The sequence below is a fragment of the Hyla sarda genome, chromosome 1, assembly GCF_029499605.1.
Source record: "Hyla sarda isolate aHylSar1 chromosome 1, aHylSar1.hap1, whole genome shotgun sequence".
NCBI classification, from domain to species: domain Eukaryota; kingdom Metazoa; phylum Chordata; class Amphibia; order Anura; family Hylidae; genus Hyla; species Hyla sarda.
Genome location: NC_079189.1, coordinates 92,402,298 through 92,474,386, shown reverse-complemented (window position 1 = coordinate 92,474,386; position 72,089 = coordinate 92,402,298). Strand labels below are relative to the sequence as shown.

Here is a 72,089-nt window from a genome sequence, read left to right as displayed (position 1 = left end):
AGAGACACTTTTTGCTATGTGGTGATGAACTGGACAGTGATGACAATAAATGTAAAGAGGCTGAATTGGATGTTCGTACAGATTTTGTTGACCAATATAATGTACTATCACTGCATATGTTAAACATTGAGTCTGGTATTATTTCATTATGATGTGGGTAGATTTTGTATTCCTAACCCCAGGTTTTACCCTCTAATGTCCAGGACGATAAATTCCAGGAACTGGTTGAGAAAGAGCTAGTTAGCTTGCATAATAAAAATAATCCCAGATTTTGCATGATAATTTGAGCCTGGAGGAGAGACGTGCTTTAAGAGAGATAAAGGATAATAAATAGTGTTGCTCGCGAATATTCGCAATTCGAATATTATTCGCGAATATCGCATATTCGCAAATTTCGCGAATATAGCGCTATATATTCGTAATTACGAATATTCGCTTTTGTTTTTTCTCTACAGTACACATGACAGTGACCATCCCTCCCTGCTTCAAGATAGTGGTCTAAAGAAGGCTCCAAGTCAAGTTGCTGTGTCAAACTGGGGCGCTCGAGAATATTTGCATATGCGAAAATATGCAAATATTAATCTCTCGCTTTTTTTATCTTGTGGGCCAATGAGAATGATGCAGAGGGGCGGGATCAATATTCGTGAATATTCGCATCTGCGTATTCGTAAATGCAAATATTCGCGAATATTGATCCCTCCCTTCTTTTAGGTTGTGGGCCAATGAGAATAATGGAGATACAGTTGTCAGAGGTTAGCAACATCCATAGCAACCAATAGGAAAGTATCCCGCCCCTTCGCTATATAAGATTCCTCACAGCAGCATGACCTTGCAGTTTCTTGTGGTGGTTTATGAGATAGGAGTGAGATACTGTCTGTTCGTTTCAAGTGCTTTTTTAAAAGCAAATAATACAGCAAGAGAGAGAGGATTAAATTAGATTAGTTTAGGTACTAGTGTAGGGTATAGGGATAGAGCATTGCTTTTTTAAAAGCAAAGCAAATTATCTAGGGAATTTTTAGTGTTAGATAGAGTAGGTTAGCTTAGCTGATTTTTCTTTCCAGTGTAGGGCATAGAGTTAGAGCTTTGCTTTTTTAAAAGCAAAGCTAATCATCTAGAGTGGGTTAGTTTATCAGATAGGTTTTAGTGTAGAGTCATTTAGTTTAGGTATAGTATAGTGTAGGATTTAGGTGTGTTTTATTTTAGTGTCTGTAAAAATTTTTTTTTATTAGGTTTAGTTTTTAGTTTAGTTTTTTCTTGTTTAGTTTGTGTAGTTAGTTAGTGTCTGTGTCTTTGTGATTGTGTAAAAAAAACACAAAAAAAAGTTTATTAGGTTTACTTTTTAGTTTCGTTTTTTCTTGTTTAGTTTTTGTAGTTAGTGTCTGTGTCCGTGTCTTTGTGATTGTTTAAAAAAAAAAAAAAAAGTTTATTAGGTTTCGTTTTTAGTTCAGTTTTTTCTTGTTTAGTTTGTGTAGTTAGTTAGTGTCTGTGTCCGTGTCTTTGTGATTGTGTAAAAAAAAAAAAACACAAAAAAAGTTTTAGGTTTAATTTTTAGTTTTGTTTTTTCTTGTTTAGTTTGTGTAGTTAGTTAGTGTCTGTGTGTGTCTTTGTGATCGTGTAAAAAAAAACACAAAAAAAGTTTATTAGGTTTAGTTTAGTTTTTTATTGTTTAGTTTGTGTAGTGTCTGTGTCTTTGTTGTGTAAAAAAAAAAACTAAAAAAAGTGTCTTAGGTTTAGTTTTCAGTTAGCTTATTATTGTTTAGTTTTAGTTAGTAGTGTCTGTGTCCGTGTCTGCGTCATTGTCTTTGTCTTCGTGATTGTCTTTTGGCCCAGATTCCTCATTCCAATAAAGTTTATTCCACATCCACCAATAATGAGTAGCAATCGTGGCCGTTCCGGCAGCAGGGGTAGGGGAGTTTCCAGGGGCAGCTCCAGAGAGTCAGGCACAGGTGGCAGAGGCGTCCGTCTCATTCGAGACTTTTTTGTTGGTGGCAGCCTCCCCATATCCTCACAGGATGCCGAGGTTGTTGTGGATCTCGTGGCTCAAGCCAGTGCCACGGATACCTCTGCCCCGGCTCCTAGCAGCAGCAGCAGCACCACCACTCAGGTTCCTTTAGGACCAGCCCCCAAGTGTCTAGCCTTCTCCTGTTTGACAGCGACAGTGAGAGGGACCTCTTGGGGGAGGTCCTGCATCTGGCTGATGTCGATCTCAGTGCTGATGCTCAGGACCTTTTGGAATGGATGATGGAGGAGGAGGGGGTACCGGCTGTCAGTACCCCTTTGACATCCCTTCCAACTGGTGCGGGTTGTTTCATCCAACTAACCCCCGCACCTAGTCACACCCAGGCGTCAACGAGGGGACAGCGGAGCCAGGTCAGGGGCTCCAAGTCTGCTGTTCCCCTCAGTCCACCACAGGTTGGCCCTGGGTCTGACATATCTGGGGGGGAAGAGGAGGGTGACCCAGAATGGGTGCCACCTCCCTTGTCAGTTCACAGCAGCAGTGACGAGGAACGTAGGCACCCTAGGGAAACAGTGCGCCAGGTCACCAGGGAGACCAGCGTTAGGGGCTCCACTGGTGATTGCAGCAGGAGGAGGCAGCAGCAGCCAGTTCCACCTGTGCGCACTGAGCCCGAACAGGTGTAAGTCAGCACAACCCCATCTGACAGGAGGTCAGTGCTGAAGTCACCTATTTGGGCTTACTTCACCCTGGCAGCAGATGATGCTGCTATAGGCATTTGGAAGCTGTACCATGCCAGGGTGAGGAGAGGGAGGTCTTTGGCTCGGCTGGGTACCACTGCCCTTACCCAGCACCTCAGGGTCAACCACTGGCGGGAGTGGGAACAGTTACGGGGTGGTGGTAGCAGCGCCACCAGCAGTGTGCAGGGGACAGCAGCTCCTGCCACTGTACTGCAGACAGCACAACCCCTTCCAGTCATGCCTTCTCACTCCCCCACTCCCTCTGGTAGAGGTACTGGTACTGGCAGTCATACCTCTGCCTCCACTGCACCCTCCTCTAGGTCCTCCACTGCCGTCCGGCGCCAGCCGTCGGTTACCGACGCGTTTGAACGCACGACGCCCTACCCCCCTGGGGACCGTCGTGTGCGTTCACTCAATGGGCTCCTGGCAAGGGTTATTGCCCAACATCTGCTGCCCTTCAATCTTGTGGACAGCAATCCATTTCGGCAGATGTTGGAGCAGGCTCAACCCAGATGGCGTGTCCCCAGCGCCCATTTCTTCGCCAGGACCGCGGCGTCCCTGCCCTACACCATCACGTTGTTCAGAATGTATCCCTGTCGCTGGATCATGCTGTCAGCGACAGGGTGCTTCTGACAATGGATGGTTGGACCAGCCGACATGGGCAGGGACGATATCTTAGTTTTACTGCCCATTGGGTTTCCCTCTGAGGCGCCGGGGAGGGATCGGCGGCATCTGAGTTTGTGGTGCCGCCCCGGGGTGTCCAGGGGAGAACTGCTGCTCTCCCACAAGCCACTGTCTCCACAGCTGCTGAGCCCCCCAGCAAGCGTCCCCGTAGCTACGCAAGTGTGGGGCACATGCGCTGCCAGGCCGTGCTCCAGCTTGTGAGTCTAGGGGAGCGGAGACACACTGGACCTGATGTTCTGGCCGCACTACAGGGTCAGGTCCAGAAGTGGCTGACACCCCGCAGGCTTCAAGCAGGTATGGTTGTCTGTGACAATGGCAGCAACCTACTCGCCGCCCTCCATGCTGGCAGTCTCCCCCACGTGCCCTGCTTGGCACATGTCCTCAACCTGGTGGTGCAGAAGTTCCTGCGCACCTATCCAGGGTTGAGTGACATGGTGCAAAGGGTGCGGAGGATTGCCAGCCACTTCCGACGCTCCCCAACAGCTGCCGCGTCCCTGTCCAAACTGCAGCGGGACAACAGCCTGCCCCCTCACAGGCTGATTGTGGACAGCGTGACGCGGTGGAACTCCACCCTCCACATGCTGGAGAGGTTGTGGGAGCAGCGACGGGCGGTGAGGGAGTACCTGCTTGACGAAGGCACTCAAGGGCCATCACACCAACTCCCGTACATCACTAATGCGGAGTGGGGGCAGATCCAGCAGGTTTGCCACGCGTTGGCCCCATTCGAGCAGGTGACCAAGATGGTCAGCGGGGAGCATGTCGGCCTCAATTACGTGCTCCCCATAGTGTTCCTGCTGGACAGGGCACTAGATCGCCTGCTCGAGGCTGGGGAGAGTGCCTTGGTGGAGCAGGAGGAGGCAACACTGCTCCACCAAGACCAGGACGAGGAGGAGGAAGAGTCTGATGACGTCCAGGAGTCTGGGCCTGGTCAGGAGGGAGAGCCAGTGTTGGAGGCACCGTTAGTCCGGGGGTGGGGCAACTCCCAACGGGAGCAGCAGCTATAGCAGCAGGAGGACCAAGAGGTGATGGGCAGTCATGAAGAGTCACAGCGGGCTGTCCTCTTCCCCATGGCTGCCCACATGCTGCGGTGCCTCAGGAGGGACCCCCGGATCATTGCCATTAAGGAGAGGGATGATTTTTGGTTGGCCACCCTTTTAAACCCCCGCTGCAAGGGGAGACTGGAGCAGTTCATGCCAGCTAGCCGAAGGCAGCACCGGATGCATGAACTGTAGTCCTGTCTCATAAGCCGGTTGGAGCGGGCAACTCCCCGGCCTCCAGTTCTCCCCGCCCATCTCACCGAGCAGGTGACCTTTTGGGTGAGATGAGGCTGTTCTACCAGCCTGTGCAACCCGGTAGCAGCAGCAGCAGTCACCACCAGCGGCTGGCCCGCATGGTGGTAGACTACATGGGGTCCGTTGGTGCTTCCGACAGCATGATCACCAACGACCCCATGGAGTACTGGGTTGCCAGGCTGGACACCTGCCGCGAGCTCGCTCAATATGCGCTGGAATTACTGTCCTGTCCCCCCTCCAGCGTACTTTCTTAGCGGACATTCAGCGCAGCAGGTGGGGTGGTCACAGACAAGCGGACCCGTCTGTCCACAGACTCCGTGGACAGACTCACATTCATTAAAAAGAATGAGTCCTGGATAGGCGGCGACTTCTTGGCCCCCGCCGTCGGTTCTGGGCGCTGAAGGGTCCCTTGTCAATCCCTCTCCCTAGCTCTCCCTCTAATAATACAGATGTTTTTTAACTATGTATTTTATTTATTTATCTATTTATTTATGTAGATATATATATATATATATATATATATATATATATATATATATATATATAAGAAATTTGTGGAGCAGCACTCCCAGGTCAAAGTAGAGAAAAAGTAAATGGGTGCAAGCGGTCTCAGGGATCCCGGTCCTGGATCCAAAACTTGTAGGTACAATAGAAGGCAACTGCAGCACACCAACTTAAAGTGCAAGGAAGTGATTTATTCCAGAAAATACAGGCAACGTTTCTGTGGCCTCACACCACCATTTTCAAGCTTGAAACGTTGCCTGTATTTTCTGGAATAAATCACTTCCTTGCACTTTAAGTTGGTGTGCTGCAGTTGCCTTCTATTGTACCTACAAGTTTTGGATCCAGGGGACACGTTTTGATCAAAAAGTGCGCTAAGAGCCTCAATTTTTTTGACCAATGTGTGCTGCTGCAATCCTCTTTTTTTGTATACTCTGATGCCATGGCAGTGTGCACCCGTGTATTAGGCTGTTGTGCCGGCTATCTTTCTTTTTTCTTGTATGTACAATTCAGAGGGTAATGGCACCCTGTTTAGCTGTGCACCCCTCCCCCTTTCTCACAGGTGGAGTTTTAAATGGATCCAGCATGTCACCCAGTCAGAGGCTATATGCCCAGCAGAGGTGAGTGGATAGTTGAGTGTTAGGCTCAGAATTTGTGCTAGGTTCCCATCCTAAATTAGGCCACCTCCCCGTGGTGGATGGGGGACACGTTTTGATCAAAAAGTGCGCTAAGAGCCTCAATTTTTTTGACCAATGTGTGCTGCTGCAATCCTCTTTTTTTGTATACTCTGATGCCATGGCAGTGTGCACCCGTGTATTAGGCTGTTGTGCCGGCTATCTTTCTTTTTTCCTATATGTACAATTCAGGGGGTAATGGCACCCTGTTTAGCTGTGCACCCCTCCCCCTTTCTCACAGGTGGAGTTTTAAATGGATCCAGCATGTCACCCAGTCAGAGGCTATATGCCCAGCAGAGGTTAGTGGATAGTTGAGTGTTAGGCTCAGAATTTGTGCTAGGTTCCCATCCTAAATGAGGCCACCTCCACGTGGTGGATGGGGGACACGTTTTGATCAAAAAGTGCGCTAAGAGCCTCAATTTTTTTGACCAATGTGTGCTGCTGCAATCCTCTTTTTTTGTATACTCTGATGCCATGGCAGTGTGCACCCGTGTATTAGGCTGTTGTGCCGGCTATCTTTCTTTTTTCTTGTATGTATATATATATATATATATATATATTTATTTTTGCATTTATCTATGAATTTATTTATTTTTTGTAATCATGGATGAATTTATTTATTATTAAATTTGTTGATAAATGTATTTTTGTTTTTAATCATTGATAAAATTATTCATATGTTTATTGCTGAATTTATCAGTTTATTGATGAATTTATGTAAATATATCTGTATATATGATTTTATTTATGTATCTAGCGATGAATTTATTTAGTTTTTATAATCATGGATGAATGTCTTTATTTTAAAATTTGTAGATGAATTTCTGTTTTTAATCATTAATGAATTTGTGGTCGGGTTACATTACGTATAAAATGTAGGATAGAGTTTTATGACCTATTAGTCTGATGTGTGCCCGGCTGGCTGTATAGGGTATCCTAAAAGAAGGGGGATACCCACTGTATGGAATGTAAATAAAAAGAAGAGGGTGGGAGGGGGAACGGAACAGCCAGCAGTACCCTGAAGAGAGCTGCTGCTGCTTAAATAAGGCAAGACCCCTCCCACAAATTGGGTTAACAACTTCTGTTAACCCTTACTTGTGGTCCGGTTACATTACGTATAACATGTAGGATAGAGTTTTATGACCTATTAGCCTGATGTGTGCCCGGCTGGCTGTATAGGGTATCCTAAAAGAAGGGGGCAAAACACAGTGCGTTTAGAGTAAGTAGTTTATTTAACACATCTATTAAACACAAGCGAGTGATTCAAAGGCACGAGACATTTCAGTACGAGGGAAAGGTATATACCTCTGAAAGCAAGGAGACTTCCATCGCCCAAGTCTTCTAATGATGTGAGAGGGTACCGCATGTCTGGAGGCAGAGGAGGCTGCCACTATTCTAAAAGAGTGACCTGATATGGTACCAGGTTCGATACCACACATTCTAGCAAGAGACCTCATATGCTGAGTGAATTCCCCAGATGTGATCGGTCTGTCGGGGAATGGTAACAATGGGAAATCTGGAGGCTTGCTAGCAAGCAAAACCAATAGCTCAGAAAGTACTTTAACGGGACACCAAGGATTAGCTGAAGGAAAGAACAACACTTCCGAACCCTTTAATTGCTCAGTTTTAGATGTGCCTAACCACAGCCTGAAACCTGACTCTTGCCTAGAAAGATGTTTCTTCAACAGAACGTGTGAGCGGTAAGAGGTCTTCATGAACTCCCTTGGCCTCAAAAACCCATAATAACCTAAGTATATAGCAGCTTTAACCACCAAACTAGTGCTGGCCCCAAACGGCCGGGTATCTAATAACTGACTGAAATTCTGAAACATAGAAGCTGAAATGGGGACCCTGGTAGGTGGTTTAGGTGTTTCAGCCTTAAGGATACCCTTCAGTGCGGCCTTGACAGGATGAGAGGCAAACAATGAAGGTAACCCAGGGTACCTAAGTGACATATGGTGTTTAATGCCTGCCAAGTATAAACGTATAGTGCTATGAGCTAGTTTGAGTGAAGTGTGGCAAAATGAAATATACGCTAGGATAAATCTAGTATCTAAGGGATCATGACCTGAATGTTAAATCTGAAACTTGAGGAAGGAACCCCATGCCACCTTGTACGCCCTAGCCATGTTTCTAGCAAGTGACCCGTTGATTAGTGCAATGGCCCCCGAGAAATGAGTACTCAATCCAGCATCAAAGAAGCTAGCGGTGGTGATGAGGTGGCGTGTACATCTGCATCTGGCATCGCCTGACGGAATATCTGAAAATTCAAATGAGACAGAGCATCAGCCACGATGTTCCTCTTTCCCTCAATGAAAACGCACTCAACGTGAAACTTGTGAGACAACGCTACCCATGTGAGTCTCCTGAGAAAGGACATAATCACCAGGGACTTAGACCTGCCCCTGCAAATAATGTCCTTTACTGCCATATTGTCTGTGAAAAAGACCACTGTCTGGCCCTGCCACAGATGCCCCCAAGTAACAGCTGCTGCCACTACCGGGACGATCTCAAAGAGAGCGGATGTTCTAGAGAACTCCGGGAGAGACAAAGTCTCAACTGGCCAAGCCTGTGCCAGCCAATGGGAGGTAAATATGGCCGCATAGCCCACCGACGCGGCCGCGTCAGTGTATACCACTGGGGAAGATTTGGTAGACCTGGGGATAAACATGGAGACCCCATTCCAATGTTCTAAATATGCGTCCCACATGGCGAGATCTGCCAAGGCCGCTTGATCCAGGGTAACTAGAGAATCTGCTTCTGGGGCGGAGGGCAGGAGTGCCAGGAGTCTTGACACAAAAGCCCGGCCCTGAGGGATAACCCTCATGGCAAAATTCAGCATCCCCAAGAGACTCTGGAGCTGCTGTCTTGTAGAAACTGCCGACAATACATGATTGTGGATGACAGACCTAATGCGGACTAACTTATCCTCAGGTAAACGGGCCACCATGTTTACCGAATCTAAGACTATACCGAGGAAAGTGAGAGACGTGGAAGGACCATCTACTTTATTTTGAGCAACTGGAACATTCAAGCTACGGAACAAATAAGTAAGCGAATCTAGATCCCCCGAGTCAATGGCAGGACGTTCCAGCAACAAAAAATCGTCAAGATAATGTGACACGTGGGAACACTGACAATGATTCAGGAGGATCCATTCGGGTGCTGTGGCAAATTTGTCGAATAGCCACGGGCTACTATTTGCCCCGAAAGTTAGACGAGTGGCAAAATAATAACTGCCATCCCATGCCATCTCCAAAGATCTGGGCAAATCGGAAGAAGCTTAAAGGCATCTGAGATGTCTGCCTTTGAGAGCCACGTACCTCTTCCGAATGCCAGGATCTGTTGGATGGCATCATCCACGGATGTGTATTTTAAGCTTGAACTCCTCAGATGGTATGAGGGAATTAATACTAGGAACATGGGAAGAATGTGGCGCAGACAGGTCGTAAATCAAATGAAATTTATTGGAGAATTTACCACAAGCTACTCCAATGGGGCTGACTCTCCAAGTAGTAAACGTGGGAAACTGGAAGGGGCCTATAACGAAACCTTTATCAACTTCTTTCTGAAGAAGATCTGAAACCACGGAAGGGTTTCTGGCAGCGGACTGCAAATTATAACACTCGAAGGTACCATGAGGGAGAGAAATTAGCCCCGTGTCAAACACCTGCTCAAAGCCAAAACACAAAAAATCTACGAACCCCGGAGCCGGATGACCCAACAGGCAACTACGAAGCATTGCCGTGTCCACCACATCTAGTCATGCATCTGGATTAAGTCTCTTCGGGCATTGAGACTTAGGGTGAGCCCTGTGGCAGGTACAGCATATATGCAACAAGCGACACTGGCTGAACGGGCAGGAAGACAAATTGAAGTTGTGGCATATCTGAGCACTGCCCAGGAAATGAACAGGCCTACCTAACTTGTCCAACACTGGAGCTGTGTTGGTTCTGGAGCCCGAAGGTGCATTGGAGGTACCAGAAGTGCTAGGAGCCGCCGCCTGAGCCAGATTCGGACACCAATTGGTAGTGTGGGTTGTTGACTGGCAGACTGTGCATAATGGAGCCCTGAGACCGGCAAAATAACTCAGTATCTAGGTTAGCCCAATTGGTGCCCTGCCGAAACTGAAACAAGGCGGCGGCTGCCTAGCTGACAGCACAACCCCAGCTGGCAACATGCTGGCAGATTCAGCGTCCCCCCCCACCCCCCCGGCTGATTCCCCTGTTAAAACCATGTGGCCGAGGATGCAAAGATTTATAACCGGGGATGCTGACAGGCTCTAGGGAGCCTGGATGTCCTAGCCGCAGGAAAGGAAAACAAAGTACAGGAACGGAGTGCGGGTGACCGCAACTTACCAAGACCTCGGGACCACGAGGGTCGGAGTGTCTAACCGGAAGTGACGAACACGGAAGTAGCAGACCACTAGCAGGAACGGAACAGCCAGCAGTACCCTGAAGAGAGCTGCTGCTGCTTAAATAAGGCAAGACCCCTCCCACAAATTGGGTTAACAACTTCTGTTAACCCTTACTTATTTATGTATTAGTTTATTGATGAATTTATTTAAATATATCTCTATAATGTATATGATTTTATTTATGTATCTATCGATTCATTTAGTTATCTTTTTATCAATAAAAAAAGAAACCACACGTTTTAACTTAATAACTTTATAAACAAAGTATAAAACATAAAAAAAAATAAAAAAAAAAGCCCTAAGGCAACTATTTAATTTTTTTTTTGAAGATCCTTCAGTTTCTTCATATGAGCTTTTAGGTTCTTCCTCAATTTCAGTATCTCTGCCTCCGTCTCCCTCTCCATCTTCTCCATCTCCTTACCCAAAGCTAACATAACTGTTAGGATTTAAAAAAAAAAGAAGATTAAGATATAATTGTGTAGAATATTTGTAAAGGCACTGCCAACACATAACATTAAAATATACTGAACTAACACTAAGTAACCAACTATATAATCTTTATAAATACCATTAACAAATTAATTGTTATTTATAGAGATGAGCGAATCGAACTGGACAAATCAGAATTTGTTTGTAAATTACAGAGAAAGATCATTACTGCGGTGAATCCAATCACCTGAAGCCCACATCATTGCAGGCAGGCAGATAGACAGGGACAGTAGAGAGAGAGTACACTTTATGTTGTTACTGTACTGGCATATATTCCGCCGAAGCTAATAGTGGCCAGTTAGTTTGAGCACTAAAAGACCTATACACATGCTCTTAATGCCTAATTCAGGTGTAAACATCATGTGGCGTATTTTCCTATCCTAAGTGTAATATACACACACAAAAAAAAGAAAAACTGTGTGTAGCTCACAGCTACAGAGCTCATAGGCTAGATCGTATGTTCACCTATACTCCTAGGTGCTATTATACAGATTAGATAAATAAAACCAAAATCAGAAATGAACTCCAGGATCTCACCAGAAATACTGTTGAATGATTGCGGTATGATAATAAAATATATAACATATCTAAAAATATGAGGAACGGGTTGTGTATTATTACCCTGAAACAAGTTTAGATTGTGGACTTTTGAATACGCACTATTACTGCAAGAAATTTGCCATCTTTTGAAAAGCTATTCATCTGTTGCCCGGACAGAATAGCAACATCCCGTTCATGCACTTTCAATCGAACAGCCGGCCTTTGATGCCAACATCTCACCCCACGTGGACCTTCTCCTGGCGTCAGACACCACTCCACTGGAGCTCTGGTCTTGCCGATTGGAGCAACAAGTGTCTATTCTCTGTTAACCAAAATGGAGTGCGGCAGCGGTGCAGTGTAGACGGTGTGTTATAATCCATCGTACGGCCCGTCGCAGAACGGTGCCAGCCATCCTCCCGCTGTCAGAGCTGACCTTAAAAAGGATGTCCACAACGTATTTGTTGAGATTATCAATAAGTACTTCTATATACCATTATTATTAGTCTCCCACCCTTGATCCAGCATATATATTTTATGCATATAATATACATTAGTATTGCAGTAATAGTGTGTATCTACAGTTTTTAATTTGTTATTCTAAATACAAGTTATTCAACATGTGAAACACGGTCTCCTCATATTTTTATATATTTTATATATTTTATTATCATACCACAATCATGCAACAGTAACTCTGGTGAGGTCCTTGAGGTTTCTTTTTTTTGTTTGTTTTATTTATCTAATCTAAGTGTAATATACGCACTTAACACTTTTATTTATTTTTCCTGTTAAACTCATAGGGTCCAGTTATTGTTAAAGGCCATAAATACCTCCAAGCTGTGTTATTCAGCCACTATATGAACTCATCATGCCTGCTGGCACATAAAATTAAACTGTTAATGTTCATCTATTTTAAAACTTAAATTTACATTTTAAAAATATCTTTAATCTTTTTAATTGTGAGGCCCTATGGTCTCGTCAGTCTGCTGCCACCTCAAGCCTGAGTGCTTCTGCCACTATATGTTCTCCTGCTGCTGCTAACACCAGGCTGAGTGATTCAGCCAGTATATGGTCTACTCATTATGCTGCCACCTCAATCCTGTGTCATTCTGCTACTATATGGTCTACTCATGCTGCTGCCACCTGAAGCCTATGTCATTCAGCCAGTATATGGTCTACTCATTATGCTGCCACCTCAATCCTGTGTCATTCTGCCACTATATGGTCTACTCATGCTGCTGCCACATCAAGCCTGATTAGGATCGAACTCAATTTTTCTGAATATTTTGCAAATGGGATGAAATTTTTCTAAACTTTGTTTATCTCTAGACGTATTTACTTATGTATACTCTAAGGTTATTTACTTGGTTAGTTTGTGATAGATATGTAGAGTATAATGTGATGTATTTCTGTAATTGATGTTTTTTATGTAGATGAATTAGTGTCTAGTGTTATTGTATTATATTACTGTATTGTGTGGTTTTTCCCTTCATTGTTGGCCATTTTTACTTTACAACTTATGTATATAAAAAGTTATAATGTTGTGTACACATATTTACCCTCCTGGTTGGGGCTGTACACAACCTCTTCCTCCTCATGAACTGTGGGGGGGGGGGGGGGCTCCTCCTCCACTTCAACTTCTTCCCCTACTTCTGTTGGTGGGGTTGCTGGTGGTGGTGACTGATGATGAGATGGACCAGCCACCTCACCATCATCATCATCACCACCCTCCTCTTCCTCCTGCCTGGCCGTCTCTTCCTCCTCCTCTTCTTCCTCCTCCTCTTCCTCCTCCTCGACCTCCCTCCTCTTCCTCTTGGTGGCGGGAAGTGGAGCTCCTGTAATCAAACAATGTTGAGAATGTAGACAAACAACTCACAGCTCATAACCAATGCAATTAGCCCCTTAATGACTCGGACATATAAAGTTGTACAAATGTGTATAAAGTGTTGGTCATGTGACATACCCAGAGTTCCATGGGCACAGGTAACCCAGGCAACTAGCAAACAATGGGCTTTAGTCCAGCCCCCTAGTATATAAGGGGCTGTAGTCTCTCAGTTAGCTCTCTTGAGACCTGCACGTATAGAAAGCACCATGTCCTGTACACTGCAAATTCATCTAATCTAGGCCAAAGCATTAAAAACCAGCAGCCACTGCAGCAGCCAGCAAGCCTGCGAGGTATCCTTTGTCCCGGTTGCCTGTGAGGAAACTGCATTATTATAAAGACTGTTTCCTGCATATAGCAAGTAAAAGTTCCAATTACTTCAAAACCATTGCTGTGGACATTCATTCATTGCATGCCGTTTTTGGGCTGGTTGTCGACGGTCCCTATACAGAAAAAAAAAAAAACAGCATGGCGTCACGAACACTAAAGGGTAAACAACATCTTGCCTCCCCGGGGTTAATACCACTAGACCCTGCTACATCCACTGCAACACCCCGTGGTCACCACAATTACATTTGTGTAATGTAAGCATTGTACCTGGGTACCGCCGGTCATGGATCTTGCCGATGAAATCCATGTTTCTCTGCTTTATGTCCGACCATTTTTTGATTATGGAGAGCTCGCTGTGGTTCCCTCCAATTGCTGCCAGCTCCCCTTGGACCAGCCTGACTATTTCTTTTTTCTCAGCCTGCGAGCTGGTCTGATCATATCCTCGTTGGAGGAAACGCTGCAGGATGAAGATGCAAGTATATTAATTATCACACTCTAAATGTATTTGTTAATCACAGCAATATGTCTGTGTCATGTATGTATGGACAGCATAGAAATATATCTCACATTTAGATTGCACATCAATTTTCCTGCCTCACACTATATACCCCACACATAGACAGTCTATGGATTCGGGGTACTCAACTATTTTTTAGTTATGGTCTGCATATTCAGATCTGCCATCCAGTAAAGGTCCAAGGTGAGTTCTAAGGCCTGGTTCACACCTAGTAGCGACCTCAGTGCCATGAAAAAAAGAGCAAACGAGCAACTGAAGTGTGGACCTGAATACTGCCACACACTGTACCCCTGAATATAATACTGGCACACACTGTACCCCCGAATATAATACTGGCACACACTGTACCCCCGAATATAATACTGGCACACACTGTACCCCCGAATATAATACTACCACACACTGTACCCCTAAATATAATACTGTCAAACACTACACACCCTGAATATAATACTGCCGCACACTGGGCCCCTGGTATATTACTGCCAAACACTATTCCCCTGCAATATTACTGCCACACACTACTCCCCTGCAATATTACTGCAACACGCTATGCCCCCAAATACATCTTTGACAAACTCTGTGTCCTGTACTGACTAATTGTACCTCTGTGCCCCCAGAATTAATGATGCCACTGTGCCCCCAGAATTAATGATGCCGCTGTGCCCCCAGAATTAATGGTGCCACCAGAATTATGTATGCCGCTGTGTCCCCAGAATTATGTATGCCGCTGTGCCCCCAGAATTAATGATACCGCTGTGCCCCCAGAATTAATGATACCGCTGTGCCCCCAGAATTAATGATACCGCTGTGCCCCCAGAATTAATGATACCGCTGTGCCCCCAGAATTAATGATACCGCTGTGCCCCCAGAATTAATGATACCGCTGTGCCCCCAGAATTAATGATACCGCTGTGCCGCCAGAATTAACTATGCCACTGTGTCCCCAGAATCAATGATGCTGCTGTGCCCCCAGAATTAATGATACCGCTGTGCCACCAGAATTAATGATACCACTGTGCCCCCAGAATTAAGTATGCCACTGTGCCCCCAGAATTAACGATACCGCTGGGCCCCCAGAATTAGATACCGCTGTGCCACCAGAATTAACTATGCCACTGTGTCCCCAGAATCCATGATGCTGCTGTGCCCCCAGAATTAAGTATGCCGCTGTGCCCCCAGAATCCATGATGCTGCTGTGTCCTCAGAATCAATGATGCTGCTGTGCCCCCAGAATTAATGATGCTGCTGTGCCACCAGAATTAACTATGCCACTGTGTCCCCAGAATCCATGATGCTGCTGTGTTCCCAGAATCAATGATGCTGCTGTGCCCCCAGAATTAATGATACCGCTGTGCTACCAGAATTAATGATACCGCTGTGCCCCCAGATTTAAGTATGCCGCTGTGCCCCCAGAATTAATGATGCAGCTGTGCCCCCAGAATTAATGATGCTGCTGTGCCCCCAGAATTAATGATGCTGCTATGCCCCCAGAATTAATGATGCCGCTGTGCCACCAGAATTAATGATGCCGCTGTGCCACCAGAATTAATTATGCCGCTGTGCCACCAGAATCCATGATGCTGCTGTGTTCCCAGAATCAATGATGCTGCTGTGCCCCCAGAATTATGTATGCCGCTGTGCCCCCAGAATTTATGATACCGCTGTACCCCCAGAATTAAGTATGCCTCTGTGCCCCCAGAATTAATGATGCTGCTGTGCCCCCAGAATTAATGATACCGCTGTGCCCCCAGAATTAATGATGCCGCTGTTCCCCCAGAATTAAGTATGCCACTGTGCCCCCAGAATTAATGATGCCGCTGTGCCACCAGAATTAATGATACCGCTGTGCCCCCAGAATTAAGTATGCCGCTGTGCCCCCAGAATTAACTATGCCACTGTGTCCCCAGAATCAATGATGCCGCTGTGCCCCCAGAATTAATGATACCGCTGTGCCACCAGAATTATCTATGCCACTGTGTCCCCAGAATCCATGATGCTGCTGTGTTCCCAGAATCAATGATGCTGCTCTGCCCCAGGAATTATGTATGCCGCTGTGCCCCCAGAATTAATGATGCCGCTGTGCCCCCAGAATTAATGATACCGCTGTGCCACCAGAATTAACTATGCCACTGTGTCCCCAGAATCCATGATGCTGCTGTGTTCCCAGAATCAATGATGCTGCTGTGCCCCCAGAATTAATGATGCTGCTGTGCCCCCAGAATTAATGATGCCGCTGTGCCCCCAGAATTAATGATACCGCTGTGCCCCCAGAATTAATGATGCCGCTGTGCCCCCAGAATTAATGATGCCGCTGTGCCCCCAGAATTAACTATGCCACTGTGTCCCCAGAATCAATGATGCCGCTGTGCCCCCAGAATTAATGATACCGCTGTGCCACCAGAATTAACTATGCCACTGTGTCCCCAGAATCCATGATGCTGCTGTGTTCCCAGAATCAATGATGCTGCTCTGCCCCAGGAATTATGTATGCCGCTGTGCCCCCAGAATTAATGATGCCGCTGTGCCCCCAGAATTAATGATACCGCTGTGCCACCAGAATTAACTATGCCACTGTGTCCCCAGAATCCATGATGCTGCTGTGTTCCCAGAATCAATGATGCTGCTGTGCCCCCAGAATTAATGATGCCACTGTGCCCCCAGAATTAATGATGCTGCTGTGCCCCCAGAATTAATGATGCCGCTGTGCCCCCAGAATTAATGATACCGCTGTGCCCCCAGAATTAATGATGCCACTGTGCCCCCAGAATTAATGATGCCGCTGTGCCCCCAGAATTAATGATGCCGCTGTGCCCCCAGAATTAATGATGCCGCTGTGTCCCCAGAATTAATGATGCTGCTGTGCCCCCAGAATTAACTACTACTACTAAGTATGATCTACTACAACTGAAGTTGTATCAATTGCGAAATCATTTTCGCATGCATGGCGATTTTCGCATGCGCGAATATAGTTTAACAGTTGAGCTAACATGCATGTGAAGTGTAAAAATGAATCATATACTTACACCAATGAGGATTTTTGTCTCCCTTCTACTGTAGCTACTGCCGACCATGGTGACTGATGATGGGCCCTCTTCACTTCTCTTCAGTATACCGCAGTTAGTAGTAAAATTCGCGGAAGTTCACGCAATATTTAACATGCGAATATGTTTGCGCATAAACGCGAATATTTTTTTTTTAAATAGACAGCGAATATTGCGAATATGCTAAATTAGCGAATATATGACGAATATTCGCCCATATATTCGCAAAATTTCGCGAATTCGAATATGGCCTATTCCGCTCAACATTAATAATAAATAATTAATTGTAAGAAATGCGGACAAGGGGGGCGCGATCGTCCTCCTTGATGCGGGTCTTTACTCCAGGCTCAACATGGAACTTCTGGAAGACACTTCCACATATAGGAAGTTGGATAGTGATCCAACTAAGATGTGTCAACTTGCCCTGCGAAAATTACTAGACGAAGGTTTAACTATGGGAGTATTGGACAACAAATTAAAAGATTATTTAAATGTGGAGAATCCCGTTATGCCAGTCTTCCATTCTCTCCCCAAGTTACACAAGGGGGGTTTTCCCCCTCCCATTTAAGACCTATTGTAGCTGGTATTGGCTCAGTTGGGGAGAGGCTGGGAGACTGGGTAGACTCTTACTTACAGCCATTAGGGAAAGTTACTCCTGCGTATTTGCGGGATACTAGACATGTTCTCCAAGTTATGGAAAAAATGGATTGGTCAGAGGAGTTTTCGTGGGCTACTTGCGACGTCACTGCTCTCTATCCCTCCATACATGGCAACTGGGTCTTCAGGCTTTATCCCGACACCTCAATGTTCATAGCACCTACTCCCCTGATCTGAAGGAATTCATTTTCATGGCTACAGAATTTTTGATAAGCCACAATTTTTTCATGTTCAATGGTAGCTTTTTCCTTCAGATCAGGGGAGCCTCTATGGGGGCTAAATATTCGCCATGCTTTGCAAATATTTTCATGATTTTTTGGGAGGAGTCATTTATTTTCACACCTGAGAACCCATTTTTTTCATCTATTAAATACATTGGACGCTATATAGATGATCTTGCCATGGTATGGAGGGATAGTGGGGCTGAAGTTTGGGGAATTTATTAAGTATATTAATGAGAATCAACTTAACTTGAGATTTACTGCCTTTCCTAGATATAGAATTATGTACCAATCCAGACAGAAATCGTGTTGTAATACAACCATACAGAAAAGAATCAGCAGGTAACACCTTATTGAAAGCGAACTCATGCCATCCGCGCCATGTCGTTAAAAATATACCATATGGTGAATGGGTGCGCCTGAGACGCAACTGTTCGGATGACTGTACATTTGAACGAGAATCTCGGATTTTGCATGAAAGACTAAAACAGAGAGGATACGGTGACGTTGCGCTGAAAAAAGCATATGAAAAAAGTAAAACTTTAAAACTTTAAGCAGTAAGAACTTATTGATAAAATCTAAAAGATCAGAGAGAAATATACAGGATAGGAAAAATAGCTTGCCGGTTTTTGTCACAGGGTTCAGTAAGCAGTTCCAAGCTATAAAAAATATCCTGTACAAATATCGACCCATTTTAGAAAATGATTCTGCATTGGCAGATATTGATAAGACAAAACTTAAAATGGTGTTCAGGCGGGGTCCCTCTTTAGAATCGATGTTGTCCCCTAGTCTATTTTTGAAACAAGATACGGATACACGAGGTAAAACATGGTTGAATCATCCAGGAACGTGGAAATGTGGTCATAATCATTGTATTACATGCAGGTATATAGATAAATCCAATTATTTTGTTTCGTTTAGTACTGGCAAAAAGTATTATAATAAAACCTATATAAATACCTGTTTTATTGTGTATTTGGCCTCCTGCTTAGAGTGCCATACCCAATATGTAGGTTGCACATCTAATTCATTAAAAGAACGTATTCGCAGACATATTTCCAATGTGGGAAATCAACAGATCAATGTGTCTGCGCTTTCTAGACACTTTAGAAAGCGGCATGGCGGAGATGTGTCTGCACTACGGGTAAATGCAGTAGAAAGGGTGTGCAATAATATTAGAGGTGGTGACATCAAACGTAAGTTATTCAATAGGGAATCCTATTGGATATTTATATTGGAAACAAGAGAGCCAAAAGGAATGAACCTTAGACATGATCTCATTTGCAACTACTGATATTTATGTTATATAATTGCCTACTGTGTCTTATGCCATGTATACCTAGGATGTGTTTATACTGGATTAAAGAGGGACACATTCAGAATATATTATTGTACCCTATTGCCATACTTGCTCATGTATACCTATGGTATGTTTATACTGGATTAAAGAGGGAGACATTCGGAGTATATTATTGTACCCTATTGCCATAATACCTGTTCTGGGTTTCTTTTTTCCTGCCGCTGTTTCTGTCTCTAATCCAGTCTCCAGGTTTTTAATACACCCGTTTTTAACAATGTCATGTGACTTCCTATATACTATATAAGTTTCAAGTTTTGTCATATGTGTTGCCATGACTAAGGATCTCTGATCTGAAATGCGTCGGCGTTCCCTGTCTCTGTATATGTGTGTTTTTATGATCCAATAAAAGCGGCAAGATAATTTTTCACCTACAAGCGCTGGACATCCTCCTTTGATCTAATACTTAGATGTAGGTATGTGGTTTGCACGTATGAGGGCAGAAAAATTAGCTACAGTACACTTGGAAAATGTATTTTCATAAAACACCAGCCGGTGATTACTTTTGCCTGGACTTTCCCAGTATCTAGACTTAATAGTAGACTGCTTTGATTTAGGTTTGTGGTATGCATGTATGAGGGCAGACAAATGCACTACAGTCCACTGAAAAAACATATTTTTGCACAGCAGCAGGACACAACAGTGCAGCACCACAAAAAAGGGTGATTAAACCCTAAATTGCACTCTGTCACAGAGTGTTAAGAATGGTGTGAACTGGTTTTTATACTGTCTACAGACTAGTATAAGCAGCAGATAATTTCTTGTGGAAAAAATACACAGAATTGCCCTGAAAAATCATTCTTGGCTCCTGTGATAAAGTTCATGAAGTTCAGGCAGCTTCTTGATATATATGAGGCAACGAAAAGCTATCTGCCCCTCTCTGATAAAATGCTGAATGAAGTGACTGGGAGCTTAATGGCTGGCGTCAAAATCCTTCTCAATGACAACAAGCACTGCACTTCTCTCTGTCCACAACGCTGATGTAACTAGCAGTTGGCAGTGGAACACTGCAGTATAATTAATTCAGCGTCTCTGTGTAACACACACAGACACGCAGTTCGTCCTATCTCTGCATTGTATATGGCATGAAATGAGCAGCTGCAAAATGACTGCCGATTATATAGGGCTATGACATCACAGGGGTCAATGAATGCTGATAGGCTGCATCCCGCATGTGATTCAGGGTCATCACGCCTACCTCGCTTTCCCACCTTCCCAGCATCCCCTGCCCCATGTAATGACATGTGGATCCGCCATTTTAGGTGTCCTGGAGCCTGGAAAGCTGTAAAATGGAGTTTAATGAAGCGATTCGCGGCAATATTCGCATTAGTTGCGAATCGAATAAATCCTGAAATTCGTAAAGAATTCGTGTTCGTCTGCTTCGATTCGCTCATCTCTAGTATGGTTCGTTGAGGACCTTAGGGACATTTGTGTCCAAGAGCAAAAATTGTCAGCCAAATTGGTTCATATGATAAAATCTCTCAAAAAACCATTTGTTGTTGTCAAACAGAAGTCTATCACCAAATATCAGATGATCCAATAACATCTGACTATTTAGGTCACTTTTAATGGAACGCCAAAAGAAGCTATTTGTTTTCTTTTTAATGTTCGTACACTTCAGTTGCTGTAACTAAGCCATTTCATGAAATAACTGGCAAAAAGCTAGATCCATTTGTTAAGAACTAATATTTTGACTCAAACAAACAAAAAAGTCTCTTAAGTTCTTAATCAGATGATACAAGCAATATACAAATATGGGACAAATACATACCTTGTTCCTCAAAGGGTTAAACCCAAATGGAAGATATCCAGGCCCACACTGGACAAGTGGACCCTGTCCAGTCTTTAGAGAAAGGAAATAAAGCCCTCCAAGTTGATGTGTCTGTAAGATGTACTTCCAAGTGATCTCATTAACTTGAACATACTCCTATTCAGCCGTTTCCTAATGCGATTCATGAAAAGTAAATGTTTAGCTGCCTAAATTAAACGAGGAACTATTTTGGAAAAATGTAAACAACAATAAGGGAAAAGGCAATGAAAAGTTGAAAAAATGATTTAAAAAAATAGTGAAACAGGGGGCGTGGCTTGGCCGCTGCACGGAATGGCCGCATGAAGCAAGTGCTCCTGTTCTGACTGTGAGAAACTAGCGAGATATTACCTGCCAGCGACGACGAGCCCTTCTATAACAGCTCAGCGACTGACCATGATGACTCCGGGCAGGAAAAGAAACATCAAACCGGGTGCTCTTACCTATTTTTTCCGCTCCGTAGATTCAAGCAGACGTCCCTCCCAAGATGGCACCTCGGAGCGAGGACAGCACACCCCTGCAGGCCGTGGCAGATCCAAGCGCGCTGACGAGCCACTACCTTCTGCTCTCCATACTAGTCCGTACCAGTCTCTGCCGCCCACCCGAGTACACCGGACATCAAGCTTTGATGACCCGGCTTCTGAGGACTACCGAGACCTCCACTCCCGGATGTTGGCTTGTTCTGTGCCGCCAGGCCTCGATATCGCTCGCAGATGACAGGGCTGCCCTGCTGAGCGGTGCCTAGTGTACCGGAGCGTCCCTGATCTCCCGCCCGGAATCTCCTCAGGTTAGTCCTCTCAAGCAACGACCCAGTCTGGCTGCCCAAGACGGAGACGCGGATGCTTCCACGGTCGTGGATAACACCCCCGGTAAGGATTTATTCACTGCGTATAAGACCACTGAGGCAGCAGTCTCTGAAACAATGCTAAAAGATATGTTATTAGTGCTCTGGAGCTCGCTCCAAACTGACTGCTAAATTTCTCTCACCTGTCCAGAGATCAGTGGTGGCTGTGGAGCAGAGACTGGGGTGTTCTGAGGCTAAATTGATCACATTTGCTACAGCACATAATGATCTACAAGAGGCCCGTAATGCGCTAGATGGAGAAGTCGACACTTTGCATGCTAAGATGATTGATTATGAAGACCGTAATAGGCGCAATAATGGGAATTTTTGCGGTATCTCTGAGGATGTTCCAGGCTCCCAATTGATCCGCTATATGCAAAATCTGACAAAGCATCTACTCGCGGAACTGGAGAGTTATGAATACTGCATAGATAAGCCCCGTAACTTGCCTGATGAAGTGCCTCGTGATGTAGTGGAGCGCTTCACTTTTTTTCGCACCAAAGAACAACTGCTCCAGTTTTCCCGGAGACATCCTACCCTGCCTGAACTGTATGAGACTGTCAAAATGTATGCGGATCTGTCGGCTGCCACTCTGCAAGCAAGATGCACAATTGGTCCTCTCACAGAGACGCTCCGTGCTCTTGGTGTCCCCTACCGCTGGGGACTCCCAGCTAAGGTTTTGATAAACCGACAAGACAAAGTGCATGCACTTCTTAAAGGGGTTATCCAGGAAAAAAACTTTTATTTATATATATATATATATATATATATATATATATATATATAGACAAAGAACCCACCTCTCTCAGCACGCCACCCACCTCTATCAGGTGTATGTATATAAGGTGTCGTGGATGTTCCAGACCCTGCCATGCTTACTGAACTGTTCACACAGAGGCATATTCACAGTGTAGGGTCCGTCCCAATGAGGCCACCTTATCGCGGTGGGACGGTCCAAGCTATTTGACCGCCAGTGGAGACAAATCTGCGAGCTAAGTGCCTCACTATTTCATAGTTTCACATTTGCATCTATTACACCATAGCTGTATAGCTCTCCATGTTTTATCTGCATGTTCATGCTTCACCTATATCCTTGTGCTGGCAGTGTGCTGCTGCATTCTTCTGTTGCTATTTATATATATATATATATATATATATATATATATATATATATATATCTCAACTGGCTCCAGAAAGTTCTTATGAGCTTTTGAAGTTAAAGTTGTTCTTTTCTGATAACACCTGCCTCGGGAAACGCCCAGTTTAGAAGCAAATCCCCATAGCAAACCTCTTCTAAACTGGGCGTTTCCCGAGACAGGTGTCATCAGAGAGCACTTAGACAGAAAAGAACAACCTTAACTTCAGAAGCTCATAAGTACTGAAAGGATTAAGATTTTTTAATAGAAGTAATTTACAAATCTGTTTAACTTTCTGGAGCCATTTGATATATATAAAAAAGTTTTTCCTGAAATACCCCTTAAATGCCGCCCATGGCCTCTCCACCCTGCAAGAATGTGGAATGATAGACTCGGCTGAGATGGCTATGGACCCCCGTGGTCGCTAACCCAGATTGATCCACTTGATTTGTAACTTTCAGACCTACAGTAAGTGACTCACATGTTGGAGCTTTTGAAGATGCACATTTACTTTGCTCCAGTTTGTTTTTGTCCTACCCCACTGTGTCGGTGATCTGCCTCCCACTCTCACCGTCCTGTTTGGGACTCCCATTCGTGGTTGCTCCTCCCCTAACTTTATCCCTGTTTCCTTTTCACCCTCTCCTACTTTCCTCTTTCTCTCCCTCCTCTATCCATTGTGTACTCCATAGTTTGTGCTCCCAAGTCCCCCTCCTGGGGGCCCCTCCTTCTGTGGTGACACCAAATTTGTGACATCCCCATCTCTGGCCCTGGAGGCCCAGTCGGGTTTTTAATCTCCTTGTTCAGCTTTGTTTCAGGCTTACCTATTATCTCCCAGGTGTGTTGCGTGAAATCCTAGTCGGTGTCTCCCAGAGTCCAGTTGAGTTTTTCATCGGTCTTCGGTTTGGTAAGTCCCCCCCGTCCCTTTGCCCTGTGACATCCTCGTCTTTACTGCTTGGCAGTAAGTTGAGTTTTTAATCAGCCCTCTTCCCCTTTTCCCATACTCACAGATAATGGGGATTGAAGTGTTATCTTTAAATGTTAACGGCCTTAATAGCCCGCAAAAGAGATGTTTCCTCTGAAGAGAGGTGGAGAGACGTAATGCTTCAGTGGTATCCTTCAAGAGACTCACTTATCAGCCACTCACCCGCCTCCTCTCTCTCGTAGGAAGTTCCCCACAATCATTCACTCCTCTTTCCATAAAAAAAAGAGGGGAGTCTTGATTGCGTTCCGGAATGATCTAGCGGTCCAAATCTCCAGACAGATTGTTGATCCCTATAGTCATTATTTGATAGTGGTCGCTTTGGTAAATAACATCCCAGTCACTCTAGTAAATTTATACGCCACCAATAGGGGGCAGAGTCGCTTTCTGAGGAGGGTCTTTAAGCTTCTACATATAGTCCGTTCTGGAGATCTTATTGTCCGTGGTGACTTCAATTCAGTCCCAGACCATACTCTTGACCTGTCGGGCACGGTCAGGCGCAGATTCTGTGCTTTACAAGACCTGGTGACCCAATATGATTTTTTTGACTCGTGGAGTGTTTGCCATGCCTCAGGGCGCAACTTTACCTATTTCTCCACGAGATATCGTACGTACTCTAGAATTGACCTCATATTGGTGTCTAGGGGACTTTTAGAAAAGAATGCGGATACAGGAATAGGGGAAATGACATGGTCTGACCATGCCCCGATGTTTCTTAGGCTGACTGACTCCTACTCTAAGAACAGCAACTTCGTCTGGCGGGTTAATCAACATATTATAGCGCCCTCGGAACATAGTCGGGTTTTGGAAAATTGTATCAGGGACTATTTTACTTTGAAGTCAACTCCAGATGTAACTAACACCTCCTTGTGGCTGGCCCACAAGGCGGTGATTAGGGGTGAATTTATAAAAATGGGGTCATTTCTTAAGCAACAACGTCAAAAGAACATTAACGAAGCCATCGACAAGGTCGCTGTGCTGGAAGCCTTATACAAAACTACCCCCACGCCTGACAATTTTGCACACCTCCTGCAAGCTGCTGCGACAGCTGTTGCTTTATCAATTTGAATCTACCTCACAAAAGTCCGAACTTAAATTCTACACTCAAGACAATAAACCCATGGCTTTGTTTGCCAACAAACTTAAACCCCCTAAGTTGAAATGCAGAATAGGCAAATTACAACACCCTGTGACACAGGAAACTTTGCTAGCACCTAGGGACATAGCCAATGCGTTTCAGATGTACTACTGTAACCTCTGTAATCTTAGAGAGAACCCTCAGACGACCCAGACGACTCAGTCAGCCATTGACTCCTTCCTTTCCTCTCTCCACTTAATACGACTGACAGACTAAGACCTGGCCTCTCTTAACTTACCTATCTCTACCGCTGAAATTGAAAAGGCCATCAAATCTTTCCCCTCCCAAAAGAGTACTACAAACGGTACGACACGCTTCTCCTGCCTCACCTCTCCACTGTCTTTACCGACGCCGTGACCTCTGGCACTTTCCCCCAAGAAATGCTTACAGCGTTAATCAGCACCATTCCTAAGCCAGGGAAACCTACCGACCAAACTGTGAATTATAGACCTATTTCTTTATTAAACAGGGATGTAAAATGATATGCCAAAATCTTATCGACTAGACTTCTCCCTATTCTCCCATGTCTCATAGCCCCAGACCAAGTAGGATTCACACCTGGTCGCCAGGCGCCTGACAATACCAGACGTATCCTATCTGTTCTCCAGCATTGTGAACGGTTTGAGATCCACGCTGCTTTCCTAACCCTTGATGCCGAAAAGGCGTTTGACAGGGTGAACTGGTAGTATGCTTTTTCTGCTCTGCGGGCATTCTGTTTTTCCGGGCCTATTCTAGAAGTCATAGGAGCGCTGTACTCCAACCCGGCCGCCCAAGTATTTACGGAGGGTGCCCTTTCTAGCCGGTTCACCCTGTCGAACGGCACGAGGCAGAGCTGCCCTTTCTCGACCATTTTATTCATCCTAACTATCGAACCCCCTCGCCTGTGCAATTAGAGTTTGCGTAAACATTCATGGTATTACTGTTGGTCAGAGGGAATATAAATTGTCCCTGTTCGCCGATGACATCATTCTCACCTTGACTGACTTAGAACCTTCTCTGCCAGCGCTATTTTCTCTCTTACAGACCTTTAGCGACATCTCTTTCTATAAACTGAATTCTTCTAAATCGCAGATCCTCCCGCTGCATGTACCTCCTGACCTGATGACGTCTCTGAAAAGAAATCACCCCTAGACTGGCAGACGAGCGAACTGACGTACCTAGGGGTGCAGTTGACATTTCCTTCCTGTCGTACATTTCAAGCTAACTTTCCTCCCCTGCTTGTCTCTATCTTTGCTTCCTTTTCCGAATTCTCTAAGAAACTCCCGACTTGGCTGGGTCGTCTGGCGGCTTTTAAAATGCTGCTTTTACTGAAACTCCTTTACCTTTTTAGCACCCTCCCTATAGCTATACCTAGGTCTTATTTTGCTTCCCTAAATAAGACTATCTATGCTTTTGTGTGGGCGAACAAAAGACCCAGGACTGGCGCATGGCAAATGTGGTGCCAATATATAAGAAGGGGTCAAAACGTGACCCCGGAAATTATAGACCTGTTAGTTTAACCTCGGTTGTATGTAAATTGTTTGAGGGTTTCCTAAGAGATGCTATTTTGGAATATCTTGATAAAAATAAATGTATGACCCCATATCAGCATGGATTTATGAGGGATCGGTCCTGTCAAACTAACCTGATCAGCTTTTACGACGAGGTGAGCTCCAGACTGGACCAGGGGCAAACGCTGGATGTCGTATATCTGGATTTTTCCAAAGCATTTGATACGGTTCCACATAAAAGGTTGGTGCATAAAATGAGAAGGTTTGGGCTGGGGGAGAATGTGTGCAAGTGGGTAAGTAACTGGCTCAATGATATGAAACAGAGGATGGTTATTAATGGTGCTTATTCTGATTGGGGGACTGTTACTAGTGGGGTACCACAGGGGTCCGTCTTGGGTCCTGTCCTATTTAATATATTCATTTATGACCTTGCAGAGGAGTTGAATAGTAAAGTAGCAATCTTTGCAAATGACACTAAACTCTGTAAAGCGGTAAACACATTAGAGGACAGTGAACTGTTACAAATGGATCTGGATAGGTTGGAGGTTTGGGCTGGGAAGTGGCAGATGAGGTTCAACACTGATCAATGTAAGGTAATGCACATGGGGAAGAAAAATCTGGGCTGAGATTATGCATTAAATGGGAGAACACTTGGGACGACTAACATGGAAAAGGAGTCTGTTAACAGTAAATTTAGCTGTAGTGACCAGTGTTGGGCAGCTGCTGCCAAGGCTAATAAAATCATGGGGTGCATCAATAGGGGCATAGATGCCCATGACAAGGAAATAATTCTACCGCTGTACAAATCACTAGTCAGACCACACATAGAATACGGTGTACAGTACTGGGCACCAGTGTACAAGAAAGATATAGTGGAGCTGGAGAGGGTTCAAAGACTGGCAACCAGAGTAATACGGGGAATGGGAGGACTACAGTACCCAGAAAGATTATCAGAATTAGGGTTATTTAGTTTAGAAAAAAGGCTTAGGGGAGACCTAATAACTATGTATAAATATATCAGGGGACAGTACAGAGATCTCTCCCATGATCTATTTATACCCAGGACTGTATCTATAACAAGGGGGCATCCTCTACATCTAGAGGAAAGAAGGTTTCTACACCAGCACAGACGGGGGTTCTTTACTGTAAGAGCAGTGAGACTGTGGAATTCTCTCCCGGAGGAGGTGGTCATGGTGAACTCTGTAATAGAATTCAAAAAGGGGCTGGATGCATTTTTGGAAAGTAGTTACATTGCTGGTTATGTATACTAGATTGATAGGGACAGAAGGTTGATCCAGGGATTTATTCTGACTGCCATATTTGGAGTCGGGCAGGAATGTTTACCTCTAGTATGAGTTTTTTTTTTGCCTTCCTCTGGATCAACTCAACTCAATAGGGACTTATTAGGGTTATAGGTTGAACTTGATGGACTCTGGTCTTTTTTCAACCTTATGAACTATGTTACTAGATTATGACTACTCATCCTGATGCAGGGGGTCTTGGTATGCCTCACGTTGAAGATAATTATCGTGAGTGTATCCTGGACCAACTCCCTCACTGATGGTCAAACAGTAAACACAAATTGTGGATAAGTATTGAGGAGTACTCTTCCCACCCGCTCTTCCTTAGATCCCGGCTCCTCATAGCCTCCTGTCACGGCTCTTCCCCCGATCCTACCCACCCCTCCTCAATGTATCAAATGGTGTATGCACTCAATTTTTGAGCAGAGAAAGGTCCCTAAGAGTGAAATCCCGATAGACTTCCTTACACATTACCTTCCTGACTTACCCTTGGGTCCCTGGAAACAGAAGGGGATGCGCACCCTGGGAGACTTGGTAGATGACGGGGACTCCGTTCATTTTCCGTTTCTTAGAGAGAAATACGAACTACCGCATTCTGATTTCTACAAAGGTCTCCAAATCCGGTGCCTGCTGACACGTGAGTTTACTGACAATATTCTACTCCCTCCTCGTATACTAGCTTTCTTTCAAAACTCAATGCCACGTAAGAGAGGTATTACTTTATTCTATGACTTGTTAGGAGACCACCTGGAATTCTCTAAACTACCACTTATGAGAAAGTGGGAGACAGACTTAGAGGAAACATTCTCTGCCGAACAATGGAAACAGGCCCTGACGTTTTCACGCACACGGCTGTGCTCTACTAATCATAGAGAGGCTGTCCTCAAGTCTATTTATAGATGGTATTTTGCCCCCTCCAGACTCCATCTTATGAATCTAGAGTGTCCAGCTCTCTGCTGGAGACAATGCGGATAAAAGGGGACTCTCTTACACACATTATGGGGCTGTCCTATGCTCCATCCCTTATGGAATGGGGTTCAGTTGATCTTACAAAATCTACTGGGAGAGGATTTCACGCTTCACCCTAGTTTAGTTTTGTTGCTTTTAAATCTGGATACCTTGTCTAAAGATGTCCGCTCTCCGGTAGTTCACATCTTAACCCCTTAAGGACCAGGCCATTTTACACCTCAGAACCAGAGCGTTTTTTTGCACATCTGACCACTGTCAATTTAAACATGAATAACTCTGGAATGCTTTTAGTTATCATTCTGATTCCGAGATTGCTTTTTCGTGACATATTCTACTTTAACATAGCGGTAAAATTTTATGGTAACTTGCATCCTTTCTTGGTGAAAATCCCAAAATTTGATGAAAAATTAGCATTTTTCTAATTTTGAAGCTCTCTGCTTGTAAGGAAAATGGATATTCCAAATAAAAAAAAATTTGATTCACATATACAATATGTCTACTTTGTTTGCATCATAAAATTGATGAGTTTTTACTTTTGAAAGACACCAGAGGGCTTCAAAGTTCAGCAGCAATTTTCCAATTTTTCACAAAATTTTCAAACTCACTATTTTTCAGGGACCAGTTCAGGTTTGAAGTGGATTTGAAGGGTCTTCATCTTAGAAATACCCCACAAATGACCCCATTATAAAAACTGAACCCCCCAAAGTATTCAAAATGACATTCAGTCAGTGTTTTAACCCTTTAGGTGCTTCACAGGAATAGCAGCAAAGTGAAGGAGAAAATTCACAATCTTCATTTTTTACACTCGCATGTTCGTGTAGACCCAATTTTTGAATTTTTACAAGGGGTAATAGGAGAAAATGTATACTTATATTTGTAGCCCAATTTCTCTCGAGTAAGCACATACCTCATATGTCTATGTAAAGTGTTCGGCGGGTGCAGTAGAGGGCTCAGAAGGGAAGGAGCGACAAGGGGATTTTGGAGAGTACGTTTTTGTGAAATGGTTTTTGGGGGGCATGTTGCATTTAGGAAGCCCCTATGGTGCCAGAACAGCAAAAAAAAAAACACATGGCATACCATTTTGGAAACTAGACCCCTTGAGGAACGTAACAAGGAATTAAGTGAGCCTTAATACCCCACAGGTGTTTCACGACTTTTGCATATGTAAAAAAAATTTATTTTTTTTTCACTAAAATGTGTTTCCCCCCAAATTTCACATTTTTGCAAGGGTTAATAGCAGAAAAGACCCCCCAAAATTTGTAACCCCATCTCTTCTGAGTATGGAAATACCCCATGTGTGGACGTCAAGTGCTCTGCTGGCGCACTACAATGCTCAGAAGAGAAGGAGCGCCATTGAGCTTTTGGGAAAAAAAAATTGTTTGGAATGGAAGTCGGGGGCCATGTGCGTTTACAAAGCCCCCGTGGTGCCAGAACAGTGGAACCCCCCACATGTGACCCTATTTTGGAAACTACACCCCTCACAGAATTTAATAAGGGGTGCAGTGAGTATTTACACCCCACTGGCGTTTGACAGATCTTTGGAACAGTGGGCTGTGCAAATGAAAAATAAAATTTTTCATTTTCACGGACTACTGTTCCAAAAAATCTGTCAGACACCTGTGGGGCGTAAATGCTCACAGTACCCCTTTATTACATTCCGTGAGGGGTGTAGTTTCCAAAATGGGGTCACATGTGGGTATTTTTTTGGGGGGGGGGGGTTACGTCAGAACCGCTGTAAAATCAGCCACCCCTGTGCAAATCACCAATTTAGGCCTCAAATGTACATGGTGCACTCTCACTCCTAAGCCTTGTTGTGCGTCCGCAGAGCATTTTACGCCCACATATGCGGTATTTCCGTACTCAGGAGAAATTGCGTTACAAATTTTGGGGGTCTTTTTTTCCTTTTAACGCTTAATAAAAAGTAAAGGGCAACACCGGCATGTTAGTGTAAATTGTTTTTTTTTTTTTTTTTTTTTTACACTAACAAGCTGGTGTAGCCCCAACTTTTCCTTTTCATAAGGGGTAAAAGGAGAAAGAGCCCCACAAAATTAGTAGTGCAATTTCTCCCAAGTACGGAAATACCCCATATGTGGCCCTGAACTGTTTCCTTGAAATATGACAGGGCTCCGAAGTGAGAGAGCGCCATGCGCATTTGAGGACTAAATTAGGGATTGCACAGGGGTGGACATAGGGGTATTCTATGCCAGTGATTCCCAAACAGGGTGCCTCCAGCTGTTGCTAAATTCCCAGCATGCCTGGACAGTCAGTGGCTGTCCGGAAATGCTGGGAGTTGGTTTTGCAACAGCTTGAGGCTCCGTTTTGGAAACACTGCCATACAATAAGTTTTTCATTTTTATTGGGGGGACAGTGTAAGGGGGTGTATATGTAGTGTTTTACTCTTTATTAGGTGTTAGTGTAGTGTTTTTAGGGTACGTTCACACTGGCGGGTTACGGTGAGTTTCTCGCTAGAAGTTTGAGCTGTGGCGAAAAATTTGCCGCAGCCCAAACTTGAAGCAGGAAACTTACTGTAAGCCTGCCCGTGTGAATATACCCTGTACGTTCACATGGGGGGGCGGGCAAACCTCCAGCTGTTTCAAAACTACAACTCCAAGCATGTACTGACAAACCGTGCATGCTGGGAGTTGTACTTTTGCAACAGCTGGAGGCACACTGGTTGGAAAACCTTCAGTTAGGTTCTGTTACCTAACTCAGTATTTTCGAACCAGTGTGCCTCCAGCTGTTGCAAAACTACAGCTCCCAGCATGTACTGATCGCCGAAGGGCATGCTGGAAGATGTAGTTATGCAATAGCTGGAGGTACGCAACTACAACTCCCAGCATGCCGAGACAGCTGATTGCTGTTTGGACATGCTGGGATTTGCAGTTTTGCATCTGGAGGGCTACAGTTTTAGAGAACACTGCAAAGTGATCTCCAAACTGTGGTCCTCCAGCTGTTGCAAAACTACAATTCCCAGCATGCCTTGACAGCAAACAGTTGTTTGAGCATGCTAGGAGTTGTAGTTTTGCAAGATCTGGAGGGCTACAGTTTAGGGACCACTATATAGTGGTCTCAAACTGTAGCCCTCCAGCTGTTGCAAAACTACAACTCCCAGCATGCCCAAACAGCTGTCTTGGCATGCTGGGAGTTGTAGTTTTGCAACATCTGGAGGGCTACAGTTAGAGACCACTGTATAATGGTCTCAAACTGTACCCTCCAGATGTTGCTAGGCAACTCACCGGCTTCCGTCGGATCCAGCCGCACGTCATCGCCGCCCGCAGATCTCCGTCGCCTGCAGCCTCCGACGCCCGCCCGGATCGGTAAGTGGATCTTCGGCGCCGGTCCCCGTCCTGCCCCGCCTATTGTGGGAGGGCAGGACGGGGAAAACGAAAGTAAACCCCCCCCGCCCCTGATCTGCTATTGGTGGTCGCGTCTAGACCACCAATAGCAGGGATAGGAGGGGTGGCACCCGTGCCACCTCACTCCTATCGCTTCAGGGGGATCGTGGGTGTCTTAGACACCCACGATCCCCCTTACATTCTGGGTCACCGGGTCACTATAGACCCGTAATGACCCGTAATCGCGCAAGTGTGAATTCACTTGCGATTTGCCGCGATCGCCGACATGGGGTGGGTCTGATGACCCCCCTGGGCATTTGCACGGGATGCCTGCTGAATTATTTCAGCAGGCATCCCGCTCCGATCCCCGCCTGGCGGGGACTAAAACTGCCCATGACGTAAATGTACGTCCCTGGTCCTTAAGACCCAGGGTGTCGGGACGTACCGTTACGTCATGGGTCCTGTAGGGGTTAATGTTGACTAAACTTCTCATCACCAGAAGGTGGCGCTCACCTGATATCCCTAGTTTATTACAACTAGTCAGTATGGTTAATTTAACTTGTGGTTACGAGAGATCTTATGCCTTAGCTCATTCTCAGTTTGCACATTTTCACAAACGATGGCGGAGATGGCTCTCTAGCCTACACTGTCCTCGAGGGAACCAAACATGATCACTGATCCAGATATGGCCCCACAGTGTTGGGTCAGTACCTACGGAGTACATAGCTGTTGTGACTGGCAGATTCCCTTTTCTCCATTTCTTCACCTCTTTCCTCACTTACTTCCTGTCCTATCCATTACCCCCATACCCCCCTGATGCCCCACCACGGATTCTTAGGAGAGTTCAGCTTCTCTCCTGATGATGGTTGTATATTGCTTGTACTTTGCTTCTGGCATTACTGTCTATGTAATGATTGTTATTTTCTGTTGCAACTTGGTTGTTGCTGTGTTCTACTCTTTATTGTATGTTAAACCAATAAAACATTTGAATGAAAAAAAAAAAAATTGTGAAACAGGTCAGTGTTTGTTCTACCAATGTCATTGCCTCCCGCATGAACTATTAAAATATCTGGGGGAGGCCAAATAAAGCCCTTATCTAAACAAATATCTAGTAAAGTATACCAGCGCAAGCCTTTCTCACCCACCCATTAATTAAGAAACTTATCCTCATCCAAGCCTAAGTGAATGGAATAGGGTCTCACCATAGCCCTTTGATATACCCGGCGGATAAAAGAATGGCCAATATACCATACTATCTTTGTGATCTGCAATGAAAGTTAAGGGGGTATTCCAGGCCAAAACTTTTTTTTTTATATATCAACTGGCACCGGAAAGTTAAACAGATTTGTAAATTACTTCTATTAAAAAATCTTAATCCTTCCAATAGTTATCAGCTTCTAAAGTTGAGTTGTGGTTCTGTCTAACTGCTCTCTGGTGACTCACGTCCCAGGAGCTGTGCAGTTCCTATGGGGATATTCTCCCATCATGCACAGCTCCCGGGACGTGACATCATCATTGAGCAGTTAGACAGAAAACTTCAGAAGCTAATAACTATTGGAAGGATTAAGATTTTTTAATAGAAGTAATTTACAAATCTGTTTAACTTTCCGGTGCCAGTTGATATATATAATAAAAATAAAAAAAAGGTTTTGACTGGGATACCCCTTTAACCCCTTAAGGACTCAGCCCATTTGGACCTTAAGACAATTTTATTTTTACGCTTTCGTTTTTTCCTCCTCCCCTTCAAAAAAATCATAACTCTTATATTTTCATCCACAGACTAGTATGAGGGCTTGTTTTTTGCGCGACCAGTTGTCCGTTGAAATGTCATCACTCACTTTACCATAAAATGTATGGCGCAACCAAAAAAAAATACTATATGTGTGGGGAAATTAAAAAGAAAACCGCAATTTAGCAAATTTTGGAAGGTTTTGTTTTCACGCCGTACAATTTATGGTAAAAATGACATGTGTTTTTTATTCTCTGGGTCAAAACGATAAATGATACCCATGATTATACACTTTTCTATTACTGTTGTGCTTAAAAAAAAAAAATCGCAAACTTTTTAACCAAATTAGTACGTTTAAAATCCCCCTATTTTGAAGACCTATAACTTTTTCATTTTTCCGTATAAGCGGTGGTATGAGGGCTTATTTTTTGCGCCATGATCTGTACTTTATTAATACCATATTTGCTTATACAAAACTTAAATTTTTTGGAATAAAATGTTATAAAAAAAGTAGCTATTTTGGACTTTTTTTTTTACGTTCACGCCGGTCACCGTACGGGATCATTTACATTTTATTTTAATAGTACGGATATTTACGCACGCGGCGTTACCAAATATGCATATAAAAAAAAATTATTTTTTTTACACTTTTTGGGGGTAAAATTGGGAAAATCGGACAATTTACGTTTTTATTGGGGGAGGGGGTTTTTCACATTTTTTTTACTTTATTTTTTTTTTACACACTCTTATAGTCCCCTATAATTTATAGCAACCATTCGATTGCTAATCCTGTTCAGTGCTATGTATAGGACACACCACTGATCAGGGTTATCAGTCATCTTCTGCTCTGGTCTGCGGGAAGGCAGATCAGAGCAGAAGACTCCCGGAAGGCAGCGGAGGCAGGTGAGGGGACCTCCGTCTGCCGTGCAGGATGATTGGATCGCCGCGGTGATCCGATCATCCTGTTAAGTGATCGCGATGCTGCAGATGCCGTGATCTGTATTGATAACGGCATCTGAGGGGTTAATGGCGGACATTCGCGGGTGTCCGCCGTTACCGGCGAATCCCTGGCTGCGATCCACAGCCGGGACCTGCCGCGCATGATGCCGGCATCGCTCCAATGCCCGCGGTTATGCTCAGGGTGTAAATGTACGTCCTGGTGCCTTAAGTACCACATCACCAGGACGTACATTTACGTCCTGCGTCGTTAAGGGGTTAAGAATTGATTAGAAGGTGACGGCGAACATAAAATTAAATCTATTAGATTTTTATCTACCAATGTCTTTGATGGTGTCAACACCCAACAGAGCTACTAAAGCTTCAGTCACAGACCCATTTCTGAAGGAATGGAAGCTTAGCCTAAAACAGTCAAGACCTAACAAAACTGTATATTTCTTTAAAATAAAATGGAACAAAAATTGTGTATTAAAGTACTATCTGAATGTAATAAAAAGGAATGATAACCAGCTGAGCATGCCCTGAGATATCTCCTCACCTGTGTACCATTACCCAGGCAATTTGTCACAGAGGAGCAGATCATGATAAAGAGACTTGAATCTGAAACCTGTATATTAAAGGCTAAATGAGATACAGAATTTTTACTAAGGGCTGTAGACTCGCCAACTCACAAGGCACAAAAAAAAGTGCTATGACCAAAGCTGTCTGAAATAAAAAGACATCATACTCAGAAACAGATAAAGAGAAATCTAAAGGTATCCTATCATCCTCTTAGCATAAGACAATCGGTAACAATTCATAACCTGCATAAATAAAAAACATTTAATAGGGCGAACACCTGCTAAAATGCTAGGAATATAACTAAGAAACTTTTGGAGAACCATTCCTCCAGGAACTTCAAAGAACACAACCTCAGAAACTGAACAATCATACCCATTCTTAGAATAGAAACTACACCATGAGGAACACAACGTACAATAATGTTTCCATGTCTTGTATGTCAGAGAATTCTGCACAAAATGCTGGATAATCCAGAACCAGGCTCGAGAGGTGTGCTAGTCAAGAAAGTCTCTCCAAGCCTGCATCCGAAACAAGTTTAAAAAAAAAAAAAATAATATGGAACAAAGCGTCAGCAATTTTGTTAGATGCATCCTTAATATATGTAGCTTTAACTCACATATAAAGTTTTAAGCAGACTAATACCAGGCACCTTAACAATTTTTGGGTGTATCACACAAAACACTCAAAAATGTAAATAAAGATCACCTTGCAAACTTTTCCAAACAAAGACTAAAGTGTGAAAGGATTGTATGGGATTTTTATGAACTGCGCTGGGTTGGGACATCAGTAACGCACCCTCAGCAAATGCTAACCAGGTTGGGAAACTGCTCTTCCAGACGAGTTAAATTAACTGTGTGGGAAGTAACAGAAATATTTCTTTAGTGGCATAGCTGAATGACTTTGCAGGGAAAAGTGAGAGAAACAATGAGGTTGAAGGCAAAGGCTGGCGTGAGTCTATTTAAAAGGAGTACTCTGGTGCAGAGTATTCCTGCTCCGTCCTGCAAAAAAAATGAAAATAAACCATCTCTCACCTTCCTGGGTTCCCACGGAGCGTCACTACAGCTGATCGGCCCTCCGTTCCATCCTCTTCATACTTCCGGGTGTAACGAAGCGTCACATGGCGCTCAGCCTATCGCCGGCAGCCACAATGTTCTGCCTTGGCCCATAATAGGTTGAGCGCCATGTGACGATTCGTTGTGGATGCAGTTGGTCCTTCCAGCAAGCTCTCCTCCCTATCAACATCCTGGAACTTCAGGCACTTTACCTTTGCCTCCTCCAGGACTGTCTTGTTCGTGTCCAGTCGGATAACTCCACGGCTGTGACATATGTCAATTGCCAGGGCAGCACTCGCAGCGATAGCCGAGATCTTTCTTTGGGCAGAACTCAGGGTTCCCTCCATCTCGGCAAATCACATTCCGGGAGTGAAAAATTGGGAAGCGGACTTCCTCGGACGACCCTGGCAAGTGGTCTCTTCATCCAGAGATGTTTGTGGAGCTCTGCAACCTCTGGACGTGGACTTATTTGCATCCCTCCACAACCAGAAAGTCCCTCAGCTCTAGTTGTAGATGCCCTAATGATCCCCTGGTCGCACTTTGTCCTCCCCTCTCTTCCTCGGGTCCTGAGGATCAAAGCGGAGGGAGTTTCCACCATTCTCGTGGCTCCGGACTGGCCGAGGCGAGCATGGTACGCTGACGTGATTAGACTAGTGGACGACGTATCACCACGTCTCCCAGTTCGTCCAGACCTGCTCGCTGTTCCCTTAAAGGTGACCTCTCTCCATTCTCGTTGAGCATCGCCTGGCATCTGGTCCTCACATCCGCACCTTTCTTCAAGGTGTTGCTCATGCAGCTCCCCTCCCCCCCGTGGGTCCTTAATCTGGTTCTCAGTGCCTTCCAGGGTACTCCCTTCGAGCCATTTCTCTTCGTATCCTTTCCTGGAAGGTGGCCTTCCTCATTGTGGTCACCTCCATTAGTTGAGTTTCGGAGCTGGCTGCTCCTGCCGTTCCCCTTACTTAGTTTTACACCAGGACAAAGTGTTTTTCCGTCCAGTCCTTCTTGCCTAAGGTGGTCTCCTTTCACGTAAATGAGGATATCATCCTTCTGTCCAGCTCCATCCCAGGGAACGTTTGCTTCAGGCTCTTGATGTGGTACAGGCCATTCGGATTAACCTTATAAATCACTTCTTCCTGTCATTATGACTCTGTTCTTGCGGAGAGTTGTCGTAAGGGACTTCCTGGTTCATAAGGTGAACCTGCTGGAAGGGACCAACTTTCTTTTGTTGCCTAGTGTCAGCAGCATATACCTACTGTCTGTGTCCACCCCCCCCCCCCCCCCCCCCAATCGATCCTCCGAGGAAGATTTTACAGTAAGCATAAAAATCTATTTTCCACTGCAGAAAATCCATGCCAAATAATTTACATGTCAACTACATTTAAGCAAAACTATAACTGGTTTGAAAGTTTAGTCATGCAGATTTTCTATTGTAGAAAATCTGCAGCATGTGATGACCCCCCTAAACCCAATGGATTCATTTGCACCCAGCAAATTCTGTGCAGATAAAAAGGTTTAGCATCTGTAAACAGTCATTAATGAGAACATATTCATTTACTAGACAAGAAAATAAACCCAAGACTCATCTAGAAGCAGCTGTTTAACCCCTTAAGAGCACAGCCCAATTTGGCCTTAAGGACACAGCCAAGTTTATTTTTGCCTTTTCTCCTCGCCTTCTAAAAAGCGCAATTCTTATATTTTCATCCACAGACCAATGAGTGCTTTTTTTGCGTGACCATTTGTCCTTTGTAATGACTAATTTTATAAAATGTATGGCACAAAAAAAAAAAAAAAAGGGGAAATTGAAAAGAAAGCCACAATTTTGCATATTTTGGAAGGCTTTGTTTTCACTCTGTACACTTTACAGTAAAAGTGACATGTTTTCTTTATTCTGTTGGTCAATATGATTAAACTGATACCTTTTAGGTTATTGTACTGCTCAAAAAAAAAAAAAAAAAAAAAACTTTAACCCAATAAGTGTGTTTAAAATCCTATTTTAACCTATAACTAATTTTCTGTATACGCAGCTGTATGAGGGCTAGTTTTTGCACCATGATCTGTACTTTATATCAATACAACATTTGCATATATGAAACTTTTAAATCACTTTATTTTTTTTGAGATGTGACAAGAAAAGCAGCAATTTTAGACCTTCCCCCCCCCCCCTCTCTTTTTATACTTTGTCCCCATAGGAGACTATAGCAATTTGACTGCTAATACTCCGTGCTATGCATAGCACTGATCAGTATTACTGGCGATTTTCTGCTCTGGTCTGCTTGATCTCAGACCAGAGAAAAAAAAATAAAGATCCCTGGAGACAGGTGAGGGGACCTCCAGCTGCCATGTTGGATGATCAGATCCCTGCGGCAGTGCCAGTCAGCCATTGGAAGACTGCCATGATCTGTATTGATCACAGCATGAGGATTTAATGGCAGACATCAGCACGATCACTGATGTCTGCCATTACCAGCAGGTCCCTGGCTGCTGGTAGCAGCTGCGACCTGCCACACATGATGTGAGCACTGGTCCGATGCTCGCGTCATGTACAGGACATAAATGTCCTGGTGCGTTAAGTACCACCGCATCAGGACATACATTTACATCCTGTGTTAATGGTTATGAGGAGCATGGTTACATGCTGCATTGTCTCAGCTTGGCATCTGCTTGCTTCAGAGAGATCCAGGTATTCAGGGTACAGGAGCGAAGCTTAGACCAAATCAAGTGATTGTTCAATCCAAAGATTTGCGCTGCAAATTGAGCCGCTGCCTCTGGAGACAACACTGTTGAACATCCAAGCCCTAGAAAACAAAAAGGGCACAGAATACATTCATTTCTAGGTTACATATACTGATACAAGATTACATCGTTGTTCAGATTATTCCCTTACCACTGGGCATTCGCAGAGATGACCAGACATCCTGTGCTCCCCAATCTGCAGTTAGAGGTGGGCAGTTAATAACTGGATAAGCTGTGTTTCCAGAAAGGACAGGACCCAAACCATTGCTTCTACCAGCAACAGCAACAAAAACCGTGGGAATGCTGTCTCCTACAATAAACACAAAATGAGTCAGTGTAACAGCATAAGCACATCACAACGTCTAACACTTAGTAGTTGGGTAATTGTTAATGTTTCAGTTGTCACCTTTTAGTGACTGGCGTATTTGGGATTTAAGTCCCACTATGTGATCACTTGATAACTAGTGTAATACACTGCAAGACAAGCTGAAAGTCTTAAGGGAACCTGTCAGATTTTATATAATGTTATCTATGGTAAAATCATATCCTCCCCATTCCTGTAGGCAGGAATGTCCCCTGGAATGGTGAGGAAGATTACGTTAGAAAGCATCCCCCACCGGCCCCATAAGAAGTCCCCTGGGTGGAGAGTTATGTTTTCCCTAGTTATAACTTCTCCAGCTATAATTAAACACCCCCCTCAGTGGGACTGACAACCCAGCCATGGCCTGTGTCAGTGCTCTGCCCTTTGTGCTTAGGGGGCACAATTACCGGGACTATGGCCCATATTTATCAAACTGAGGAAAAAAAAATTTAAATAGAGTTTCCCATAACAAGCAATCACAGCTCAGCTAACAAGCTCTGGTAAAGTGAAAGCTGAGCTGTGATTGGTTGTTGTGGGAAAACCATTTCTCAGTTTAATATAGGCCTATGTGAGTTTAGCTCCCCACCCAGGAAACTACCGTACTTACAGGTCCAGCAGGGGACACTTTCTAACTTTATATCTTCTCCATTCCTGCTGGCAGGAATGTCTCCCACGGATGAAGTTGTTTACTATATATAACACCTTGCCATGTGTTATATGGTAAAATACGACAGGTTTCCTTTACCTCCACCGCTAGCTGCCATAACTGATTTAGCATGTTTTCACAGGGAACGGTGCATGCCAAACAGGGATTTAAACAGGCGGCTGATACCAGTGACCATTTGTATGGCCTCAGCTCTTCAGCCAACACAGCCTTGGGAAAGAAAGGGAAAAAAAAAAAAAAAAAACCACCTCACTTTGAGCCAGAACTAATTTTTCCATTCAGCGAGCCATATGAGGGGGAGGTGGTGTGTATTTACCTTCATACTCAGCCTTGATCCTTAGAGTTTCATCAGGTCCCTTGTGAGCAGATGTCACCCTCAGTTCGCATGAAATGCCGTAGTTTGAACAGGACTTCTTAATTTTTTCACAGTGCACTAAATCAGAAATTGACCCCATCAACACAACAACCCTTCCTTGGCTTTCACTTGTCAGAAGGAGCTGGGAAGATACAATTATGAAGGCAAAATTAAAGCAAAAGGCGAGTCAAAGACATGGGCTTATCACTTCTATTGCCATTCTCTGCTACAATGCACAGATATGATTCTGGTTTCCAAACAAGAATTTGTAGAGCATGGGATGGACCTGAAAGGCAAAGGAAGTATTGAAACCACCAGTTTTCTGGTTCCATATTAAGAGCGAAAGCTACATTTACATTTCATATTATCCCCACAGCAGCGGGTTAATTATTTTTATTTAACTTTTCTGGCTAAGCATGTGCAGAGACACTGGTTAGAGCATGGAATTTAACATTTGAGCAAAATGTACTCCAGTGACTGCCTGGCATAAGGATGTGAAAGATTTTTTGCACTATCCAGGGGTGTCATTTGTGCTCATTTATGAAATGACGTGCACCACATGATGAGTTTTGTGCAGCAACTGGGAAAACCTACACACTTTAGTAGCAGGTTTCTCATTGTTAGGCTAAGATTCCATCAAGGTTTTTCATTCAAAAACGCTGATAACATCCGTTTTGCCGCACAGCGTTTTTTTTCTGTGAAAAAAGTTGCGGGCGGATGTTAGCTGCAAGTCAATAGTGAACTGAAAAATGCAAGATCCCCTTGCGTTTCAGTTAGTTTAATCCTTTGGGAGTTTTTCAGCTTTTTGGCTCCTTGGCAAAAACGCTCTCGTTTAGACTATTGAATTGTTTTTTTGCGAAAATCTTGGCGTTTCTTGAAGAAAAATATTAAAAAAAAAAGGTTTTAGCGGTTTTTTGCAGGTGGTTTTTTTGTTATGGAGTTTGTATTTGGTAGTTAAATTTTGTTTAACATTTTTAGGTAGTAATACTACTCCCAGCATGGAACACTGTTCCATGATGGGAGTAGTACATGTACTAATTGACAGATTGCCCGGTGTCACTTCTGACATGTTGCGATCCTCCTGTATAATGTCCCAACCGGCCGCATCTATACATTATACAGGAGGATTGCAGCAGGTGTCAGGAGTGACCCCCCGCTGTGATCTGTCCTTAACTGCAGGTACTACTCCTAACATTGAGCACTCTGCTCCATGCTGGGAGCTGTAGTACCTGCAGATACAATAGACAGATCGCAACAGGTGTCAGAAATGACATGCTGCTATCTGTATTAAAAGGAGTAGTCCGGCACGCACTTCTCATTTTATCCCGTCCAGGCTTCCAAATAAAAGAAAATACACTCTTACCTGCCAACGAGCCCCCGGAGCTCCGGTACACGTATTCGGTCCCCGGGCTGTATTCTTACTTCCTGTTAGCCTGGCACGTCACACGAAGCTTCAGCCTATCACTGGCCGAGGCGGGACATTGCTGCGGCCGGTGATAGCCCGGCACGTCACACGGAGCTTCAGCCTAACAGGAAGTAAGAAGAATACAGCCCGGGGACCAAACACCTGTACCGGAGTGTAACAGACTTCCGGGGGCTCGTTGGCAGGTAAGAAAGTGTTTTCTTTTATTTTGCAGCCCAGACGGGATAAAATAAAAAAAGTGCGCGCCGGACTACTCCTTTAATGAAGGTACTACAGCACCCAGCATGGAGCAGAGTGTGCTCAATGTTAGGAGTAGTAGTACCTGCAGTTAAGGACAGACCACAGCATGTGTCACTTCTGACACCTATTGCGAAGTGGCTCTATACAGCACTCACATCTCTGCACTACCCTCCGGGCCAGCCATTAATATGAATAGAATTCACATCACTGATTCATATTTCCTGCTGAGAGCGAGGATTGGCTGCCACCACCCGGAATATATATGTATGAATATAGTATGGTCTATTAGTACAGGTACTACTACTCCATCAGTCTGTTTCAGGCTGGGAGTAGTACTAAAAGTAAAGATCGAAGTGAAACCTTATTAAACAATAAAAAAATATTTTTACATTTAACCTCTTAAGGACGCAGAGCGTACCTGGGGCCCGTTCCCGGTCTGTAACACGTGACCCTGCATCAGTGGGTCAGTCCTGGCAGCTAATGAAAGTCGGGACCCTGGGCTAATAGTGTGCGGCACGCTATTAACTCTTTAGATGCGGCGTCTAAACAAAAAAAAATAAAAACTTTTTTTAAAAAAAACTCTCGGCAGCTCAGTCGGGCTGATCAGGACCATTGCGGTGAAGTCGCGATGTCCCGATCAACTAGAACGCGAGTGGAGTGCCCGTTACCTGCCTCCGATGCGTCCAATCGGCGATTGATTGCTCCAAGCCTGAAAGCTAGGCTTGAGCAATTGACTACCAATAACACTGATCATTGCCATTTTACTGCGAAAAAAAAAAATCCGATCAATACCGTTAAAAACCTTCAGATCACGGCGCAAGAAATGAGCCCTCATACCGCCCTATATGTGGAAAAATTAAAAGCGTTATTATAGAGGTTATGATTTTTTTCCCAGAAGTAGGGTATCATTTACTCTTGTGGACCTACAGAAGAGGTTATTTTTAACGAAAAATGCACTGCATAGAAACAGAAGCCCCCAAAATTACAAAATGGCATTTTCTCCAATTTTGTCGCACAAAGAATTTTCCATTTCGCCGTGGATTTTTTGGTAAAATGACCAATGTCACTGCATAGTAGAATTGGTGGTGCAAAAAATAAGCCATCATATGGAATTTTAGGTGCAAAATTAAAAGGGTTATGATTTTTAAAAATTGAGAAATGAAAGTGGAAAACCCTGAGTCCTTAAGAGGTTAACCCCTTAACGACTCAGCCCATTTTGGCCTTAAGGACTCAGACAATTTAATTTTTACGTTTTCATTTTTTCCTCCTCGCCTTCTAAAAATCATAACTCTTTTATATTTTCATCCACAGACTAGTATGAGGGCTTTTTTTTGCGTGACCAGTTGTCCTTTGTAATGACATCACTCATTATATCATAAAATGTATGCCGCAACCAAAAAACACTATTTTTGTGGGGAAATTAAAACGAAAAACGCAATTTTGCTAATTTTGGAAGGTTTTGTTTTCACGCCGTACAATTTATGGTAAAAATGACATGTGTTCTTTATTCTGAGGGTCAATACGATTAAAATGATACCCATTATTATATACTTTTATATTATTGTTGCGCTTAAAAAAAAATCAAACTTTTTAACCAAATTAGTACGTTTATAATCCCTTTATTTTGATGACCTCTAACTTTTTTATTTTTCCGTATAAGTGGCGGTATGGGGGCTCATTTTTTGCGCCATGATCTGTACTTTTTTTTGATACCACATTTGCATATAAAAAACTTTTAATACACTTTTTATAATAAAATGTATTAAAAAAGTAGGAATTTTGGACTTTTTTTTTTTCGTTCACGCCGTTCACCGTACGGGATCATTAACATTTTATTTTAATAGTTCGGACATTTACGCACACGGCGATACCAAATATGTCTATAAAAAATGTTTTTTACGCTTTTTGGGGTAAAATAGGAAAAAAACGGACGTTTTACTTTTTTATTGGGGGAGGGGATTTTTCACTTATTTTTTACTTTTACATTTTTTTTTTTTTTTTTTTTTTTACACTTGAATAGTCCCCATAGGGGACTATTCATAGCAATACCATGATTGCTAATACTGATCTGTTCTATGTATAGGACATAGAACAGATCAGTATTATCGGTCATCTCCTGCTCTGGTCTGCTCGATCACAGACCAGAGCAGGAGACGCCGGGAGCCGCACGGAGGAAGGAGAGGGGACCTCCGTGCGGCGTTATGAATGATCGGATCCCCGCAGCAGCGCTGCGGGCGATCCGATCGTTCATTTAAATCGCGAACTCCTGCAGATGCCGGGATCTGTATTGATCCCGGCACCTGAGGGGTTAATGGCGGACGCCCGCGAGATCGCGGGCGTCGGCGGGTCCCTGGCTGCGATCAGCAGCCGGGATCAGCCGCGCATGACACGGGCATCGCTCCGATGCCCGCGGTTATGCTTAGGACGTAAATGTACGTCCTGGTGCGTTAAGTACCACCTCACCAGGACGTACATTTACGTCCTGCGTCCTTAAGGGGTTAAGGACCCGGGGTTTTTCCGTTCTTTAAATTTTGCACCTAAAAATCCATATGGCGGCTTATTTTTTTTGCGCCACCAATTCTGCTTTTGTAATGACGTCAGTCATTTTACCCAAAAATCTATGGCGAAACGAAAAAAAAAAAATCATTGTGAGACAATTTAAAAACAAACGCCATTTTGTAACTTTTGGGGGCTTCCGTTTCTACACAGTGCATTTTTCGGTAAAAATGACACCTTATCTTCATTCTGTAGGTCCATACGGTTAAAATGATACCCTACTTCTATAGGTTTTAATTTGTCGTACTTCTAGAAAAAATCCTAACTAAATGCAGGAAAATGTATACGTTTAAAATTGTCATATTCTGACCCCTATAACTTTATATTTCTGCGTATGGGGTGGTATGAGGGCTCATTTTTGCGCCGTGATCTGAACTTTTTAGCAGTACCACTTTTGCATTGATAGGATTTATTGATCGCTTTATTCATTTTCTCATGATCTAAAATGACAAAAAAAATGCACTTTTGGACTTTTGAATTTTTTTGCGTACGCCATTGACCGTGCGGTTTAATTAACAATATATTTTTATAATTCGGACACTTCCGCACGCGGTGATACCACGTTTATTTTTATTTACACTTTATGGGAAGGGGGGGGTGATTCAAACTTTTAATAGGGGAGGTGTTAAATGATTTTTATTCACTCATTTTTTTGCAGTGTTATAGCTCCCATAGGGACCTATAGCATTGCACACACTGATCTTTTATATTTATCAGTGATTTCTCATAAGAAACCACTGATCAATGATTTTGCCGCTTGACTGCTCATGCCTGGATCTCAGGCACTGAGCAGGCATTCGGCGATCGGACAGCGAGGAGGCAGGTAGGGATCATCCAGCTGTCTTGTAAGCTGTTTGGGATGGCGCGATTTTGCCGCAGCGATCCCGAACAGCTCCCTGAGCTAACCGGCATGGTTTCACCTTCACTTCAGACGCGCCGTTCAACTTTTAATGCTGCGTCTAAAGGGTTAATAGCACGTGGCTCCACAATCAATGCTGCGCTCTATTAGCAACGGGTCCCGGCCGTGGCCCCGCGTTATAGATCGGGAGCGGACTCAGACAAAAACCGCCAGCGAAAACCAGTGGTAGTTTTTCTGGCTTTTAGGCCCATGAAAAAATATAAAAAAAAAAAAATTAAATCTCAGTGGAATCCTGCATATTTTTTGCTGCAGTAAAGACACTCCTGTATCCCAGCCGGACCCAATCTCATTCATTTGAATGAGCGGACCAGCTTCAAATAGTGGCTCATTTTTGCCCCGTATCCGGTTTTCTTATTGGGCCTAAAACCATTGTGTACCATGGCCGGCCACATAACCGACTCCGGTCGGCTCATTCAAATGAATGACATTGGAGCCAGGTCCCCGTATGTTAAAGACTTAGTGTGAACCCAGCCTAAGGAGGAGAAAAAAAAAAAAGCTTATGATAAATCTCAGCTTGCCCATAATGTACTTCAGTTACCTCAACTTTATCTGCAACCCACTCAAAGTTTCTTTTCACCATCTGCATAGCTTCTGGAGTAATCTCCTTCAGATCTCGGTAAGTCTAGAGAGAAGACACAAGTGACAAGTTAGCTGTAACTATGCCATCTGTCAAGTCTGCTCAAGAACTATCATTCATAAGTACCATTTAACTGAAGTACTGAAACCTATACAGGTAAAAGTAGTAAAACACTGGTTGCTACAAGGCATCACTTTACTGTATGTTGAAAATAAGATAAATACCTGTTTATCCTTCTGCTGGGTCTTATCTCCTGCGGGCCAAAGACGCCAGGAATCATTATCAATCACATCAGCAAGGACAATTTCTTTTTTGGTCACGTCCACACCAAATTCAATCTGATTTAAGAGAACATTACATTATATTTTTTTAATTTAACCCCTTAAGGACTCAGCCCATTTTGGCCTTAAGGACTCAGACAATTTAATTTTTACATTTTCATTTTTTCCTCCTCGCCTTCTAAAAATCATAACTCTTTTATATTTTCATCCACAGACTAGTATGAGGGCTTGTTTTTTGCGCGACCAGTTGTCCTTTGTAATGACATCACTCATTATATCATAAAATGTATGGCGCAACCAAAAAACACTATTTTTGTGGGGAAATTAAACCGAAAAACGCAATTTTGCTAATTTTGGAAGGTTGTTTTCACGCCGTACAATTTCTGGTAAAAATGACATGTGTTCTTTATTCTGAGGGTCAATACGATTAAAATGATACCCATTATTATATACTTTTATATTATTGTTGCGCTTAAAAAAAAAATCAAACTTTTTAACCAAATTAGTACGTTTATAATCCCTTTATTTTGATGACATAACTTTATTTTTCCGTATAAGCGGCGGTATGAGGGCTCATTTTTTGCGCCATGATCTGTACTTTTTTTTGATACTACATTTGTATATAAAAACTTAATACATTTTTTATAATTTTTTTTTAATAAAATTTATTAAAAAAGTAGGAATTTTGGACTTTTTTATTTTTTTTCGTTCACGACGTTCACCGAACGGGATCATTAACATTTTATTTTAATAGTTCGGACATTTACGCACGCGGCGATACCAAATATGTCTATAAAAAGAGTTTACGCTTTTTGGGGGTAAAATAGGAAAAACGGACGTTTTACTTTTTTATTGGGGGAGGGGATTTTTCACTCTTTTTTTACTTTTACATATTTTTTTTTTTTTTTTTTTTTTTACACTTGAATAGTCCCCATAGGGGACTATTCATAGCAATACCATGATTGCTAATACTGATCTGTTCTATGTATAGGACATAGAACAGATCAGTATTATCGGTCATCTCCTGCTCTGGTCTGCTCGATCACAGACCAGAGCAGGAGACGCCGGGAGCCGCACGGAGGAAGGAGAGGGGACCTCCGTGCGGCGTTATGAATGATCGGATCCCCGCAGCGGCGCTGCGGCCGATCCGATCGTTCATTTTAATCGCGAACTGCCGCAGATGCCGGGATCTGTATTGATCCCTGCACCTAAGGGGTTAATGGCGGACGCCCGCGAGATCGCGGGCGTCGGCCATTGCCGGCGTGTCCCTGGCTGCGATCAGCAGCTGGGATCAGCCGCGCATGACACGGGCATCGCTCCGATGCCCGCGGTTATGCACAGGACGTAAATGTACGTCCTGGTGCGTTAAGTACCACCTCACCAGGACGTACATTTACGTCCTGCGTCCTTAAGGGGTTAAACAAGTTCTACTTGTTTAAATTAGAAATGTAAGGCTGACCACCACATCATACACATGTCTTACCTTCATGTCCACTAAAGTGCATTCTTGTTTTGCCCAAGCTTTTTCCAGAATCTCAAAAATGGCCACTGTGGAATGGCTCATGATGTCCACCTCCGCCTGACCAATGACAAGTCCAGCACAGTTTAGTTTTGTGGCAATTAGTTGCTCCTCCGACCACTGAGGGTCATTATTGGCATCATCCTAGAAGAACAGACTCATTTAGGAAATCTATGGAAAAGCCTTAAATCATAAAAGGACATCAACCATCAGGATACAGTACATAGCCTTAGGACAAACCTTGAAAAACATCTCCACTTTGGGGGGATAAAATTTGTATCCTTCCTTGACTCCAGGATTTCTCTTTAGGAAGGAGCCTGTGGCTATTCTCCTACACACCCACTCTATGGGGATCATCTCGCAGTGAGTGGCAATGAATCCAGTTGCACTGCACTTTTTCACGAACGCAGTCTTGATACCTGAGGAGAAAAGGTTAACAAACGAGGAGAAATTTTATTTAGGTACACCACATGATATGTAGACTAGAGCATAGAAAAGACAAGACACACCCACCCCACCAACGCCCCATTCTGCCTTGAGAGTCAAGATACCAAATACTTAACATGCTTACCTTCTGCCAAGTCAACTCCATGTTTTGTACACCGTTAACATTAAGTTTTAAGAAATAACAGGAGGTTTGCAATATACATGCTCCTATTATATGCAGACATCAAGTAATATGGCCCACAGGCTATGTAGTGAGGACACCTAGAGCATTGGAAGATTTCTCACGAGGGAATACCGCTTTCTAGGATATCAGATTTCAACACAGCTGTTCTTCTACAATAGCTTGAGAGGAGCTTTTCCTACGTAAACCCTAAGCTGCCCTATTGAGCAATAAGGTAAAGCATTGCTTCCTATAGCATCCCAAGGCTATGCTATCCACCTATATCCTGAACATGTTAGAGAAGCTGCAACAGTTTGCTATGCAATGAAGAGTGAATATACTTGCCACAGTACTGGAGATCTACACTATATATGCACTGGGTGTGTAGAACATTACAGGAGCATACAGTAAGACTTTTCTGCTAAAATATTTGCTTTCCATATACCACTAAGAAATGTCAATGTCATCCATGTTTCATGTTTGAGTATGGTATGTATTCACATTTTTATTCTTTCAACTACTTCCTCCCATATAACTTGAGACACATACCAAGACAAGTTCAACTACATAGGGTGACCCAAGATTCTTAGATGCTAGTATAGTGACCACTCGACCTACAATGGCCCCGACATACGATCATTTCAACATACGATGGCCTCTCAGAGGCCATCGCATGTTGAAGGCAGCATCAACATACGATGCTTTTGTATGTCAGGGCCATCGTATAAACGGCTATCCTGCAGCGCAGACTGCTTCAGTTGCCGTTGGATAGCCGTTTACGGTGCCTCGTGTGGTCTGCTGACGATCACTTACCTGTCCTCTGGCGCGTCCTCTTCGGGATCCCCTGCATAGTCTGCGCTCTCCATCGTCATCACGTCGCTGTGCACACCGTCCCATCATCCAATAGGAGCGGCGTGCGTAGCGACGTGATGGAGGCGACGGAGAACGAGGATGCCGGGGAAGCAGAGGCCTTGCCGGAGCATCGGGGACACTGACAGCGATGGAGGGCGACATCCAGGGCAGCAGTGACGGTCCGGAGCGGCGGGGACATGCGAGTATCACCTCCAATACCAGTGGTCTTCAACCTGCAGACCTCTAGATGTTGCAAAACTACAACTCCCAGCATGCCCAGACAGCCAACGGCTGTCCGGGCATGCTGGGTGTTGTAGTTTTGCAACATCTGGAGGTCCACAGGTTGAAGACCATTTTCCTATACTTTACATTGCACGGATCCCTCAACATACGATGGTTTCAACAAACGATGGTCCATTTGGAACGGATTACCATCATATGTTGAGGGACCACTGTATTATGATCAGGACCTTAGATTATGTCCTTGCCATCAGTACTGGCTTCAATCACTTGTCAGTGTGATTACAAGCCAAACCGTTACTCCTCCCCTGCCCTTCAGGCCATGATCTATGTAAATCCTTTGTGAATTGTTCCCTTCAAGCTCCACCTCAATCCTTTCTACCTCCATGTTGTAGGTAGTAAAAACCAAAACCACACATTTAATACGTTTTATATATGCATTAGGGAATATCCACTCAGGAGATTCCTTTGCATGAAGGTAACATTAGTGTGAATGGGTTGTCCTTTGACCGAAAAAATTCCAGAAAATTTTGCTGCTGAGATTCAGGCACAGCGAAACAAAGGAACATGTTCTTTTTTGTTGGAATTTCCAGCAGCTTGCATTGTTGTCAATGGTGATGGCGCAGGTCTTTAGGGTCCTAGCCCAATTGATTTTGGTGGCCTGCGCTGCTGACAATCTCTGCCAGTATGGAGATTCCATAGTGTGAACATACCCTTTGTATTTATACAGAAATTCTATATTGAGTATTTGAATCCCATCTTACCAGCTTCTTGCAGCAGTTTGAAGACACAGCTGGTGGTCTTGTTGGAGATGGAAGCCTTCCCTTCCATGTGGTCCTTCCGAGCTGCGTTCCCCGCTGTGATCTGGTCCTTGGACTGCATGAGGACACATCCAGGATGATCCAGGAGCTCATACACCTCCTTAGTTTTACCTTCATTCAACTTCTTGCCAAGTCTCAACTCTGAATGGGAAAGAAGCAGTAACCATTATTATAGTACAGAAATTCTGAATTTAAGAAAACCTTTTCTTATAATGTAGGTAGTTTTAAAATCAGTATCTTCCCAGTAGTGCCTAGCAGCGGAGGAGCTGATCTTACACTTAAAGGGGTTATCCAGGAAAAAACTTTTTTTTATATATCAACTGGCTCCAGAAGGTTAAACAGATTTGTAAATTACTTCTATTAAAAAATCTTGATCCTTTCAGTACTTAGCTTCTGAAGTTGAGATGTTCCTTTCTGTCCAAGTTCTCTCTGATGACACGCGGCCCAGTTTAAAAGCAAATCCCCATAGCAAACCTATTCTACTCTGCAGTTCCCGAGACAAGCAGAGATGTCAGCAGAGAGCACTGTTGCCAGACAGAAAACAACAACTCAACTTCAGCAGCTGATAATTATCGAAAGGATTAAGATTTTTTTAATAGAAGTAATTTACAAATCTTTTAACTTTCTGGAACCAGTTAAAAAAAAAATTAAAAAAAGTTTTTTTTCCTGGAATACCCCTTTAATGAAGTCCCTTCCTCCCAGCGCTCTATTTTACCTATATGTGCAGCAGAGCTGCTTGGGATGAAAACGCTGCAGAGAAACTCCTGGGTTTGGAATAGTTGAATCCTGTCCTGTATGTATATTGGACATGGAATAAGGGGAGTGGACATAAAGTAGTCTTATATTCATGGTGGAGTGTCATAATAGAGCAAATATGGTTTATATGTTTAAAATAAATGTAACCAATAGTGATACACATACACATTTTGTTAGATTAAATTATATACTAAGGGAATCTATGTTGAACACATTGAGGGAATTCACTGTTTTCATAAAGCTAGAAAATGGCAAGATTGTATACTGTTGCAGTCATATATAATGTGGGGACTCCCAAAAAAAAAAAAAAAAAAATCTAATACCGTATATACTCGAGTTTTTCAGCACGATTTTTCGTGCTGAAAACACCCCCCTCGGCTTATGCTCGAGTGAACTCTCCACCCGCAGTGGTCTTCAACCTGCGGACCTCCAGGTTTCAAAACTACAACTCCCAGCAAGCCCTGGCAGCCATCGGCTGTCCGGGCTTGCTGAGAGTTGTAGTTTTGAAACCTCCGGAGGTCCGCAGGTTGAAGACCACTGCGGCCTTCGACATCATCCAGCCCCCCTCACCCCCCTTTAGTTCTGTACAGTACTCACCTCCGCTCGGCGCTGGTCCGGTCCTGCAGGACTGTCCGGAGAGGAGGTGGTCCGGTGGGATAGTGGTTCCGGGCTGCTATCTTCACTGGGGGCGCCTCTTCTCCGCGCTTCGGGCCCGGCACCAGAATAGTCACGTTGCCTTGACAACAACGCAGAGGTGTGTTCATTGCCAACGTACTTCTGCGTCATTGTCAAGGCAACGCCTCTATTCCGGGCCGGAAGCGCGGAGAAGAGGCCTCCCCGGTGAAGATAGCAGCCCGGAACCACTATCCCACCGGACCACCTCCTCTCCGGACAGCCCTGCAGCATCGGACCAGCCCCGAGCGGAGGTGAGTACTGTACAGAACTAAAGGGTGGTGAGAGGGGGCTGGATGATGTCGAAGGCCGCAGTGGTCTTCAACCTGCGGACCTCCGGAGGTTTCAAAACTACAACTCTCAGCAAGCCCGGACAGCCGATGGCTGCCCGGGCTTGCTGGGAGTTGTAGTTTTGAAACCTCTGGAGGTCCGCAGGTTGAAGACCACTGAGGGCGGATGATAAGAGGATGATGAAGGGGGGTGTGGGATGATGAAGGGGGGTGTGGGATGACGAAGGGGGGTGTGGGATGACGACAAGGGGATGATGACAGGTGATGATGAGGGTCTGGATGATGACAGGCGGTGATGATGATGAGGATGTTAATGACGGGTCTGGATGATGACAGGGGGGGGATGATGTATTTCCCACCCTAGGCTTCTACTCGAGTCAATAACTTTTCCTGGGATTTTGGGTTGAAATTAGGGGTCTCGGCTTATACTCGGGTCTGCTTATACTCGAGTATATACGGTATGTAATATATAATTTATATACTAACAAAGTGTACAACAACTGTATGGCAAGAGAGTTAAAGGACAACTACAGCTTAATATACACTTATCACCTATCTACAAGATAGGGGATAAGTGTTTGATTTTGGGGGGTCCGACCGCTGGGACCCCCCCCCCCCCCCCACGATCTCCTGTACAGGGCCGCGGCTCTCCCGTGCAGGGGGCGTGCCTGCCGCAGCATGACGTTGCGGCCGGCACGCCTCCTCCATACATCTCTATGGGAGAGGCAGCATTCGTGCCTCCCTGGCTCCCCCATAGAACTGTATGGGGACAGGGAGGAGACGGGGCGGCGCCCCGTCAGGGAGATCTCGGGGGTCCCAGCGGTCGGACCCCCTGCGATCAAACACTTATCCCCCATATTGTAGATAGGGGATAAGTGTATATTGCGCTGCAGTTGTCCTTTGGCTCAGAAATTCAGATTCCTGAATTCCGCTTAAACAAATCAGTGTGCAAATTCTGCCTTTGAAATCACCACACCTCTGCTGCTGGGGAATGCCTATGTAGAATTCCATTGTGTGAACAAGTATCCACAGTGATGCAAGTGGAATGTAATGCAGAGGAGTAGACCATACAGATTTATCACTCACAATTATGGAAGTGTCGCGACTCCATATTTAAGTCACCCCAGTACACACCATGAGGGGGGGGGGGGTCACCCATAACAACCAAGTTGCTTTAATTTTGTTTTGATTTTTTTTTATATAAAAAGGAACTCTTGTCAGCCTGTTCACCCACACTAAACACAATACACTGGGTTATAATGTGGGTGAACAGGGGTTCACTTAAATGGGCACTGTCCAATACAAATATTTTTTTACAGTATATATTTTAGATCTTTGCAAAACATTGACCTTTCTAATATACGTCATAAGAAAATGTTATTTCCTTTTTATAGAAATCATGGCTTTATCTAAGCTGAAGCACAGGCATGGACCAAGTCCAGTAAGTGAGAGTGGGCTAGCACTCCTGTGTGTCTTAGGCAGGAGAGAACAGAGGAGTGCTAGCCCACCCTCACTTACTGGACTTGGTCCATGCCTGTGCTTCAGCTTGGATAAAGCCATGATTTCTATAAAAAAAAAAAAATATTAAAAATAAAAATCTATGAAGTATATTAGAAAGGTTAATGTTTTGCTAAGATCTACAACATATAAAAAGTATAGTCACACACACACACGGGGTGTGACTCCGCCCACTCAATTTACATATTAATTGTGCAACTCCACTTTACTAGGCTATAGGGGAGGGGCTCTGCCCACTGGATTTACATAATCATTGCCTGACTCCACTTCACTAGGGTGTGGAGTCACAGAATGAATATGCAAGTTAAGTGGGCGGAGCTCCAACCATTTGCTGATTCACTGAATTCAGCAGAGGATCTTCTGGGGACATCTCAGGACCTCCTGGACATATTTGAGTAAGTGATCCCTTGTTGGACTCCTGTTCACCTACACTATAACCCAGTATATTGGGTAAAGTGTGTAAACAGACTGACAGTTTCTCTTTAACCTCTTAACCCTTTAAGGACCCAGCCATTTTACACCTCAGGACCCGGCCATTTTTTGCAATTCTGACCACTGTCACTTTAAACATTAATAACTCTGGAATGCTTTTAGTTATCATTCTGATTCCGAGATTGTTTTTTCGTGACATATTCTACTTTAACATAGTGGTAAAATTTTGTGGTATCTTGCATCCTTTCTTGGTGAAAAATCCCAACATTTTATGAAAAATTTGAAAATTTTGCATTTTTTTTAACTTTGAAGCTCTCTGCTTGTAAGGAAAATGGATATTCCAAATAATTTTTTTTTTTATTCACATATACAATATGTCTATTTTATGTTTGCATCATAAAATTTACGTGTTTTTACTTTTGGAAGTCACCAGAGGGCTTCAAAGTTCAGCAGCAATTTTCCAATTTTTCACAAAATTTCCAAACTCACAATTTTTCATGGACCAGTTCAGGTTTGAAGTGGATTTGAAGGGTCTTCATATTAGAAATACCCCACAAATGACCCCATTATAAAAACTGCACCACCCAGAGTATTCAAAATGACATTCAGTCCGCGTTTTAACCCTTTAGGTGTTTCACAGGAATAACAGCAAAGTGAAGGAGAAAATTCACAATCTCCATTTTTTACACTCGCATGTTCTTGTAGACCCAATTTTTGAATTTTTACAAGGGGAAAAAGGAGAAAATGTATACTTATATTTGTAGCCCAATTTCTCTCGAGTAAGCACATACCTCATATGTCTATGTAAAGTGTTCGGTGGGCGCAGTAGAGGGCTCAGAAGCGAAGGAGCGACAAGGGGATTTTGGAGAGTACGTTTTTTTGAAATGGTTTTTGGGAGGCATGTTGCATTTAGGAAGCCCCTATGGTGCCAGAACAGCAAAAATCCCCCACATGGCATACCATTTTGGAAACTAGACCCCTTGAGGTACGTAACAAGGAATAAAGTGAGCCTTAATACCCCACAGGGGTTTCACGACTTTTGCATATGTAAAAAAATAAAAATAAAATTTCACTAAAATGTGTGTTTCCCCCCAAATTTCACATTTTTGCAAGGGTTAATAGCAGAAAATACCCCCCAAACATTGTAACCCCATCTCTTCTGAGTATGAAGGTACCCCATAAGTTGACCTGAGGTGTACTATGGGTGAACTACAGTGCTCAGAAGAGAAGGAGTCATATTTGGCTTTTTGAGAGCAAATTTTGCTCGGGGGCATGTCGCATTTAGGAAGCCCCTATGGTGCCAGGACAGCAAAAAAAAAACACATGGCATACCATTTTGGAAACTAGACCCCTTGTGGAACGTAACAAGAAATAAAGTGAGCCTTAATACCCCACAGGGGTTTCACGACTTTTGCATACGTAAAAAAATAAAAATAAAATTTCACTAAAATGTGTGTTTCCCCCCAAATTTCACATTTTTGCAAGGGTTAATAGCAGAAAATACCCCCCAAAATTTGTAACCACATCTCTTCTGATTATGGAGGTACCCCATAAGTTGACCTGAAGTGCACTATGGGCGAACTACAATGCTCAGAAGAGAAGGAGTCATATTTGGCTTTTTGAGAGCAAATTTTGCTCGGGGGGCATGTCGCATTTAGGAAGCCCATATGGTGCCAGGACAGCAAAATAACCCCCACATGGCATACCATTTTGGAAACTAGACCCCTTGAGGAACGTAACAAGGCATAAAATGAGCATTTACCCCCCACTGGTGTCTGTCATATCTTTGGAACAGTGGGCTGTACAACATTTTTAATTTGCACAGCCCACTGTTCCAAAGATCTGTCAGACACCTGTGGGGGGTAAATTCTCACTGCACCCCTCATTACATTCCGTGAGGGGTGTAGTTTCCGAAATGGGGTCACATGTGGGGTTTTGTTTTTTTTGCGTTTGTCAAAACCGCTGTAACAATCAGCCACCCCTGTGCAAATCACCTCAAATGTACATGGTGCACTCTCCCTTCTGGGCCTTGTTGTGCGCCCCCAGAACACTTTACGCCCACATATGGGGTATCTCCGTACTCGGGAGAAATTGTGTTACAAATTTTGTGGCGCTTTTTTCCCCTTTACCTCTTGTCAAAATGAAAAGTATAGGGCAACACCAGCATGTTAGTGTAAAAAGTTTATTTTTTTACACTAACATGCTGGTGTAGACCCCAACTTCACCTTTTCATAAGGGGTGAAAGGAGAAAAAGACCCCCAAGATTTGTTAGTCAATTTTTCCCGAGTACGGCGATACCCCATATGTGTCCCTAAACTGTTGCCTTGAAATACCACAGGGCTCCAAAGTGAGAGCGCCATGCGCATTTGAGGCCTGAATTAGGGATTTGCATAGGGGTGGACATAGGGGTATTCTACGCCAGCGATTCCCAAACAGGGTGCCTCCAGCTGTTGCAAAACTCCCAGCATGCCTGGACAGTCAACGGCTGTCTGGCAATACTGGGAGTTGTTTTGCAACAGCTGGAGGCTCCATTTTGGAAACCGTGGCGTACCAGGCGTTTTTCATTTTTATTGGGGAGGGGGGCTGTGTAGGGGTATGTGTATATGTAGTGTTTTTTACTTTTTATTTTATTTTGTGTTAGTGTAGTGTAGTGTTTTTAGGGTACAGTCACACGGCCGGGGGATTACAGCGAGTTTGAGCTGCCGCGCAAAATTTGCTGCATCGCAAACTTGCAGCCTGATACTCACTGTAAGCCCCCTGCCCATGTGAGTGTACCCTGTACATTCACAGGGGGGGGGCCTCCAGCTGTTGCAAAACTACTACTCCCAGCATGCCTGAGAATGTTTGGGAGTTGTGGTTTTGCAACAGCTGGAGGCACACGGGTTGGGAAACACTGAGTTAGGAAACAATGTTTCCCAACCAGTGTGCCTCCAGCTGTTGCAAAACCACAACTCCCAAACATTCTCAGGCATGCTGGGAGTAGTAGTTCGGCAACATCTTTAGAGCCAGATGTTGCCGAACTACAACTCCCAGCATGCTTGGAGTTGTAGTTTTGCAACATCTGGGGGACTACAGTTTGCAGACCACTAATACAGTGGTTCCCAATCTGTGCCCTTCCAGATGTTGCAAAACTACAACTCCCAGTATGCCAAAACTGTCCAGGCATGCTGGGAGTTGTAGTTCTGCAACATCTGAAGGGCCAGATGTTACAGCACTACAACTCCCAGCATGCCTGGACAGTAAGGGCATGCTGAGGATGTGTAGTTTTGCAACATCTGGAAGGGCACAGTGGTCTCCAAACTGTGGACCTCCAGATGTTGCAAAACTGCAACTCCCAGCATGCCCAGACGCCAAGGGCTGTCTGGGCATGCTGGGAGTTGCAGTTTACAGGGTCCTATTACAGCAATGCATGTCGCTTTACGGCGACGTGCATTGCTGTAAAGGGCCCGACCGCGGCTGAAGATCTACTCACCTGTCGCCGCTGCCGCCGTCTTCATCGTCTGGATCCGGGTCTTCAGGGACGAGGTAAGTACCGGGGCCGGTCCCCAGCACTCCCCCGTCCCCCGCCGCGTCCTCCGGTCTTCCTCCCGTCCTCTCCGGACTTTCAGGGGCCGGGCAGGACGGGAGGAAGTAACCGCCCCCCCTCCTGCGATTGGTCGGTTAACTAACCGACAGATCGCAGGGGATCGGAGGAGGTGGCCGGCTTGCCACCTCGCTCCGATACTCCAGCATGGTCCTGGCTGTCTGTGACAGCCGGGATCATGCGAAATTACCGGGCGGTCGGGTTCCAGAGACCCGATCAGCCCGGTATCGCCGCAGATCGCAAGGGCGATTTCCCTTGCGATTTGCGGCGATCGCCGACATGGGAGGCCTACATGGCCCCCCTCGGCGTTTGCCCTGGATGCCTGCTGAAGGATTTCAGCAGGCATCCAGTTCCGATCTCTGCCCGGCGAGCGGCAGAGACCGGAAAACGCCATGACGTATGCATACGTCATGGGTCCTTAAGACCCAGGGTGTGAAGACGTATGCATACGTCATGGGTCCTGAACAGGTTAAAGCAGGGCGTACCTGTATAGCCCTGTATGTGGAAAAATAAAAGTTGTAGGGGTCAGAAGATGACAATTTCAAAGGAAATCTGTCACCTGCACTAACCTGTCGGTACCAACAGAGCGCAGGCGACACTGATGACAGTGGTACTAACCTTGTCCCGTCCCATGCAGCAGATCTCCAGTAATCTTCAGCTCCAGCCCAGGCGGAGCTTAGAGACGTCACCACTGCTGCAAGCCCCCAGCAGAGAGCAGCAGGGGCGGAGCTTAGTGACATCACTAAGCTCCACCTGTGCCCCAAGCTGGAGCTAACGGACAGGATTACCTGGAACGGGGCAAGGCGAGTACAGTTGTCAGTGTCACCTGCACTGTGTCTGTACCAACAGGTTAGTGCAGGTGACAGATTTCCTTTAACCCCTTAAGGACATAGGGCGTATCCATACGCCCCCGTTTCCAAGTCCTTAAGGACCGAGGGCGTATGGATACGCCCTGAGCATTTCCGGCCCCCACCGCTAGCCGGAGGGCAGCCGGATGCCTGCTGAAATCGTTCATTCTGTCCCCCCATGTCTGCGATTGCCGCAGATCGCTGGACAATTCAGTCCAGCGATCTGCGGCGGATTCCGGGTCAATCGGGTCTCCAGTGACCCGGAATTACTGGCTGATCGGGGCAGTCAGAGACGGCCCCGAACAGCCAGAGTCTGCAGGAGTGAGGTGGCACTGGTGCCACCTCACGATCGCCCTGATTCGTCGGCCGGATTACCGGCCGACCAATCAGGGCGCCTGCTGCGGGTGTCACTCCCGCAACCTGCTCCGCCCCTCTTCCGGAGGACGTGAGCGGGAAGACGACCCCCGGTGCTGGGGACCCCGATCCCCGGCGTCCCTGTTGGGATCGGGGCCCCAGGAGCGACAGCGGCGGCGAGGGACAGTCCTGCAATGTGGATCGCTGGAGGTAAGTGACAGCCTCCTGCTGTTGCTTAGCAACAGCTCCCAGCATGCAACAAGGGCATGCTGGGAGCTGTAGTTATGCAACAGCAGGAGGCAGACCACCACAACTCCCAGCATGCCCTTATGGGCATGCTGGGACTTGTAGTTTTGCAACAGCTGGAGGCACATTCTTTCTATGGAAAAGTGTACCTTCAGCTGTTGTGTAACTACAACTCCCAGCTTGCACAATCAGCTAAAGTGCATGCTGGGAGTTGTAGTGGTGCATCTGGTGGTTGCATAACTACAACTCCCAGCATGCCCGTTGGCTGTCGGTGACTGCTGAGAGTTGTAGTTTTGCAACAGCTGAAGGCACACTGAGTTAAGTAGTAAACCAGTGTGTCTCCAGCTGTTGCATAACTACAACCCCAGCATCCCCAGCCAAAGTAGTATGCCTCCGGCTGTTGCATAACTACAAGACCCATCATGCCCTTCCGCTGTCCGTACATGCTGGGAGTTGTAGTTTTGCAACAGCTGGATGTTTTAGGTAAAAAAAAAAATTTTTTTTTTTACATATGCAAAAGTCGTGAAACACCTGTGGGGTATTAAGGTTCACTTTACCCCTTGTTACGTTCCCTGAGGGGTCTAGTTTCCAAAATGGTATGCCATGTGTGTTTTTTTGCTGTTCTGGTACCATAGGGGCTTCCTAAATGTGACATGCCCCCCAAAAACCATTTGACGCTCCTTCCCTTCTGAGCCCTCTACTGCGCCCGCTGAACACTTTACATAGACATATGAGGTATGTGCTTACTCGAGAGAAATTGGGTTTCAAATACAAGTAAAAATTCTCTCCTTTTTACCCCTTGCAAAAATTCAAAAATTGGGTCTACAAGAACATGAGTGTAAAAAAATGAAGATTTTGAATTTTCTCCTTCACTTTGCTGCTATTCCTGTGAAACACCTAAAGGGTTAATACACTTACTGAATGTCATTTTGAATACTTTGGGGGGTGTAGTTTTTATAATGGGGTCATTTATGGGGCATTTCTAATATGAAGGCCCTTCAAATCCACTTCAAACCTGAACTGGTCCATGAAAAATAGCAAGTTCGAAAATTTTGTGAAAAATTTCAAAATTGCTGCTGAACTTTGAAGCCCTCTGGTGTCTTCCAAAAGTAAAAACTCATAAATTTTATGATGCAAACAAAGTAGACATATTGTATATGTGAACCCAAAAAAAATTTTGAATATCCATTTTCCTTACAAGCAGAGAGCTTCAAAGTTAGAAAAATGCTAAATTTTCATTTTTCTCATCAAATTTGGTGATTTTTCACCAAGAAAGGATCCAAGTTACCATAAAATTTTACCACTAAGTTAAAGTAGAATATGTCACGAAAAAACAATCTCAGAATCAGAATGATAACTAAAAGCATTCCAGAGTTATTAATGTTTAAAGTGACAGTGGTCAGAATTGCAAAAACGCTCCGGTCCTTAAGGTGAAAAAGGGCTCGGTCCTTAAGGGGTTAAACATACTAATTTTGGTGAATATTTTTTTTAAATTTGTAAAATAAAACCCATATAAATTAGGTATTCTTGTGGCCATATGAACCTACAGAATATAAAGGTGTCAATTTTACTGAAGAGTGCTCTGCGAAGAAACAGAAGTCGCTAAAAATTACAAAATTGTTTTTTGTTCAATTTTGTCCCACAATTTTTTTGTTTCGCCATATTTTTGTGAATTGACTGATGCCATTACAAAGTTAAATTGGTGAAGCAAAAAACAAGCCGTTATATACGTCTATAGGTGGATGACTGAAAGTTATGATTTTTAGAAGGTGATTAAACAGAAGTGCAAAAAAAAAAAAAAAGAAACCTCGAGTCCTTAAAGCGTTCCAGTCAGATCCAACAATTTTTTTTTTATATCCTCCAGTACCTAATCCTGACCATGTACATCTAATTTTTATGTGTCTAGCACCTTTTTTATTACACTTTTAGTTTAGCTCACTAGTCTGAATTCCTCTCAAATGGAGGAGGCGTGGCCTCACTTTGCAGGTCTCCGCCCCCTCCCTCAGTATGCTGTCTGCTCACATCTCCCCTAGCATTAGCAAAACTACAACTCCCAGCTTATCCTCACTGACAGTAGCGGGACACAAGCTGACAGTGGGACGATTTTTCCTCCAGCTCTGAGCCCTGCACTGACAGCTGTCAATCAAGGAAGTGTGTCCATGACATAGGTGATGATGATGCATGGACACAGCAGGACTAGTATGTGTCCAAGCAGGCAGACGGGGGGGGCACGCAGTTGTGTGACTGGCTCTCAGTATGAAATACTGAAGATTTTCTAATGAAAGCAATTGCAAAGCCTGTTATGTTGCTATGGGCAACTGCTCCACTCATCCCCCTCCCCTCCTGTAATCCCTGTAGATTTCACAGTTTACACTGAAGAATATGGGGCCCCAGTCACATGGGTTGTGGATTTCTCATGCAAAATCAGAGCCTGGTATCAGACCCCCTCCTGCTGCTAGAGTTAAACCCAGAGCTCCCCAACCAGGGCACCTCCAGTTGTTGCAAGACTACAACTCTCAGCATGTCCAGGCATTCTGGGGGTTGTGGATTAGCAACAGCTGAGGCACCCTGTTTGGAAACACTGATTTAACCCTTGAAATGTGTGCTGTCATTTACTTAGACTACTAAACAGGGCACAGCTCTAACACTGCAGCATCCAGACTGCCCACCCCCAATACCTGGAGCCCCCAGGGGGCAGATGACCACCCACCAGTAGGGTGCACCCTATAGTCACATGCCCGTGCACCACGTGTCCCCCGCACTCACCTCCGCTGGGTTCCATCTTCCTGCTCCAGCCGTACGTCTATAAACAAAAAAAAAAACACAGAACGATCAGTCCGGGGTTCAGCGAGCAGGGGCATGGTGGGACTTGTAGTTCTCCTTCCATAGAGGTGCGTCACTTTTATACACAGGCCCAGCGCTAAGGAGGATAATGGCAGCCGAGCCCCCGGACTATGTGACTGGTGAGAAGGAAGCGGAGTCATGAGGAGACGCACATGGTGTGGGCAGGAGGACAGAGACTACTCACCAACAACGGAACATAAAAAGGAAGCAAACTGAGGACAACGCTGAGGAGGGAAGCCTTCAATAAAGGAGGGCTGACGCCCCGCCCACCGGCACCGACCAATCACACACAGCCCAAATACTAATTGACATCCGCGTCCGCTCCTCCCCTCGGCTCTGTGAAGTAGAGCAGGGGGAGGGGACGTACACGTCTCCCTCATCTCCACGGGTTACAAGGGAAGTGTACGGGCTGCTTTCAGTTTTCACGGGGTGTTTATTAGCCCCATATGGAGGACATAGGGTGCATTGTGTTTGTACAGGACGTGATCATCTCTGGATGAACCTCGTGCATTTCCTCTCTCCCCCTGCTCTGCCTTCACCCTGTCCTCCCCACCCCCCAGCTTCGGAGAGGGGGGAGTTCAAGTTGCAACTTGGGGATTAGAGGGAGCAGTGTTTCTCAACCAGCGTGCCTCCAGCTGTTGCAAAACCATAACTGCCAGCGTGCCTTTGGCTGTGTGGGCATGCTGGGAGTTTTAGTTATGCAACTGGTGAGGGCACCCTGGTTGAGAAACAATGAGATAGTGTCTATTTACTTTTATTTCATTCCTTATCAACCAGGGTGTCTACAGCTTTTGCAAAACTACAACTCCCAGCATGCCCACAGAGCCAAAGGCATCTATGTACTGTAATTATCAATTTCATATCTATCTAATTATTTATCTCATATCTATATATCTGTCTCTCTTCCCCGACCATGGCCCCTTAGACGCTGGGACTGGTTGCAGGCTGTCTGTCTGTCTATCACATGTCTGTCTATCACAGTGGTCTTCAACCTGCGGACCTCCAGATGTTTCAAAACTACAACTCCCGGCATGGCTGTCCGGGCATGCTGGCAATTGTAGTTTTGTAACATCTGGAGGTCCGCAGGTTGAAGACCACTGGTCTATCATCTATCTATCTCATATTATCTATCTATCTCATAGCTATCTCTCTCATATATATCTATCTATCTCATATCTATCTATATCATATCTATCTCTCTCATATCTATCTATCTATCTCATATATATCTCATATCTATCTATATCATATCTATCTCTCCCATATCTATCTCTTCCATATCTATCTCTCCCATATCTATCTATCCCATATCTATCTATCCCATATCTATCTATCTCATATCTATCTATTTCATATCTATTTATCTCATTTCTATCTCTCTCATATCTATCTCTCTCATATCTATATATCTCTCTCTCATATCTATCTATCTCATATCTATCTATCTCATATCTATCTATCTATCTCATATCTATCTATATCATATCTATCTCTCTCATATCTATCTATCTATCTCATATATATCTCATATCTATCTATATCATATCTATCTCTCCCATATCTATCTCTTCCATATCTATCTCTCCCATATCTATCTATCCCATATCTATCTATCCCATATCTATCTATCTCATATCTATCTATTTCATATCTATTTATCTCATTTCTATCTCTCTCATATCTATCTCTCTCATATCTATATATCTCTCTCTCATATCTATCTATCTCATATCTATCTATCTCATAGCTATCTATCTATCTCATATCTATCTATCTCATAGCTATCTATCTCTCTCATATCTATCTATCTATCTATCTATCTATCTATCTATCTCATAGCTATCTATCTATCTCATATCTATCTCTCTCATATCTATCTCTCTCATATCTATCTCATATCTATCTATCTCATATCTATCTCTCATATCTATCTATCTCATAGCTATCTATCTCATATCTATCTCTCTCATATCTATCTCATATCTATCTATCTCATATCTATCTCTCTCATATCTATCTCTCTCATATCTATCTCATATCTATCTATCTCATATCTATCTCTCATATCTATCTATCTCATAGCTATCTATCTATCTCATATCTATCTCTCTCATATCTATCTCATATCTATCTATCTCATATCTATCTCTCATATCTATCTATCTCATAGCTATCTATCTATCTCATATCTATCTCTCTCATATCTATCTCATATCTATCTATCTCATATCTATCTCTCATATCTAGAAGAAGATAGAAGAACAGCACATCCAATTTAAAAAAATTATCCGTATGGGGGTGCACGCAGATCCTGGATCCTTGGTTAGAGGACCTTAAATAATTTAGACAGCAAAAAGAGATCTTGTCCACAGCACCAATTCCAAAAAAGTGAAGATTTTATTCCATAACAGGTGTCAAAACAGCAGCGACGTTTCAGTCAGCTCAACCTGACCTTTCTCAAGCAGTATATCAATAGTGTTAACCACATTTATATAAGGGTATCAATCACACCAGATACCAAAAAGAGTAAATAACAATTAGTGAATAAAGTGCATCATAGTGCATACTCAAAGTGCATATAAGATATTCAACCACAAAAAATTAATCACACAATATATCAAAATTGTATACATAATTGTAAAAAACACACATATATCATACAGTGCACAAGAGATTAGGATAAATGCTTAATCGCATTTAATTTAGACAAGTGATAACCATGTGTAGAAAATAATAAAGATTAAAAAGGTGGGGGGGAGTAAACACTCACCGGATGATCGCATAGTAAACGCCATTACAGTAGCTAGCGTGGGGTAATGCAGACTGCGCCTGCGTAACCTGTTCAATGAGTGTTTGTCCACGTGACTCAACCAATCGGCTGAAGGCATTGCAGTACCCAAGGAGACGAGCGCAGCGTCACAGTACGCATGCGCACATCCCCATGAGCTCAACAGTGCCATCTTGCTGACTTTCTGGACAAGATTAAGGGAATTAGGGTGGGACCCGGTACTATCATTGCCTCCTTTGATGTGGTGAGCCTCTACACCTCCATCCAACATGATGGAGGTGTGGAGGCAGTCACCAGATGTTTGACGGAAGCTACCTTTTCTCCACAAAAAATTGATTTTCTGGTCTCCCTATTACAGCTGGTCCTCGAGAATAATTATTTTCTCTTTAATGATGAATTTTTTTTACAGAAAAGAGGGACCGCAATGGGGAGCAACACTGCGCCTACATACGCAAATATATATATGGCGCATTTTGAGGAGATGTACGTCTATGTGTCGCACCACTTCAGGCATGTCCTGGGGTGGTGGCGATACATAGACGACATCTTCCTCATTTGGAGTGGGGGAGTGTCTGAATTACTCTCTTTTCAGGACTATCTGAATGATGTCATAACAAGTATTAAGTTTACTCTCACACATTCTTATGAGTCCATTAATTTTCTGGATGTACTGGTCAGAGTTGAAAATGGTGGTCTGACCACTGACTTGTACATTAAACCGACTGATTGTAACATGTTATTGAAATTTGAGAGCTGTCACCCAAGACCTATGGTTAACTCCTTGCCCTTCAGCCAGATGCTGAGGGCAAGGAGGATTACAGACACAAAAGATAAATTGGAAACGGCATTGAAAAGGATGACTGACAATTTTGCCAAGAGGGGTTACCCCAGGGATTTGGTACAGAGACATAGAACCCATGTGGAACAAATGGAGGAGGTACCAGAGAGAAGGATTAAGAATGACACACGGGTGCCTTTTGTAACCACCTATAGTGAGGACTCTAAGGCTATAGGCAGTATTATCAGAAAACATTGGCACATTATACAGGATTGTTGTAATATTTCTGAATTTAACTCTTACCCCCTTTTATCCTATAGAAGACAAACAAATCTAAAAGACAGACTGGTTAAGGCGGACATTTCTCAGAAAAAAGGTGGCACACAGAGGTATCTGTCCGTTGTAAATAAAGGAAGCTTTCCCTGTAGACAATGTATAAATTGTGGATTGATGTGTAAGGGTAACAATTTTGTACACCCTAGGAATGGACAAACTTATCCTATTAAGTACTATCTAACGTGTAACAGTTCTTATGTGGTTTACGTGCTTTGGTGCCCATGTGGCCTCCTGTATGTGGGGGAGACCACTTGGGACCTGAAGACACGTTTAAACCAACATAGGTACACAATACGTAAAAAAAAGTTAGATTTGCCGGTATCGAGTCATTTTGCAACTTCTGGACACACAGAAAAGGAATTAAAATTTGTTATAGTCGATCATGTCCCTCCGCTTAAACGAGGTGGGGATCGACAAGCTGTCTTAAAGAGATTAGAGTTGAAATGGATTTTTAAACTTGGTTCATTGAAACCAGGGGGCTTGAACGTTGAGTTTAAGACCCCCCATAGGGTGGTTGCTCAATAATCCTCTAATATATGTAATTCGTGGTATTGATACTTGGTATTGTTATATCTTTTTGTGTTACCACTATATGTAACTATACTAATCTGCCCTTCTTTTGTTCTTTCTAGGTGGATCGGGGGAATTCTAGAACACTCATCTGATGACTTAGTTTTATATTTGTATAATTATCAATATAAGAAATAAAAATATTTTATGCATACTTTTACTTAATCGTTCATGAGTTGTTTGCATGTCCAGCCTACGTATCAAAGGGGATGAGGCCTCGTAAGAATATCTATTTATTCTCGTTTTCTTTATTTATTTATTTATCTTTCTATTATTTTATTTTTTTATTTTTAATTCTTTTTAATTATTTTTCCTCGGTTTTTTTTGTTCTTTTTTATTATTTTGGTGCTCTCCTGCACAATCTTTATTTTTTTATCTTTATTTTTATCGTTATTATTTATTCATTTATTTTTTCTTATCCAGTGGTAGATGGTCCCTTTATTGTCCCTGGGAGAGAGTCTCTGAATGTGTTTGATGGACCGAGAGGGTCCTAGGGCTGCCAGCGATCCATGTTGCTGCATACATGTTCCCTCGCACTTGCGTGCGGGGGGTACATGACTGCGTGCACACTATGCGGCACTTGACTCCGATTCTCAGGGCGAGGTGACGCATTGATTGTGCTGACAGCCTGTAAAAGAGTGAGTGATCTCTTTGAGTGAGGGACTGGGACACTTTCCTACCATTGTACAGATCCCTAACAGGGACGAACTAGATTGTTTAAAAAAATCTCTCTTTGTTTGTTTGGTTACCATCAAATCTATATAGATTACGGAGGCTTCATTCCCTTTTTCAAGATGGCACTGTTGAGCTCATGGGGATGTGCGCATGCGTACTGTGACGCTGCGCTCGTCTCCTTGGGTACTGCAATGCCTTCAGCCGATTGGTTGAGTCACGTGGACAAACACTCATTGAACAGGTTACGCAGGGGCAGTCTGCATTACCCCACGCTAGCTACTGTAATGGCGTTTACTATGCGATCATCCGGTGAGTGTTTACTCCCCCCCACCTTTTTAATCTTTATTATTTTCTACACATGGTTATCACTTGTCTAAATTAAATGCGATTAAGCATTTATCCTAATCTCTTGTGCACTGTATGATATATGTGTGTTTTTTACAATTATGTATACAATTTTGATATATTGTGTGATTAATTTTTTGTGGTTGAATATCTTATATGCACTTTGAGTATGCACTCATTGTTATTTACTCTTTTTGGTATCTGGTGTGATTGATACCCTTATATAAATGTGGTTAACACTATTGATATACTGCTTGAGAAAGGTCAGGTTGAGCTGACTAAAACGTCGCTGCTGTTTTGACACCTGTTATGGAATAAAATCTTCACTTTTTTGGAATTGGTGCTGTGGACAAGATCTCTTTTTGCTATCTCTCATATCTATCTATCTCATAGCTATCTATCTATCTCATATCTATCTCTCTCATATCTATCTCATATCTATCTATCTATCTCATATCTATCTATCTCATAGCTATCTATCTCTCTCATATCTATCTATCTATCTATCTCATAGCTATCTATCTCATATCTATCTATCTCTCTCATATCTATCTATCTCATTGCTCTCTCTCTCTCTCTCTCTCCCCCTTATCCCAGGTCTCCCACCTAACACCCAATATATTTCAAGGAAACCTTTTTGAATGTTATTTATAATAAAAATTCACTTTTATTAAAGCACACTAAAATACTTGTAAAGATTCCACATAAAAAGCTTCTTACACACAGACCACCACCATACCACAGTTTGGTGCTAAGGCAATTCGGATTGGTCAGCTGTATAAACTCGTTTTTTCAGTCACTAATCAGATAAAGTTAATATATACGATTCCCGAACACTGTATAGCCAAAGTCAGTTCATTGCACACGGCTTCTCAATGGAGAAATATTTAAAAAAATACTGAAAATGTCCCTAGTTCATGCAGTAATTATGAGACATGTTGTGTGCGCTGCATATTATCATCATATTGCACATAGATCCAGAACACTGAATCATCGGTATCTTTATCAGCAGAAAAATATATTGCACAAAAGTCCAGGACACGTGAATCCAAGTAACCTCTCACCTAACACCCCTACTCACTTAAATGCCAGGACGGGCTGCGGGCCCTTTATAATCAGCACAGGGGCTGCTATCTACTGGGGGCATTACCTACCTGGTGAAACTACCTATTGGAGGCCTGACCTACCTGGGGGCACAAACTACTGGGGCACTATCTACTGATGGTACTTCCTACCTCATTACCTACCTTGGGGGGGCACTATTTACTGGGAGCATTATTTAATAAGGGCATTACCTACCTGGAGGAATAACTTACTGTCTACTGGGGGCATTACCTATCTGGGGCGTTACCTATTACATACCTGCTGGGGGCATGAACTACAACCTATCTGGCAGCATGACCTACTGCTTACTAGGGATCGACCGATTATCGGTATGGCCGATATTATCGGCCGATAATCACGATTTTGGGCATTATCGGTATCGGCAATTATCTTGCCGATAAGCCGATAATGCCCCGCCCCCCGCACCGCCCCCACCGCACCGCGACCGCCATCCCCTCGACCCGCCGCACCGCACCGCCGACCCACCGCACCCCCCACCGTGATGCTAGGCGGTATACCGGTATGGATTTTTTCCCATACCGCTATACCGGTCGGGCCCCTCCCCCACCCTCCCAGTCAATAAAAAAATTTAACTTACCCGTAATGGGGGTGGTCCGGGCCATCCATCCATCGTTCCTGTAGCGTCCGGGGGCGTTCCGGGTGGAGGGTGGTCCGGTACGGGCTGTCCTTCTCCCACGGTCTTCTTCTCCACTCCGGGCAGGCTCCGGCCTAGTACGCTGCATAGACGCCGCTACGCCGTGACGTCAGGTGCATCGCTGCGCACGGGCGTCACTGCGCAGCGACGTCTATGCAGCGTACTAGGCTGGAGCCTGCCCAGAGTGGAGAAGATGACCGCCGGAGAAGAAGGACAGCCCGGACCGGACCACCCTCCACCCGGAACGCCCCCAGACGCTACAGGAACGATGGATGGATGGCCCGGACCACCCTGACAGGTAAGGGGAGAGAAGCGGGTGGTGGCGGCGGCGGCCTATGGCCCCGCAAAAGCCACTGCAGATCATTGATTTAAAGCGCCTGCTTTAAATCCATGATCTGCAGCGGTGTCGCAGGGGGTTAAATAGCCGATAACTTATACCGGAATATCGGTATAAGTTATCGGCTATCGGCCCTAACCTGCACCGATTATCGGTATCGGTATCGGCCCTAAAAAAACGATATCGGTCGATCCCTACTGCTTACCAACTGGGATATTACTGGGGGCATTACCTACTAGGGGCCGTATCGACCTACTGGTGGGGTCCTACCTTATCCCCTTAAAGGAAATCTGTCACCAGTGTCACCTGCACTAACCTGTCAGTACCGACAGATAGTGCAAGTGACACTGATTACAACGGTACTTACTTTTTCCCATTCCGTGGTGGGAATCACCTGTAATGTCTTCCTGTTAGCTCCGCTCCGAGCACCCAGCTTGGGACATGGGCGGAGCAGCTTACTGACGTCACTGCTGCTATTCTCTCATGGGACCCAGCGGGGAGCAGCAGCGGTGACATTACTAAGCTCCGCCCGTGTCCCAAGCCGGGTGCCCGGAGTGGAGCTAACGGAAGAGATTAACGAAGATCCCCACCATGGTACGAGACAAGTTGAGTACCGTTGTCATATCTGTCGGTACCTGCAGGTTAGTGCAGGTCACACTGGTGACAGATTTCCTTTAAGGACTCAGGGTTTTTCTGTTTTTGCACTTTCATTTTTCCTCCTCACCTTTTAAAAATCATAACACTTTCAGTTTTCTACCTACAGACCCATATGAGGGCTTGTTTTATGCACTACCAATTTTACGTTGTAATGACCTCGGTCATTTTACCCAAAAATCTATAGCGAAACAAACAAAAAAGTTATTTGTGGGACAAAATTGGGGAAAAAAAAACACGCCATTTTGTAACTTTTGGGGGCTTCTGTTTCTACGCAGTGCACTTTTCCATAAAAATAACACATTTATATTTTTTCTGTAGGTCCATACGATTAAAATGATACCCAACTGATATATAGGTTTGATTTTGTTTTATTACTGTAAAAAAATTATAACTTTTTGCACGAAAATAAGTACTTTAAAAATGTCATTTTTTTACCTCTTTCTGAACTTTTTTATTTTTCCGCATATGGGGCAGAATGAGGGCTAATTTTTTGGAGCCATGATCTGAAGTTTTTTTCTGTACCATTTTTGTGTTGATGGGACTTTTTGATCACTTTTTATACATTTTTTAAGTGTATATAAAGTGACCATAAATACCCAACTTTGGACCTTGAAATTTTTTACGTGTACGCCATTGGCCGCACGGTTTAATTAACATGATATTTTTATAGTTTGGACATTAGCCACACGGCGATACCACTTATGTTTATTTATTTTTGTTAAAAAAAAAAATTTTGGAATGGGAAAAGGATTAAAAATTTTATCAGGGAAAGGGTTAAATCACATTTATAAACTTTTTTTTTTTTTACACATTCATAGCCCCCAGTAATCTTCTGATTGCATACACTGTTCAATGCTATGCCATAGCATAGCATTGATTAGTGTTATTGGCATTCTGCTGCTCCAGCCTGGATATCAGGCATTGAGCAATAGAGCGACAATCGGACGACAAGGAGGAAGGTATGGACCCTCTTCACGTCCTCTCAGCTGATCGGGACACCGCAGTTTTACCGCGTTCATCCTGATCAGCTCTGCTGAGCTGCCAGGAAGCATTTTTTTTTTCTCATTTTGGACGTGTCAAACAACTTTGATTGCCACATCTAAGGGGTTGATAACGGACATCACAGCAATCGGTGATGTCCGGTATTAACCACGGATCCCGGCCGTTGATGGCCACGGGAACTGACCCGCTATAACACAGGGATCATAGCAGGGGAGCTGACACAGGGCTACAGTTATGCCCTACGTCCTTAACAGGTTAAATAACTACCCTCCACCCTATCCCCTGCCCTTACCCCCAACACACTTAACTACTTCTTTATACTATTCAGGGCACCAAGGGGGGCATTATTTGGGATAGGGAACATGTGGAAAATGTGCTGAAAAAGTTCAGAGCCTAATATGTTTGTTGTCTGGCAGATTCTGCGAAGACGTGTCATGGTTGGAAGAAGACTTCATAACGGTCTGAGCAAGACAGAAAAGGAAAGAGAACCACTCCAAGAAGAAGCCTCCTGTTAGTCAGTAGATGTAACTGCACTCTAGTCACAGGAACAATGG

The 72,089-nt window shown here is 44.1% G+C and overlaps 2 protein-coding genes across 2 annotated transcripts; one reads left to right on the top strand and one right to left on the bottom strand.

The window, feature by feature from the left end:
- Nucleotides 1–39,007: 39,007 nt before the first annotated feature.
- PAICS (phosphoribosylaminoimidazole carboxylase and phosphoribosylaminoimidazolesuccinocarboxamide synthase) lies at nt 39,008–62,625 on the bottom strand. Its single transcript, XM_056557975.1, has 10 exons — nt 62,473–62,625; nt 62,211–62,247; nt 50,689–50,886; nt 48,466–48,644; nt 48,190–48,369; nt 46,650–46,763; nt 46,387–46,470; nt 40,672–40,852; nt 39,482–39,640; nt 39,008–39,392 (listed from the first exon to the last, which is right to left on the bottom strand). The coding sequence occupies exons 2-10, from the start codon at nt 62,224–62,226 to the stop codon at nt 39,226–39,228; spliced, it is 1,278 nt and encodes a 425-aa protein (XP_056413950.1). The 5' UTR covers nt 62,227–62,247; nt 62,473–62,625; the 3' UTR covers nt 39,008–39,225.
- A 2,782-nt stretch (nt 62,626–65,407) lies between these two features.
- Nucleotides 65,408–66,898, top strand: LOC130328055 (uncharacterized). Its single transcript, XM_056553471.1, has 2 exons — nt 65,408–66,243; nt 66,823–66,898. Exons 1-2 carry the CDS (start codon nt 65,501–65,503, stop codon nt 66,896–66,898), a joined length of 819 nt encoding a protein of 272 aa, XP_056409446.1. The 5' UTR covers nt 65,408–65,500.
- Nucleotides 66,899–72,089: the final 5,191 nt, after the last annotated feature.

What these genes read in the sequence shown, in the direction of transcription:
- LOC130328055 (XM_056553471.1), top strand. Translation starts at nt 65,501, where the DNA reads ATGGGGAGCAACACTGCGCCTACATACGCAAATATATATATGGCGCAT. An exon ending in AAAAAAGGTGGCACACAGAG is followed by an intron (nt 66,244 to 66,822) that starts GTATCTGTCCGT and finishes TGTTCTTTCTAG; the next exon opens with GTGGATCGGGGGAATTCTAG.
- PAICS (XM_056557975.1), bottom strand. An exon ending in CAAACTGCTGCAAGAAGCTG is followed by an intron (nt 48,645 to 50,688) that starts GTAAGATGGGAT and finishes TTTTCTCCTCAG; the next exon opens with GTATCAAGACTGCGTTCGTG. An exon ending in ATCTCTGCGAATGCCCAGTG is followed by an intron (nt 39,393 to 39,481) that starts GTAAGGGAATAA and finishes TTTGTTTTCTAG; the next exon opens with GGCTTGGATGTTCAACAGTG.